The sequence below is a fragment of the Quercus suber genome, unplaced genomic scaffold (assembly GCF_002906115.3).
Source record: "Quercus suber isolate HL8 unplaced genomic scaffold, Cork oak 2.0 scaffold_220, whole genome shotgun sequence".
NCBI lineage: Eukaryota > Viridiplantae > Streptophyta > Magnoliopsida > Fagales > Fagaceae > Quercus > Quercus suber.
In genome coordinates this window covers 173,619-244,338 of record NW_027069678.1, presented here as the reverse complement: position 1 = coordinate 244,338, position 70,720 = coordinate 173,619, and the positions used below count along the sequence as shown (strand labels likewise).

At 34.0% G+C, this 70,720-nt stretch overlaps 8 protein-coding genes and 1 pseudogene across 9 annotated transcripts in view; 7 read left to right on the top strand and 2 right to left on the bottom strand.

The window, feature by feature from the left end:
• Positions 1–213, top strand: part of LOC112008785 (ER membrane protein complex subunit 8/9 homolog) — a 2,825-nt gene extending 2,612 nt beyond the window's left edge. Inside the window, exon 5 of the mRNA XM_024041121.2 lies at positions 1–213. This exon is cut by the window's left edge and continues 150 nt beyond it. The gene's annotated coding sequence lies outside the window, so the exon portion shown is untranslated.
• Positions 214–306: 93 nt separating this feature from the next.
• LOC112008774 (pentatricopeptide repeat-containing protein At5g48910-like) lies at positions 307–2,480 on the top strand (annotated as a pseudogene).
• Positions 2,481–3,624: 1,144 nt separating this feature from the next.
• On the bottom strand, positions 3,625–10,345 carry LOC112008790 (oligopeptide transporter 1). Its single transcript, XM_024041129.2, has 7 exons — positions 10,206–10,345; positions 9,233–9,678; positions 6,046–6,143; positions 5,293–5,865; positions 4,904–5,171; positions 4,577–4,759; positions 3,625–4,485 (listed from the first exon to the last, which is right to left on the bottom strand). The coding sequence occupies exons 1-7, from the start codon at positions 10,279–10,281 to the stop codon at positions 3,865–3,867; spliced, it is 2,265 nt and encodes a 754-aa protein (XP_023896897.2). The 5' UTR covers positions 10,282–10,345; the 3' UTR covers positions 3,625–3,864.
• Positions 10,346–17,523: 7,178 nt separating this feature from the next.
• LOC111992709 (pentatricopeptide repeat-containing protein At4g21065) lies at positions 17,524–19,478 on the top strand. Its single transcript, XM_024024569.2, has one exon. It carries the CDS (start codon positions 17,553–17,555, stop codon positions 19,428–19,430), a length of 1,878 nt encoding a protein of 625 aa, XP_023880337.2. The 5' UTR covers positions 17,524–17,552; the 3' UTR covers positions 19,431–19,478.
• A 90-nt stretch (positions 19,479–19,568) lies between these two features.
• LOC111992713 (oligopeptide transporter 1) lies at positions 19,569–23,348 on the bottom strand. The gene is made up of 7 exons (XM_024024574.2): positions 23,222–23,348; positions 22,295–22,740; positions 21,956–22,053; positions 21,208–21,780; positions 20,820–21,087; positions 20,495–20,677; positions 19,569–20,404 (listed from the first exon to the last, which is right to left on the bottom strand). Exons 1-7 carry the CDS (start codon positions 23,277–23,279, stop codon positions 19,784–19,786), a joined length of 2,247 nt encoding a protein of 748 aa, XP_023880342.2. The 5' UTR covers positions 23,280–23,348; the 3' UTR covers positions 19,569–19,783.
• Positions 23,349–44,006: 20,658 nt separating this feature from the next.
• Positions 44,007–46,233, top strand: LOC112005997 (large ribosomal subunit protein eL19x). The gene is given in 6 exon segments (XM_024038305.2): positions 44,007–44,232; positions 44,809–44,931; positions 45,078–45,140; positions 45,143–45,390; positions 45,643–45,698; positions 45,927–46,233. Coding segments are annotated over 6 exon segments (627 nt in total). The 5' UTR covers positions 44,007–44,120; the 3' UTR covers positions 45,952–46,233.
• Positions 46,234–47,760: 1,527 nt separating this feature from the next.
• LOC112006006 (phospholipase D zeta 1) lies at positions 47,761–60,970 on the top strand. Of its 2 annotated transcripts, none has more exons than XM_024038317.2 (20): positions 47,761–48,356; positions 48,696–48,797; positions 48,943–49,033; positions 49,144–49,285; positions 50,099–50,272; positions 51,543–51,716; positions 52,797–53,039; positions 53,140–53,256; positions 53,417–53,556; positions 53,695–53,844; positions 54,292–54,448; positions 54,533–55,066; positions 55,509–55,619; positions 56,531–56,677; positions 56,757–56,954; positions 57,105–57,206; positions 59,807–59,938; positions 60,044–60,109; positions 60,296–60,357; positions 60,440–60,970. In XM_024038317.2, exons 1-20 carry the CDS (start codon positions 48,110–48,112, stop codon positions 60,687–60,689), a joined length of 3,339 nt encoding a protein of 1,112 aa, XP_023894085.2. In that variant the 5' UTR covers positions 47,761–48,109; the 3' UTR covers positions 60,690–60,970. The 2 variants fall into 2 exon arrangements, with proteins under 2 accessions (XP_023894085.2, XP_023894084.2); XM_024038316.2 differs by having other exon boundaries at positions 47,762–48,356; positions 48,918–49,033.
• Positions 60,971–62,063: 1,093 nt separating this feature from the next.
• On the top strand, positions 62,064–63,061 carry LOC112006068 (uncharacterized). Its single transcript, XM_024038366.2, has one exon. The coding sequence runs from the start codon at positions 62,224–62,226 to the stop codon at positions 63,031–63,033; it is 810 nt and encodes a 269-aa protein (XP_023894134.1). The 5' UTR covers positions 62,064–62,223; the 3' UTR covers positions 63,034–63,061.
• A 2,310-nt stretch (positions 63,062–65,371) lies between these two features.
• LOC112006030 (probable protein phosphatase 2C 34) lies at positions 65,372–68,762 on the top strand. Its single transcript, XM_024038339.2, has 6 exons — positions 65,372–65,496; positions 66,289–66,564; positions 66,714–67,022; positions 67,506–67,623; positions 67,706–67,929; positions 68,396–68,762. The coding sequence occupies exons 2-6, from the start codon at positions 66,322–66,324 to the stop codon at positions 68,612–68,614; spliced, it is 1,113 nt and encodes a 370-aa protein (XP_023894107.2). The 5' UTR covers positions 65,372–65,496; positions 66,289–66,321; the 3' UTR covers positions 68,615–68,762.
• Positions 68,763–70,720: the final 1,958 nt, after the last annotated feature.

Here is a 70,720-nt window from a genome sequence, read left to right as displayed (position 1 = left end):
GGTGACAAAACTAAAGAGATCAGAGAATTTGGTTGAGACTAAATTGATCAGAGAATTTGGTTGATCATGTGCCTATGACTGTTTTACTTTTTGAGATAGTTTCTTGGTTTATGTATCAATTGAAAATGTATTCTCTCCTGTTAAATTTTGAGTTGCTTGGAGAACCTATGTGGTTTCTTAATTAGAAAATATCAGCTCAAATTTATGATTACAGAGTTGGAATGACAAGCCATAGTTTCTCAAATAGTTTGCTCTCTCTGTCTATCAGCTCTTCACATGGCATCTTTGTCTTTATATCACTGGCCAAGGCAGGTTTGAGAGAGCTCATTAATGGGACTGCTGCGCCATCTTGTTGCTGGATTTACAATCTTATATATTCACGATCCTTGAATGGTACTCTACTAAACTTCACAAAGAAATAATTTCGTTTCTCATGAACAGTACATTACATCAATCCAGTGAAACAAATAGACTACAACTAACTAATACTAAGATAACATTGCAACTCTTACTTTCTTAATATACTATAATACTATTTCCTCTACTCATATTTTTAGATACTAAGGGAAAATCATTTAATGCATTATCAGTTTCTAAAACTATCTTCAATGATTTTGAGTTTTGACATTCAAAAAAGAGTGAGGGGTAAGTTAATAAATTTATTAACGTTTTAAAGAAGGGTACATTTTGTAACATCACAAATCAAAAGAAAAGTTTTATGAGTGGGACATCTCTTCAAATTTATATTTTTAAAACTACGAAACAAAATTTGACTCCTTCAAGAAAAATAATAAAAAAGAAAAAAAAGTGACAGGAGGAAAATAACTTATCAATTAACTATCTTATTTTCATCCTTATCTAAGCCTCTCAAGCATTGGCCTTTCAAACGAAACTGGTTTGCCTTATTTATTTATTTATTATATATTTATTTAAATTTAATGAACCATATTCAAATAACCGTTGGTGAATTTAAAAAACCGTTAATCAACAAAGACAAAAAAATGCTTTGCTCTTTATCCACACTCCACCTTTTTCCTCAGTCAAAATCAAACTCAAACTCACCTACTTCTCAAAACCCTCACAACCTTATCCAAAACTTCAACACCCCATTTGAGCTCAAACAACTCCATGCTCACCCCATAAAAACCAACACTCCTCTCTCAACTCTCCCTCTTACTATGCTCGCCCTCCTGATCACTCTCACTCTCGATTTTCCTCATGCCTAATGCGTCTTCAAAGACCTCGATAAGCCCGAGATTGTTCTCTGGAATTCTGGTTTGAAGGCCCTCACAGAAGGGCAGTTCCCCTTTGATGCAAACTTGCTTTTCTATAAGTTGATGGAATACGACATTGTTCCTGGATTATTTCACTTGTTCTTTTGTTATTAAAGTGTGTGCAGCTTTATCTGGTGCTTTGAATGGCAAGATTGTTCATGGGCACGTGGAGAAACTTGGGTTTCGATCAAATTTATTTTTACAGAACATGATTGTTCATTTGTATGCGTCATGTGGCACGATGGGTGATGCACGGTTGTCGTTTGATAAAATGTCTCAGAGATCGTTTGATAAAATGTCTCAGAGATCGTAACGTGGAATATAATGATAAGTCAGTTGGTGAAGAGTGGGGATGTTGAGGGGGCTTTTGAGTTTTTTTGTTGATGCTCGAGAGAAATGTGAGGTCGTGGATGGTGATGATTGCAGGTTATGTACAATGTGGGAAGCCTAAGGAGACTATTCATTTGTTTATGGAGATGGAGGAGGCGGGCTTGAGGCCAAATGAGGTGACAGTGGTGGCTGTTCGTTCAGCTTGTGCTGATTTGGGTGACTTGGATTTGGGCAGGAGGGTTCATGAGTATTCAAACTGTTGTGGATTTAGGAGAAATGTTTGTGTTTCTAGCACTTTGATTGATATGATGTCAAAGGTGGATGCTTGAAGGATGCTCGTAGAGTTTTTGATGAGATGGAAGAACGGACAATTGTATCATGGTCAGCCATGACTGCAGGGCTTGCAATGCATGGGCAAGCAAAGGAAGCTTTGAGACTATTTTCTAGGACGGTTCAGATAGGCATGAAACCGAATGATGTAACATTTGTTGGACTTTTGCATGCTTGTAGTCACATGGGAATGATAGACAAGGGGCGCGAATTTTTCAACAGCATGACTAGAAATTATGGAATTATTCCCAGAATTGAGCATTATGGTTGCATGGTTGATCTATTCAGTCGGGCAGGCCTTCTCCAAGAGGAATATGAGTTTATTATAAACATACCTATCAAACCCAGTGGGGTTGTGTGGGGAGCTTTGCTTGTTTGAAGTAGAGTTCACAATGTGAGGGTCATATTTTTATGTATTAGCATATCCAAGTGAAAATGCACTTTACATGTATTTTATTCTTAGTTTTTAAGTATGTTAAAAAATAACAAGTGGTATGAATTCAAGACACAAAGACTCCTCAAGGAAAATTGCGAGAACAGGACTTTGATACCTCTCGATACCTATTGATCTATTGCAAATAAATGAATCTTAAAACTTGGCTCAACACCTTGCGATCTATCGAGTTACGGGAAAACTAAACAGGTTTTTCTATTTCAGCTCACAATCACTTAGTCTGTCTTGGACTTCATGTACTAGGGTTTTAGAACATATAAAAGAGATATTTTATGGCCACTATTACTTATACACAGAGACACATACTTGGAGTTGTTGCGACATTTTGTGTGCCTAGGGTTTTGTACCAAATTACTACTGGTTCATCAAAATGTGATTTGAATAACATTGAAAAAGCTAAAATAATCAAGCGGTTGATGTGGTGTTAGTCACGAATAGGAGATTCGTGTAAGTGAGAAGTCTTTTGCAAGAAGTAGTCCAACTGGTAATTAGAGTTGTGCTTTCTTATAGATCTATATATTTTAGTGTAGGCAGATACTTTGAAATAGGGCAAGATTCCTTATATTTGTATCATTTATTCTTGTTAGTGGATTCTTTGAGAGTAGTGACCCGAAATTTACTCGATGAGGTTTTGCCTATAAGGGTTTTCTCCTGTGATCAAATTGCCATGTCAAACTTATTTTCCAATGCACTTAATTTTAGTTTGGTGATTTGATTGTCTCTTAATTGGATTTGCATGTAATTTAACTAATCAATCAACTTAAAAAAAAAAAAAAAAAAAAAAAAAACCTAATCAATCAACTTGGGTAATTGGTTAATTAATTGGGTCAAATTTCTATAACCCAACACACAAAAACATTGAATGAAGAAGCAATCCAAAACCTTTTGGAACTGGATCCATTAAATGATGGAAACCACGTGGATTTATCAAACAAATATGCAGAAGCAGAATGGTGGGAAGACACAGCAAAGGTGAGAAGGTTGATGAGAGATCAAGGTGTTAAGAAAAAACCTGGCTGGAGTTCAATCACAGTAGATCATGGAGTGCTTCATGAGTCTGCTGCTGGGGATGAGTCCTACCCTCAAGCAGAGGAAATATTTCAGATGTGGAGAAAACTACTTCAAAAATTAAAGATAAAAGGGTATGTGCCAAAGACTTCAATTGTTCTGGTTATAGAAGAGAACAAAAAGGAGAAATTTTTATATCGCCATGATAGAGAAATTAGCGGTAAATAAGATTACCAGTAGAGGTTTCACTTGGTGAACTTCATGTGATAGCAAACAAATTATTCTGTAATATACCAATTACCTTCAAGTTCAAGCAAGCTTACACTCTTAACTTGGAAATTAAAATATAATTACAGACAGAATTTGAATCGTTATCCTAATATGAAGCAAAACAATTAAAATTAATGAACTCCTAAGCCTCATCTTGGATCTTTATCAGCATTGGTCTTGGAAATTTGCTTAAGCATCTCAAAGAACAGGGCACCCCTCGGACACGATTCCAGGAGCTGTGGGGCATGCAGCCAAATCACAGTGGTCGCCACTATCCAGACCCCACCAGTTTGGACCAAGAATGTCCTTGGATTGCAGGGCGAAGAAAAGGATAACTGCCGTAAAGGCAACTCCAGCATCTAAAGCAGCAGATAAGATGTAGTTGTGTCTAGCCCACCATGCCTTGTACCTTTTGAAAATATAGGCGTTGAAGAAAAGTCCAACAGCTGCCCAAACCCAATAGTTCACTGCTCTAGCTGGTGGCATGTTTCCTGTAGCTCCAAGGAGGATAGGCGTGTGAATAAGCGATAGCCACTTTTTATCGGGGTATTTGCGAGAAAGATACCAGCCGGGAAAAGGGGCGAGGAAGCCAACGAGGAAGAACCAGTTCAATTCTGGGTAGACGCCAAGCCTTGCGAACATTCTGAGCGGGCCTATGACTCCCCATATAATTGAAGCATTGTAGAAAACATCATCTCCTGGGCATGTCCATGGACTTCCCTCCGGCAACAAAGCTGGATTACATATGTTGTCAACAGATTCAAGAAGCCACCACGCTGTGCAGAAGTAGGCAGTTGAAGAAACTAATGTTCCAGAAAACTGAGAACACAAATTAACGAAATATCAGCAGTCATATCAAAATTGTAAGCAAAATTTCAAATAATTTTTTGTTGTCATTAAACATAATTACCTGTATAATGAACATAGCTCTTGGAGGGATCTTCATATAGTGACCTAGTTTTAAGTCACCGAGGAAATAGAGTGCTTGTGCCATGCTAATATAGCCGTAGGTCTTGAAAGCCACATTAGCAAGGGGCTTCCCTGGATAAATATACCCAATAATCATTTCTGTGATCACGTTTAGCCCTGGTTGCTGCAATTAACATTAACACATTCTATGAGAAATGTAGTTTGTACAAAACTGATGCAAAATGATGTAAATCATAGTTAATTCTTACAATGCATTTTTGGTGTTCTTTCATGCATTGAATACAATGATGGTTGGAGATTTTCATACCAAATTTGTTGTGGCTTGAATTATTCCAATGGGTAAGGTGAAAACCAGTGCAATGGCACAGGCCATGAGGAGTCCCCACCAAGGAAGTTGGAGCTGTCCGCCAAACCCTTCACAAGTAAGCAAAGCAAGACCCACCATTGAAACTAAGATAGCAATAAACCACCACTGAGGGACTTCTTTATAGTTCTTCTTCATTAATCTTGAATGCACGTCTGAGAGCTGTTCTTTTGCTGTAGTCGCTGTCTTTTTCCAGAGTGTTATGATTGTTCTGCTCAAATTTTTTTATCCGAATAGAGAAGATGAATTTTAATCATGAAAAGCTTGTTAGCTCAAAAGAACTGTTGCGCAAGAATAGAGCAGAATTAGAACTTTAATGTTCAGAAGCTTACCCTCCATGAAATATTGCCACATGTGTAAGACTAGCTGATAGAGTTGCAAAGCTCAACCCATAAGTGAAAGTAAATACGGTACTTAGATAAAGTTTGCTGTAGCTGTTGTAACTGTCAAGATCAATATCGAAATCCTTTTCATTCAGAATTCTCGATATGTTGTAGGTTTGACCATCGCGGTCGAAAGTGTGAGAGGAAAAGATTGGAAACTTCTTCGCATCATATACATTTCCCCAATAAAAAATTGGGGTAAGGACATAGATGGTCAAGATAAACCCCACAAAGATATTGACAATAGCAAACGCGGGTGTGGCTAAGGGGCTACCCAAAAAGCTGGCTACGGCAGACCAGTCAAGGGCAAATGAGCCTAGTCCAAGGCCCTGGATTCCTCCACCAATCTGTTGAGCAGTGATGGAGTCCTTCCAAATCCAACAAACAAAGGAGAGAGCCGCTATTGAGGGGAACAAATAGCTTGGGACAATGTAGTAAGCAAAGCTTGCTATAAAAATCATGAAGAAGTATTGTAGCCTTGATGTTCCTCCCTTGGGTCGCCTTTCTTTTTCATGCAATGCCCTGCATTTCACATATAACTTGGTTCAATGCAAGGGATTAATACCCAGAGCTTAACAATGGTTCTAACCTCTGGAAATAATTGCCTTTCTTTAGCAAAAGCAAGGTCAATTTTTCTGCTATGAGAAATCGTTTTATCAAACAGTTATTCAATATGAGAGACAGGACTAGAAAATGATTGACCTGAATAGAGAGACTTGGACCAGGTTTGCAGGCCACCACATATAAGGTGACTCCACGAGGTATTTCCTGAAAATTCCAGCCCATCCATAACCAAGCATCTGAAGAATTCATACGTACAAAACAGTGAGGTACAGGAAAAAAATAATTCTAATATCCATTTTATTTATTATATACATTGATGGAACTTTATTTTTTGGACAGAATTTAGTTACAAAATTGGTAGTAGTCTTAGATTATAATCTTATTCAATATCTTTTTATTAGAGGTGAATTTTAGACAAATCTATCATTGGATTGTATTTTCTGCTTATGTACTCCATACTTGTAAAATTTCCATAAAATTAAAGATCAATAGCTGTATATGTCATCAAATAAATTGTTTAAATTTCAAATTTTTGTAATTTGAAATCTATATATATTTAAAAGTTGAAGCGTAGCATTTATTGTTGTTACGCTTTAATTTAGTCACATCAGCGTCTACGTCATTATCCTTTTTCTTTTCAATTTTTCAATAAATTTTTTTACATTCACTTATTTTTTAAATATTTACACATTCTCCAACTTTTCTTATTTCCTTACTTTTTCATATCCCCACTACCCTTTACCTTAATATCGCTATTCATCTTTTCTTTCATCTTCATTTATTTTGTCTCTTTTGATTCATTTTCTCTTACTATAAATTTGTCATTTTTCTTTTGTTCTTTGCATAGTTTTTCCTCACAAAAAATTTATCTCTCTCTCTCTCTCTCTCTCAATTTTTTGGTGGATTTTTATTTTCCTTGCATCTTTGCTTTAGGTTGATAATTTTTTGTTTTTTGTTTTTGTTTTTTTTTTGTTTTTGTTTTTTAGAACTCTAATTTAGGTTGATACGATTTAGTTTTGTATTTTATGTTGTTATTATTATTATTATTATTTGTTCTCTTTGATTGTTAAATGTTATCCTATTACATTATAAAGAATTAAAGATAGTAGATAAGAATATAATATTATTATATTATATAGCATGATTTGAATAAATTTCTTGCATCTTTGCTTTAGGTTGATAAATTTTTGTGTTTTTTAATTAGCTCTAATTTAGGTTAATACGATTTAGTTTTGTGTTTTAAGTTATTATTATTAGTATTTGTTTTCTTTGATTGTTAAATGTTATCCTATTGAATTATGAAGAATTAAAGATAGTAGATAAGAATATAATATTATTTTACTTAAACTATTTAAATTTCCTCTCCCTTTTTGTTTAAAAAAAAATAATATTTTACTTAAAATAAAATAATAATAAACAATTTCTCATCAAATTGTACTAATTTTTTTAGCATTTACACTTTCTCCAACCTTTCTCCTTCCCTTTACCTTTTCATCTCCCCAAACTTCTTACCTTAATATCACTCTTTCTCTTTCCTTTTATCTTCTTTTATTTTGTTTCTTTTTATTATTATCCTTTTAGTATAAATTTTTCATTCACTCTTCCATTTTTTCCATAATTTTCCCTCACAAAAAATGATTATTTTCCTCTCTTTCTCCCTCAATTTTTTTGGTGGATTTTATTTTTATTTTTCTTGCATCTCTACTTTAGCTTGATAAAGTTTTGTGTTCTTTAGAACTCTATTTTGGGTTGATACGATTTAGTTTTGTGTTTTAAGTTTCTTTTTTTGTTCACTTTGATTGTTAAATGTTATCCTATTGCATTATAAAAAATTAAAGATAGTATATAAAAATATAATAATATTATATTACATAGAATGATTTGGATAAGTTAGTGTTTATTGTTATACATTTTATTTTTACTTTTTTCTTCTCATATTATTTTATTTAACATTTAAATTCAACCACATTCCCCATATATATCATTAAATTATTTATATTTCCTCTCATTTTTTTATTTTAAAAAATTAAACATTTAATATTTTACCTAAATTCAATAAATAAAATTATCCTCATAAAGCAGAGTAATGCTAGATAAAACACTCATTCTCACACCCAATGCATCAAAAGAAAAACAAAATACAAAAACGAATGTTAATTTAGAATCATAAAATTAAAAAAAAAAATTAATGAGGATATCAAACCAAATATAACACAAATCAACTAATAATGCATATTTAATGTCATAGAATCATCATCAAATGACAGGTTGTCGAGAGAGAGAGAGAGAGAGAGAGAGAGAGAGAGAGAGAGAGAGAGATAATAGACAAAAAAAAATCAAACGTCAATTAGTAACCGTTAATTAGAAAACAATGAAGCTGTAAGGAGAAACATTAAAAACTTTACAGTGTAGTAAAATAAACCGTTACATTCACTTCAAAAATTAAATCAATAATTAATTACAATCACAATACTAAATTTAAACTTAAAACTAATCAAACTCTAACCATGGAAACCATATTTCTAATCACAACTAAAAAAGAGATGTTTTCCAGAAGAAATCACATAAAAAATAAAGTTAGAAAATTTTAAAATCCTTTTTTTGATATTTCATTTAACCTTATTTATAATATATATATATATATATATATAAAATTTTCATATACTATTACTTTTGAAAATCTAATAAATGATACTACCTCTCATTTAATGTCTCTGATATGCAAATCATCAGTTAGTAAATATATGATAATAGTAAGAAACATTACAAATGATATAATTAAAAAAAAAAAAAAGCCAATATCATTATGGAGTAGTAGTCTATGGTGTGTGTGTGTAAAGGTTAAAAAAAGGTATATTTAAGGTTTTTATAAACTAAAAAAATAATGTAAAACTAATGATTAATAACTAAAATAATAATATTAATAAAAAATATATTTAATGAGATCATTCTAAAATAATTATTATGCGCAACGCGCAGGTATGCGATTAGTTATGCATAAAATATAAGTTTATAGATCATATTATAAATAATATTTTATTGACAAAAAATTTGACATGTATGTTAAAAGCATAAAGAATGTGTAATTTAACTGTTAGATTTTCAAAATATTTAGTAATATTTATTTTATTGAGTAAGATTGTAGCATACAACAAATTTTGTAGCTAAATTACTTATTTTTTTAGAATACACACTTGAGTGGCTGATATTCAATGTGAATAAGGTGTTCTTGTTTCATACATTTTTTTAATGTGAAAGGCAGGATCAGACATCAATTTCCTATAACCATGACGACATTGAAATGGAAACAAGAAGTAAAGAATACCTGGGTAGTTTGTGATAAAAGAAAGGCTGCAACTGGAGAGATTTTCTTCTTGTAGAAAGCATTGGTACTAGTAAAAATATGAACTGCATACACTCCACCAGCCCCAGCACTGGCGAAGATGGTGATCAAAACATGTTCCTTCAAACTGAATGGCCCTGGATTCAATGAGAAGGACCATTTTGTGAATGGGATTCTTATTGGCTTGGATGGTAGGTATGCAGCCATTAACTTCCCGACTGGGAGCGCTATAATTTGCACTGACACTGAGGAAATATACAGCTGATTTTGGCGGTATGCAAAAAATTGGTTCACAAAAGCCAGAACGACACATCCTATGAAGCCAAGAGTCCATGTTCGAAATGTCAAGGCTGGCTCTGATGGGTCGTCAGTGATTGGAACCGTGAGCCTAACTTCTTCAATTGGGTTATCATTGATTTCTTCATCCCCTGCTTGTACATATTGACAATGTTACCAATTAAAGATGTCAATGGTTCAAAACAAATTGAGGAAAACATTCTTTTTACCATGATTGAGATGAATAGAATTGGATGATAATTTTGCTTTCTTTCTACTATATTAAAATCACATGGTGGCCTCTACTATCATGAATCTTAAAAATATTATGTGTCAACTTTATTACTATTTCATACCTATGTTTCTCATTGAATTTGGACTTAAATAATGGGTTATTATGATTATGAAAGTAAATATTCTCAAATTTTTATGTATTCTATACATGTAAGTAAATAATCACAGAAAAAATATGTTACAGATGATACAACATTTCTTATAAAAAGTCATATTCATCAATTATAAGAAAACATATTTTGTAATAAGGTTTGATTTCAGGCATACCAAATGTTAAAAAGAAAATGTGATTAAGCATGCAACTCTAGTAAACTATGGAACTCTAATTCTCTCAGAGAGAGAGAGAGAGAGAGAGAGAGAGAGAGAGAGAGAGAGAGAGAGTTACCATTCAAGTCAATATTGGAATCAAGCTTCTGAGGAAACTTATCTCGAAGGTTTTCATTTACAATGTAATCTGTCATGGCTCCTCTTATTCTTGGACTCAGAATGACATAGCCCTCAGTGGCTTCAATATCAACACTAGTTATATAGCACCCTCCTGTTGTTTCTTTAGGCAATTATTTGTATGGTGCACAGAATCACAGACTGTAAACAACAAGATATTTACCCAAAAATAAAAAAATTCTTCAAATTTTAAGTGAAGAATGCGACTTTAAAGCCTCAAATTTGCATTTGTGCTAAAAAAAACCCTGCTATTATAGGCTATGTAGTGGGAAAGGAACGAGAAAAATCTATTTTTACACATTTTGATTCCATTGACCCAGAAAGGAGGGCCGCTTTTTTATTAAGTTCTGAATCTTTTATGAATCTACATCTACTTACAAGCTCTTCAAGCCTTGCTAGCATTTTCAATATATCTTCATGCTTAAACAGTTGTAATTTGTTGCAGTTGGTTGATGTGTGTTCTTTGACCCAATTTGTTATGCTGTATTTTGAGTAGTTTGGGATAATGCTACGTTTACAATACTTTCATAACATTGTCATAACAAATCTTAGGTGGCACATTGTTACTGGTTATAATCTAGGCTCATTACTAATATCACTTTTTTACCTATCAATAATAGTCTACCACCATGGATATGTTGTAAAAATGTTATATACCATTTCTCTTTTGCTTATTTATAACAAAGCAAATAAGTAATTAGCTATTTGGGAGAGAAGACTAAGTTGATTAGAGAGCTAGGTCACCACGTGGAAGGAGTCCATTTCACAGTTAAGTGCCAGGTTGTTCTTAGCCTAATAATTTACTTGAATTAGTACAAAACAAATAAAAAAATTTGTTTGGATTAGGATGAATTATGATCAGTTTTTAACAGATTATAGGAATTTAGTATTAGTCTTTGTATGCCTTCTATAAATATATCAATCATGATATTCTAAGTTACAAATTATTAGCTAGACTAATTTGCGGCTTTAGATTCCCTTGAAGCAGTCTGTCTATTAAATTTGGCGGCCATGATTCTATGTTTCAACAAAATAAGTGTCCATAACATAATACACACCATTTAAACCAGCCTCACTCTGAGGCCCTTTTTTATTTATTTATTTTATTTTTTGAATTAGTGTCATAATTATGTATTTCAATTTGAGGATTACACGTTTGTCCATTAATATTACGCATATGTAAACTACTAATACAGTCAAAAGTGTCATTAGGTTAGCTCCAACCAAAATACCATTGAAATCATTACGTATCTTCTTCTTATTTTTTTATTTTATTTTATTTTATTTTTTATTTTTAAATAACCACAAATTTCCAAATGGACTCTCCTTTTAGATTTTTTTTTTTTAAGGAAAATTTTTGCACAATATTTATCTTCCCAAGTGTACAGGAAAAATTTAGAAAACAATAAAAAAAGAACCTTGGTTGACACTAAAACACAGATGTAGCCACCATAACGCATTTCCAAATCCATTCCGATGGATATGACTTAAGCATTTGATACATTATGGTTATATGAACTTAAATTAAGAGTAGGTAGCCACATTAAACAGAGAGGGTGATATATTTCTACAGAAGCAGTAACCCTGTAACCATATATTTGTGCAATTTTTTAAACTTCCCTAGCTTGCCCTTCTTTATTCTTTCTCTAATTTCAGATTCCTCGTGAACTGGTGATGTAAACAAAGAAGAATGCATTGGTGTAAATCAATTGAGCAGACAAATGAATTCCGGGAAAATAGTTTTTATGCTTTTCTATCGTTCAGGGATGTGGCAGACCTCCCAGCACCTAGGACGTAAAAGAAAGAGAAAACATTAGAGAATTCATGGAAATCAAAGCATTGCCTCGAAACATCAGTTATGTATCATGGAACTGAATATCCAAAATGTAATCAATTTTTAACAAATGACAAAATTTAGTTATAAAATTAATTGTAGCTTATGGCTATAATCTCACTTAATATCTTTTTATTGGGGGTGAATTTTGACAAATTCCCTATTGAATTACATCTTCTTTTTATATCCTTCATGCTTACAAAATTTATAGAAAATGAAAAATTAATAGCTATATCATCAATAAATTATTTAAATTGCAAGTTTTTATAGTTTAAAATTATACATTAAATATAAACTTATAAATCATATAGTAAATAATATCTGATTAATGCAAAATTTTACATGTGTATTAAGAGCATAAAGAACATGTAATTAATGAAAACTAGTAAGTTGCCCGTGTGATGCACGGATAATTTTTTGATATTTTATGTAAGACAATTTTGGATAATGTTGTACATATATTATAAAGAAAAAGTAACTAAATTAGAGTAAAGAAACATATACATTTTGAGATATAAAAAATTAGTTTAGTAGTTTCGTTGCATATTTATAGCCTTCTCAAGGTAAGATTAATTTTTAAAATAATCATGAAACCAAAGATAAATGCAAAAGAGGAACGGAACCGTGAAAATCAACTAATTTGTGTTGTGTTCACTATTTTATAACATGAAATGAAAGTATGCCTAACTCTCTCACCGTATTCTACTCATCGGTAGTGTGACATTAAGACATGATGTGGGTAAGTTTGTTTGCATGTATTTTATAGATGATTTAAAATTAAACCATGGTGAAATATAGCTTTACATTGCGCACCAAATATTTTCTCTACTTATATATCTACTTATATACCTAAAAAAAAAGACAAATGAATTCCGGGAAAATAGTTTTTATGCTTTTCTATCGTTCAGGGATGTGGCAGACCTCCCAGCACCTAGGACGTAAAAGAAAGAGAAAACATTAGAGAATTCATGGAAATCAAAGCATTGCCTCGAAACATCAGTTATGTATCATGGAACTGAATATCCAAAATGTAATCATTTTTTAACAAAGGACAAAATTTAGTTATAAAATTAATTGTAACTTAAGGCTATAATCTCACTCAATATCTTTTTATTGGGGGTGAATTTTGACAAATTCACTATTGAATTACATCTTATTTTTATATCCTTCATGCTTACAAAATTTATAGAAAATAAAAAATTAATAGCTATGTTATCAATAAATTATTTAAATTACAAGTTTTTATAGTTTAAAATTATACATTAAATATAAACTTATAAATCATATAGTAAATAATATCTGATTAATGCAAAATTTTACATGTGTATTAAGAGCATAAAGAACATGCAATTAATGAAAATTAGTAAGTTACCCGTGTGATGCACGGATAATTTTTTGATATTTTATGTAAGACAATTTTGGATAATGTTGTACATATATTATAAAGAAAAAGTAAACTAAATTAAAGTAAAGAAACATATACATTTTGAGATATAAAAAATTAGTTTAGTAGTTTCATTGCATATTTATAGCCTTCTCAAGGTAAGATTAATTTTTAAAATAATCATGAAACCAAAGATAAATGCAAAAGAGTAACGGAACTGTGAAAATCAACTAATTTGTATTGTGTTCACTATTTTATACCATGAAATGAAAGTATGCCTAACTCTCTCACCGTATTCTACTCATTGGTAGTGTGACATTAAGACATGATGTGGGTAAGTTTGTTTGCATGTATTTTATAGATGATTTAAAATTAAACCATGGTGAAATATAGCTTTACATTGCGCACCAAATATTTTCTCTACTTATATACCTAAAAAAAAAAACTATCCAACCAAATTACCCAAACCTAAATCATATTTAAGTCCCTAATTTTAAAAAGAAAAAAAAGAAAAAAGAAATTACCCGTACTGGTTTCGGCTTCTTGATGGTAGTGGGAGGCCTATATAACAGAGGTGGTGGCCCCTTAGATCCCTCTTTCTCTCACTTTCAAATGTTTTGTCAGTCTCGGGTATTTTATTTTGGCAATATATAGTGAAATAGTGTATTTTATTTAACAATTCACTATATTTATGTGTCTCTCTATCTCTCTCCAAGGCCTTATTTGGTTAGTTATTACTATTATTTTTGCTTTATTATTATTATTATTAAAAATACTAAAACGATGGGTATGCTAAAAGACATGAATAATAGAGAAATGTATGGTATAAGCTTAGTCACTTAGAGTACGTTTGGTATACTGAATGTAGATTACATTAGGAATAGTAATCTTTATTACTGGGAATAGAAGACATTGTAATGGTATAATTATTACTATTCATAAGTTTGGTTGTTACATATGGAAAACTTGTAAAAGAAGATGTATAAGGAAACTTTACATTTCTGGAAATATATTAATTTTAAAACTTATTATATACACTAAGGAATAGCTATTACATTCATTTTAAAGAGGAATAGCTATTCTTCAATTTAAAGAATAATTATTCTAATGTAATAATTAATCCATGTAATAAAGATGCAACCAAATGACTGAATTGACATTACACATGAATAGCTATTTCATTACAGGAGCTATTATAACGTACCAAACGTATCCTTAATGAGGCATTAATGAGATAACAATAAAATAAGTTAATATAAACTTTTGGTACCGGTAAATTATAGAAAGAGGTAAAAAAAAAGGTTAAATGCAAGTTTAGAGCTTTACTTAGTAGGACCTCATGCACTCTCGCATGAGATCTTTGCTTTTATATATATATATATATATAGAAATATTTATTTTATTGAGTAATTTTGTAGCTAAACTTTGTCTTTTAACAAAATAAAAAAAAAAAAAAAAAGCATAAGAGATTAAAAGAGAGAGCCAACACACGTTAGTAACCAAAAAAAAAAAGAAAAAAAAAAGAAGCCAACCGTTAGAGACTTGGAGGTGAATTTCAAGAGTATTTTTGGAAGCTCATTTTATGAGCTTTTTCCTCTTAGTTTTCTCTTCATTTTAGAGAGAAAACTTTTTGGTTGGGTCCGAAGAAAAAATACCTGAGCCTACTATTTATTTTCCTTCCTCCCAATCCAACCAAATACAATCTAAAAAAGTTTTCCTTCCTATTTTCTTTCCAAAGTTTTCCATTCACCATATTTCACCTCTAAACAAATACACCCTAAAATATGTTGAAAATACAAAATAGATCGGTGAAAAATAAGTCTTTAACCATGAAAATTATAAAGCATCAATGTATAGAAAAATTAGCCCATTCTTGACAAAAATCTACAGATGCTAGAAAATATTTGTGAGGTAACCATTCTTGACACATATTCATGTGCACATACACACATTGCTCTATTTGTGACTGAAAAGCATAACATTTCTAGCCTTGTGAATAGCATCAGAACCTTAAAATATGAAAGTTCGAATTTAAAAGGTTTTTAAATAGACTTATATAATTTTTTTTTATCACTAATAATTTGAACCATTGGCATTATATTTTTTTTTCCTATCACTAATAATTTGCCACATTAATCGGGTGTCAAATTTTTTGAATCTACAAACTTTCTTTTTTTAGAACTACCCAAAAAAAAAAAAAAAATGACATGAGCAGGATCCTTCACACAAAACATTTTTCTTTTTAAATATAAAAATAAAAATAAGAGTAATGATCATCGCATATTCCTTATTACACATCATCAATATATATATATATATATATATAAGCAGAGATCTCATGCGGGAGCGAATAAGATCTTGCCATGTGGCGTTCTAATTTTTCATTTAGTTTGTTTAACTTCTTTTCATTAACTTTTTTTTTTTACTATTACTCAAAAGATCACATTAAATTGTTTTTACTATTATCTAAAAAATGGGCTACTATTAAAAATTAGATAAAATCAAACAAAACCTTATGAAAAGTCCAAGTCCACTTATTTCCATACATATTATGACCCAAGTGTAGATGAAAGCCAAGACCCTAACCCACTTACAAACTTTCAGCTTCCCTTCAAACTACACATGCTCTTCAATTTCTTTAAAAACAGCAGTTTGCAGTCTGGATTTAGTGATCCTATTTGACCAAACCAACGATCCTACTCATTTTTCAAGTCTTAATTTAGCCATTCTGTGTGAACTAATGGAGATGTATAGTCAAGGAAGATATACAATCACTCTAAAAAATTTATTAAAAAGAAACAAAAAAGTGAAAAGTGAAGATAATATTCAATCTTACCAATGAGCTACACATTGGAAGGATTGTCTTCTAAGATAATGAGTGTTTTTCTTGTTGTGTTACAAAAAATGTCAAGCAGCATGTGATATGGCATAGTCACCAATAGTCATATTGCATTCAACTATATTCATATTAAATTTTGAATTGTCCATGATGCTATGGTACAAGTTATGAAAACCAATTTGTTAATATGACTTTTAATATGCTCCTATAGCTGATTAAGAAATTCACAACAAGTTGAACCAAACTATTTGTGATGCCTTAAAATTGCAGGTGTTTTATTTATTTTTATTTTATATATATACACAAATGCATGAAAGTGGTAGGTCCATCATGAGCATAAAGATGATCTTAAGTTTAGATATTGACAAACAATTGAGATATTGTGATCGTAGATTCTAATATTATCTGTCCCTTCTGTAGATTATGATAGCATTTGTCCCTTTTGAAAATCTAAACAATTTATAGGATTCTAGCTACAAATATTTGGCATATAATCTATAATGAAAAAATAATTTTGGTATCCCATATGGTTAGAGACTACAAAGACTTTTAGTTAGATGCACACCATTTTTTATTTTTTTTAAGTCTTCCAGTAGTATTTATTATTTTAGTTTGAGACCAATATATTTTAATTATACTTTTTATGCAAAGCTCGAGACCAACATACTTTTAAGCAAAGTTTTCACGTGCATTGCATGGGTTTCCGACCAATACACAATAATCGCCGCACATACATCGCCACATGGACTAAAATTTTGATTTTAAAACATAATTTTAGTTAAAATTGTAAATTCTTGTTAACACAGTTTCAAAAGAGAGTTTTTACTTATTGCAAAGTGTAATAATAAGATTTTCAATAAAGTTAAAGGGTTTGTTTCGTTCTCACATTACTTATATCTCACTTCTCATATCTCAATTTTCATTACTCAAAACTCACTCTCATATCTTATATTTCATTTTCAGCAACTCATCACTCATTTTGTTGAGTTATTAGTAATGAAAACCGAAATTGAAATCTTGGCCAAATATAATTTTAAATGAAAACCAAAATTGAAAACTTGGCCAAACAAAATTTGTAGGCGTGGAGCCCACTAGTACTTTTAGACGTGGGACCCACCAAAAGTGAGTAATGGATGATGGAAATAATTATGAAACCTTACATTTCACCTATATTCATGTAACCGTTAGTGAATTCAAAAAACCGTTAAATCAACAAAGAAAAAAAAAAAAAATGCTTTGCTCTGTTTCCACACTACACCTTTTCCCTCACCCAAACTCAAACTCACCCACTTCACAAAACCTTCACAATCTTCTCCACAGCTTCAACACTTCATTTGAGCTCAAACAGCTCCATGCCCACCTCATCAAAACCAACACTCCTCTCTCTACTCTTCCTCTCCCTCTCACTAAACTCGCCCTCGTTACTGCTCTCACTCCCGATTTTCCTTATGCCCAACGCGTCTTCAAACACCTCAATAAGCCCGAAATTGTGTTCTGGAATTCCTGTTTGAAGGCGTGGGCAGAAGGGCAGTCCCCATTTGATGCAATCTTGCTTTTCTATAAGTTAAGGGAATTTGACATTGTTCCTGATGATTTCACTTGTTCTTTCGTTCTTAAAGCATGTGTGGCTTTATCCGATGTTTTGAATGGCAGGATTGTTCATGGGTACGTGGAGAAACTTGGGTTTCGATCGAATTTGTTTTTACAGAACATGATTGTTCATTTGTATGCTTCGTGTGGTGCGGTGGGTGATGCGCGGTTGTTGTTTGATAAAATGTCTCAGAGAGATGTTGTGACGTGGAATATAATGATAAGTCAGTTGGTGAAGGGTGGGGATGTTGAGGGGGCTTTTGAGCTGTTTTCGGTGATGCCCGAGAGAAATGTGAGGTCGTGGACTGCGATGATTGCAGGTTATGTACAATGTGGGAAGCCTAAGGAGGCTATTCATTTGTTTATGGAGATGGAGGAGGCAGGTTTGAGGCCAAATGAGGTGACAGTGGTGGCTGTTCTTTCAGCGTGTGCTGATTTGGGTGCCTTGGATTTGGGCAGGAGGGTTCATGAGTATTCAAACTGTAGTGGGTTTAGGGGAAATGTTTGTGTTTCAAACACTTTGATTGATATGTATGTCAAATGTGGATGCTTGAAGGATGCTTGTACAGTTTTTGATGAGATGGAAGAACGGACAATTGTATCATGGTCAGCCATGATTGCAGGGCTTGCAATATATGGGCAAGCTGAGGAAGCTTTGAGCCTATTTTCTAAGATGGTTCAGATAGGCATGAAGCCGAATGATGTAACCTTCATTGGACTATTGCATGCTTGTAGTCACATGGGAATGATAGACAAGGGGCGGGAATTTTTCAACAGCATGACTAGAGATTATGGGATTATTCCCAGAATTGAGCATTATGGTTGTATGGTTGATCTTTTCAGTCGGGCAGGCCTTCTCCAAGAGGCATATGAGTTTATAATGAACATGCCTATCAAACCCAATGGGGTTGTGTGGGGAGCTTTGCTTGGTGGATGCAGAGTTCACAAAAACATTGAACTGGCTGAAGAAGCAATCCAACACCTTTTGGAACTGGATCCATTAAATGATGGATACTACGTGGTTTTATCAAACATTTATGCAGAAGCTGAACGCTGGGAAGACACAGCAAAGGTGAGAAGGTTGATGAGAGATCAAGGTGTGAAGAAAACACCTGGGTGGAGTTCAATCACAGTAGATGGAACGCTTCATGAGTTTGCTGCAGGGGATGAGTCCCATCCTCAAGCAGAGGAAATATTTCAGATGTGGGGAAAACTACTTCAAAAATTAAAGAAAAAAGGATATGTCCCAAAGACTTCAATTGTTCTTCTGGATGTAGAAGAGAATGAGAAGGAGAAATTTTTATATCGCCATAGTGAGAAATTAGCACTGGCTTTTGGGTTGATGAAAACACCACCCGGAATGCCGATTAGGATCATGAAGAATCTTCGTGTTTGTGAAGACTGTCATGCTGCTATGAAACTTATCTCAGGGATTGTTAATAAAGAGATAATTGTGCGTGACAGGAACCGTTTCCATTGTTTTAAAGATGGTTCTTGTACTTGTAATGATTACTGGTAGTGGTTTCACTTGGTGAATTTCATGTGATTTCAATGGTTTGATATCAAATAGATTATTCTGTCATAGACCAAGCCCCTTCAACTTAACGCAAATTTAAACTCTTAACTTGGAATTTAAAAAAAAAAAAAAATTACAGAATTTGCATTGCTACAATAAAATAAAATAAAAAAATTAATTAATTACAGAATTTGCATTGCTACAATGGCTTAACCCAATTTGAAATAAGTCAAATAACATATTTCAAATTAATGAACTCTAAAGCTTCATCTTAGATATTCATCAACATTGGAGGACCTGGAAAGTCATTTGTGCGCGAGACCTAGCCCTTGGTTGTGGTGATTTCCTAAGGCATCTCAAAAAACAGGGCACCCCTCGACCTCAATTCCAGGAGCTGTGGGGCATGAAGCCAGTGGACAGTGGTCGTCAGCATCCATACCCCACCAGCTTGGACCTGAAATGTCCTTGGATTGTAGGGCAAAGAAAAGGATGACTCCCATAAAGGCAACACCAGCATCTAAAGCAGCAGATAAGACATAGTTGTGTCTAGCCCACCATCCCTTATACTTTCTGAAAACATAGAAGTTGAAGAAAAGTCCAACCGCTCCCCAAGCCCAATAGTTCACTGCTCTAGCTGGTGGCATGTTTGATGTACCTCCAATGATGATAGGCATGTGAATAAGCCGTAACCACTTTATATTGGGGAATTTGCGTGAAAGATACCAGCCGGGAAATGGGGCTAGGAAGCCAACGAGGAAGAACCAGTTCAATCCTGGGTAGACACCAAGCTTTGCGAACATTCTAAGTGGGCCTATGATCCCCCATATAATTGAAGCATTGTAGAAAACATCATCTCCTGGGCATGTCCATGGACTTCCCTCGGGCAACAAGTCTGGATCACATATGTTCTCCACAGATGTCAGAAGCCACCATGCTGTGCCGAAGTAGGCAGATGAAGAAACTATTGTTCCAGCAAACTGAGAATACAAATTAAAAAAAATATTAGCAGTTATATAAAAGTTGTAAACGAAATTCCAAATAATTTTTATTGTTCTTTACATAATTACCTGTACAATGAACATAGATCTTGGAGGGATCTTCATATAGTGACCTAGTTTGAAGTCATTAAGGAAATAGAGTGCTTGTGACATGCTAATATAGCCATAGGTCTTGAAAGCCACATTAGCAAGGGGCTTCCCTGGATAAATATACCCAATAATCAATTCTGTGATCACGTTTAGCCCTGGTTGCTGCAATTAACATTAACACATTCTATGAGAAATGTAGTTTGGATAAAACTGATGCAAATTAATGAAAATCATAGTTAACTCTTACAATGCATGTTTGTGTTCTTTCATGCATTGAATACAATGAAGGTTGGAGATTTCATACCGAATTCGTTGTGGCTTGAATTATTCCAACGGGTAAGGTGAAAAACAATGCAATGCCACAAGCCATTAAAAGTCCCCACCAAGGAAGTTGGAGCTGTTTGTCAAACCCTTCACAAGCAAACAAAGCAAGAGCCACCATTGAAGCTAAGATAGCAATAAACCACCACTGAGGGACTTCTTTATAGTTCTTCTTCATCAATCTTAAATGCACGTCTGAGAGCTGATCTTTTGTTGCATCTTTTGTTTTTTTCCATAGTTTCCAGATCATTCTGCTCAATTTGTTTTACCCAAATAGAGAAGACAAATAAAATCATGAAAAGCTTGTTAGCTCAAAAGAACTGTCGCACAAGAATAGAGCAGAATTTAAACTTCAATCTTCAGAAGCTTACCCTCCATTAAATAGTGCCACATGTGTAAGACTAGCTGTTAGAGTTGCAAAGCTCAACCCATAAGTGAAGGCAAAGAAGACACTTAGATAAAGTTTGCTGTAGCTTTTGTAACCATCAAGGTTAATATCAAATGCCTTATCATTCAAAACTCTGGATATGTTGTAGATTTGACCATCGTGATCAAAAGTGTGTGAGGAAAAGATTGGAAACTTCTTAGCATCATATGCATTATTCCAATAACAAATTGGGGTAAGGACATAGACAGTCAAGATAAACCCTACTAAGATATTGACAATAGCAAACGCAGGTGTGGCTAAGGGGCTGCCCAAAAAGCCAGCTACAGCAGACCAGTCAAAGGCAAATGAGCCTAGTCCAAGACCCTGGATTCCTCCACCAATCTGTTGAGCAGTGACGGAGTCCTTCCAGATCCAACAAACAAAGGAGAGACCTGCTATTGAGGGGAAAAAATAGCTTGGGACAATGTAGTAAGCAAAGCTTGCTACAAAAATCATGAAGAAATATTGTAGCCTTGTTGTTCCTCCCTTGGGTCTCTTTTCTTTATCATGCAATGCCCTGCATTACACATATAACTTGGTTCAATGCAAGGGATTACTCACTTATCAATGGCTCTAATCTTTGGAAATAATTCCTTTTCTTTAGCCAAAAGCTAGGTGAATTTTTCTGCTTTGAAAAATCTTTGTATCAAACAGTTATTCAATATGAGAGACAGAACTAGAAGTTGATGTACCTGAATAGAGAGACTTGGACCAGGTTTGCAGGCCACCACATATAAGGTGACTCCACAAGATATCTTCTGAATATTCCAGCCCATCCATATCCAAGCATCTGAAGAATTCATATGTACAAAAAAGTTAGGTACAGTGAAAAAAGAATTCTCAGAACCATTTTATGTATTAAATACATAGATGGCACTTTTTTTTTTCTTTAATACACACACTAGAGTAGCTGATATTCTCAATATGAATGAACATGTTCTTGTTTCATACATTTTCTATGTGAAAATCAGGATCAGACATCTGTTGCCTATAGCCATGATGACTTCAATATGGAAACAAGTCAAAAATACCTGAGTAGTTTGTGATAAGAAAAAGGCTGCAACTGGAGAGAGTTGCCTGTGGTAGAAAGCCTTGACAATATCAACAATATAAACTGCATACACTCCACCAGCCCCAGCACTGGCAAAGATGGTGATCAAAACATGTTCCTTCAAACTGAATGGCCCTGGATTCAATGAGAAGGACCAGTTCGTGAGTGGGATTTTTATTGGCTTGGATGGAAGGTATGCTGCCATCAGCTTCCCGACTGGGAGCACTACAATTTGTGCTGACACTGAGGAAATATACAGCTGATTTTGGCGGTATGCAAAAAATTGGTTCACAAAAGCTAGAAGAACACATGATATGAATCCAAGAATCCATGTTCGAAATGTCAAGGCTGGCTCTGTTGGGTCGTCAGTGATTGGAACCGTGAGCCTAACTTGTTCAATTGGGTTGTCATTGACTTCTTTATCCCCTGCTTGTACGTAATAACAATGTTACTAAAAGTATCAAAAAAATTAAGGGAAACATTTTTTTTGTCATGATTAAGAATAATACAATTGAATGATAATTTTGCATTCTTTTTACCATATAAACAACTCATGGTTGCCTCTATTATCATGAATCTTAACAATACTTTATGTCAACTTTATCACTATTTTGTACCTCTGTTTCCCATTGAATTCAGGCTTAAATAATGTGTTATTATGTTTATGAAAGTAAATATTCTCAATATATTATGTATTCTATATGTGTAAGTAAATACTCAGGAAAAAAATGTTATAGATAATACACCATTTCTTAAAAGAAGTCAAGTTCACCAATTATAAGAAAACATGTTTTGTAATGAAGTTTGATTTCAGGCATGCCATATGTTAACAAAGAAAATGTGATGGAGCATGCAACTCAGGTAAAGTATGAAACTCTTATTTTTTCAGAGAGAGGGAGAGAGTTACCGGTTAATTCAATACTGGAATCAAGCCTCCCAAAGTCATTTTCAACGTTACCTGTCATGGCTCTCACCTTGTTCTTGAATACAGAATGACAAAGCCTTCAATGGCTTCAACCTCACCGCACTATAGCTATATAGCACCCTCCTGTTCTTTTTTAAGGAACTTATTTGTATGGTGCACACAATCACAGACCGTTAACTACAAGATATTTACCAAAAAAAAAAATTTTTTAAAATTTAAGTGAGGAATGCTACTTTTAAACTTCAAATTTGCATGTGTGGTCAAAAAGACCCTATATATTAGGCTATTTTATGAGGGAAAGAAACAAGGAAAATCTATTTTTACACATTATGATTCCATTGACCCAGAAAGGAGGGCCATTAGTTTATTTATTTAGGAATCTTTTTTGAATCTACATATACTTACATGCTCTTCGAACCTGGCTTGCATCTCAATATATGTTCATGCTTAAACAGTTTGTGTTGCAGTTGTTTGATGTTTGTTCTTTGACTCACTTTGTTATACTGTTTGTACGTGTTGCAGTTGGTTGAAGTATGGCAAATCAAATAACTAACTAGCTGTTTGGGAGAGAAGAGTAAGTTGATTAGAGAACTACGCCAGCCTGTGGAAAGAGTCCATGTCATAGTCAAGATTCTATGTTTCGGATCTAAAATTGCACAGAGTGCGCTAGGTTGTTATTAGCATAATCTATATATATTACTAAAAGGTGAAGCGTAGCGTTTAATGCTGCTGCTCTCATATTGCGCCACATCAGTTGCCACATCATTTTTTTTAAAATATAATTTGTCCTACAATTTTAAAATGATTTTTTTTTTTTTTTACAATTTTCAGCTCTATAAATACATCTCACTACTTATTTATTTACTTTCACTATCACCCTATAATAAATTTATATAATTAATCCAGTTCACCTTTTATTTATTTAGTTCCACTATCAAGCCCAATCCAAAACCTTTTCAGTTCAGCTTTAGGGTTAAAAATAAATAAATAAATAAATAAAACGTTAAAGCCTTTCAAGCTTTAGGGTTTTTTTATTTTTTATTTTTATTTTTATTTCAATTTTCCTATAATTGTTTTTAACATTTTTTTTTTTTAATATTTACCCTTCTCTAATCTTTCTCTTTCCCTTACCATTTCATCTACCCACTACTTCTTCAATCTTTCTCCCTCCCTTACCTTTTCATCTCCCCACTACCCTCTACATTAATATCATTCTTCCTCTTTTCCTTCATCTTCCTTTATTTTTGGCTCTTCTTATTCACACCCTCTTACTATAAATCTATATATTAATGCATCCCACTACATTAATATCATTCTTCCTCTATATATTACTAAAAGTTGAAGCGTAGCGTTTAATGCTGCTGCTCTCACATTGCGCCATATCAGCTGCCACATCATTTTTTTAAAATATAATTTGTCCTACAATTTTAAAATGATTTTTTTTAAACAATTTTTAGCCCTATAAATGCATTCCACTACTTATTTATTTACTTCCACTATCACCGTATAATAAATCTATATAATTAATCCAATCCACCTCTTATTTATTTAGTTCCACTATCAATCCCAATCCAAAACCTTTTCAGTCAGTTTTAGGGTTAAAAGAAATAAATAAATAAATAAAATGTTGAAGCCTTTCAAGCTTTAGGGTTTTTTTTAAATTTTTTTTTTTTTCAATTTTCCTATAATTGTTTTTAACATTTTTTTTTTTTAATATTTACCCTTCTCCAATCTTTCTCTTTCTCTTACCATTTCATCTACCCACTACTTCTTCAATCTTTCTCCCTCTCTTACCTTTTTATCTCCCCACTACCCTCTACATTAATATCATTCTTCCTCTTTGCTTTCATCTTCCTTTATTTTTGGCTCTTCTTATTCACACCCTCTTACTATAAGTTTGTCACTATCTCTTCTTTTTTTTTTTTTTTATAACACAATATATTTATGTTATCTTTTTATTAAAAAAATTTTAATTTATCTTTCTTAATGACCCCCCTCAAGAAAATTCCTTGAGCTGCCACTGAATAGGTCTAACCACATGTAAGTTTATTGTAATTTCCCTAATATAAATTTAAGCACAAGATTAATTATTCAAAATTATTCCAAAACTAAATATAAAATGCATAAATTAACACAAAATAAGTATAATAATACTTTTTTTTTGAATTAGTATAATAATACTTTCTAATAATGATATAAATATACAAAATTAAGCTATTATTACAAACATTATTGATATGGAGGCGTCATGTTCTAATGGCACTGTAATTATTAAGTTGAGTGAATTCCTATAGGAAGAATTGCATCAGGAATCTGGATTCTTTATGCGAGCATTATAGAACAATATCACTAGTGAGAAAGCTTACAGCATACCAAAGTACGTAAATATGTAAGCTATTATGGGCTGCAAGTTTAGTGCACAATATGCATGTATAGTGAAGACTAAAACTTCTCCATGTCTCAGACATGGAATAGTTATGCCATTGGGACTTTGCTTTTTAGAGCTTTAAACAAATTGTAGGATACTTTAGCTATGCCTGCAGTACTAAGCATAAGAGAGACAATGACATTAGAATTTAAGACGTGCGTGTGAGGCCATGAGTTCAGCCATTATTATTTACCGGATCAGGCTATGTACAGTCTTCTTTCAATGCATATTCTAATAACTTTTCATTCGACTTATACAGCTGAGAAGGTTGATCTATCACATGATATGAAGCAGTGGGAAACTCTGTCTGACTCTGAGAAACACTTCATTAGACATGTGCTGGCATTTTTTGTAGCGCCTGATGGGATTGTATTGTAGAACTTAGCTGCAAGATTTCTAAATGATGTTATGTACCAGATGGTGAATTTCATGATCATGCTTGCAGTTGTATGTTAACTCTGGTGTTCATTTTTATGGAGATAGTTGCTTATGTATATATAACTTCATAGGAGAGTTATATTGTTGAGTTAATTGTGTTAAATTGAGAAAAGGATTGGGACTTGGTGTATAAGTTTAAGGCATAACTTTTATGTTTAATCAGTGTAAGTTTCTTCAAAACAGTCAAGAGGCAGAGTGATCTGTTATGCATCTCTCTTTTTATGCACAATTATGATATAACTTGTGGAAAAAAAAAAATCTGCCTTTGAAATGCTTAGTTCTGTGATGGTGTTTTTATATTTTGGACATAGAAAAAATTAGAGTAAAATCGGCATTCGATTTTAAGAGATATGATGGGGATCAAGTATCTAATTTCGAAATCCATTCCCCTCCCCCACCCCCGCGGCCCGTCTTCAATTTTTGTAAGAATGACAAGTAATACAATGGAATGATTGATTCGCAACTCTTCATCTTGCACAAAGACTATAGAATTTTTGTGGCTGAACTCAAATTTTCTTCTGTCTTTGATTTTTTTTTTTTTCCCTCGGCTCTCTGGAACTATAGAAAAATTATGCCTCCTTGAAGCATTCACGTTGGGGCTTCAGAAATGAAACTTAACATATTAACCATACAAATCTCATCCAACAATAACCAATGCATCAATGCATTATTTGGCTTAAGTTCTCATACAGAACAACTTTCAGAAAAGTTGAGATAACAGACCATATCCCACAACCAAAAAAAAAAAAAAGAGAGAGAGAGAAGAAGAATATGTTAATAATATTGAGTTTTTGATAGAATGATATCAGCTGGTTTATGATAATGGTCATTGCTATCTGATGTCAATGAGGTGTTCTTTTTCGATATTGAATGTTTTGACAGAATGGTTTTGACTAGTTTATTGATATATTTTTTTTTTTTTTTTTGGTAAACTGGAATTCAAATAAACAAAAGCTACGGAACAGAGGCACCAACAGAGCCTACTCTGTCCGTGTACAAACCACTCTTATCCACCTCAATGAGAGGGATCAAGTCCACAGGCGGACTAGACAAAGGAATAAAGTCTACAGTTTGCATGAGACCTAACCTAGCCAGCTTGTCTGCACACATGTTGGCCTCACGAAATATATGGCTTACACGGCATTGAGGGATGCAAGCAACCAGCTGTTTACAATCATCAAACAGAGGGGAGAGTATAGTGTTGGCATAGACCGGGTTGTTAAGAGCTGTAACTAAAGCGCAAGCATCCAATTCAACAATGACAGAACGATGATTCTTGAGGCAGCAGAGTTGAAGACCGTCTCGAAGCGCCCAAACCTCAGCTATGAAGCTATTAGTGTGCCCAATATATCTTGAAAACCCCCCAAGCCAATTCCCTTGATCATCCCTTATCAGACCACCACACCCCGCAGCGTTCAAAAAATTATTTTCGTTTGGCTAACCTTTGCTTTTCTTTAAATGAATGGCATTATAGAGTACTTCTAATACAATTATTAAGAGCACTTTGTCCACCACAAAGGATTAGAAAATAAACAAAAATTAGTAAAGTCTCATAGTTTAACATCTAAATTGAGCACTATAAAAAATCATGCTATGTAACAAAATAAATACCAAATTATCCAAATCATGCTATGTAATAGAATAATATTATATTTTTATATGCTATATTTAATTCTTTAAAACGCAATAGGATAACATTTAACAATCAAAGAGAATAAAAAATAAAAACAACAACAACAACAATTTAAAAAACAAAACTAAATTNGGTTTTTTCCAGCGCTTCTGGCTAACTGTGGGAGATTCAGTCAAGGATGAAGTAGTGAAAGCCTTTTCTGACAGGAAAATCCCAGAATACCTCAACAAAACCCATATTGTTCTTATCCCCAAGATACAGGGCCCTGAAACCATCACTAACTATAGACCCAGCCTGTGTAACTCGGTCTATAAGGTCATCACTAAAATTATTGTGGCTCGGATCAGACCCCATCTGGAAAATCTTATATCCCCCCTCCAAGCTGCTTTTGTTCCGGGAAGGAGAGGGGTGGACAATTTCATCATTGTCCAGGAACTTGTCCATTCTATTGGCAGAACTAAAGGGAAAAATGGCCTCATGGCCATCAAGATTGATCTTGAAAAAGCGTATGACAAGATTGAATGGAGTTTTATTCGAGAAATGCTTCTTAGTTTAAACTTTCCTAACTAGTCTGGTTGAACTAATCATGAGCTGTCTCTCTTCAGTTTCCTCATCCCTTCTCTTTAATGGGGGCTGCCTTGAGCCTTTTCGGCCTTCGAGAGGTATTAGGCAGGGGGACCCCTCTCCCCTTACCTCTTTATTATCTGCATGGAGTATTTAAGCTATTTGATTGAGTTGAAATGTGCAGATAAGAGCTGGAATCCAGTTAAGACCTCCAGGAATGGGCTGCCTTTTTCTCACCTCTTCTTTGCGGACGATCTTGTCCTTTTTGCTCATGCTAACCCTGAGAATTGTCTAGCTATCAGGGAAGTGCTAAACGATTTTTGTGCAAAGTCGGGTCAGACCATAAGTGCAGCGAAGTCTCGGGTTTTTTTCTCTCCGAATGTCGACCTAGATCAAAAAGAAGCTTTGTCCAACCTTCTCGGCTTCACCCCAACGTCAAATTTGGGCAAGTATCTGGGGTTCCCGCTTAGCACCCAGGCAACGCAGGCAGGACTTTTCCTTTGTCCTAGATAGAGTTAAGAAAAAACTCGCGGGTTGGAAAGCAAACTGTTATCCATGGCGGGCAGAATGGTGCTCATTCAGTCTTCATCCTCCACTATTCCTGCATATGTAATGCAAAGTAACTTATTGCCAAGCAAGATTTTGGAGGGGATTGACCGAGTGAATAAGAATTTCCTTTGGGGTTCTACGGATCAAGTTAAGAAAATGCATTGGGTTAATTGGAGTAAAGTCACAAAACCAAAGAACCTTGGAGGGTTGGGTCTCCAAACAGCCAAAGGTAGAAACACAGCCCTTTTGGCCAAGCTTAATTGGAGGATGCACACGGAGGGCAATGCGAATTGGTCTAAAGTCCTAAAGCTGAAATACTGCACTAGGCAAAGAATAAATTCCAGAAACGCAGCCAGACTTTCTTGCTCCCCCACGTGGAAAGGGCTGAGGAAAGGGGAAGAGGTGTTTAAGAAGGGAGTTAAATGGGTGCCTGGCCACAACAGTAAGCTGAACTTCTGGTATGATTGCTGGTCAGATCTTGGGCCGTTAAGGAATCTCATACAAGGCCCATTCCCTTGTGAATCCGAGAACCTAAAAATCAGGGATGTTTGCTCTACTAGTGGTTGGGATTGGTCAACTATTCCATTCGATCTTCCTCCGGAAATTAAGGCCACTGTCCAGGCAGTTCCTACTCCCATATTTGCGAGAAGTGGGGATAAACTAGCTTGGAAATACTCCCCAAGGGAGATTTTGATGCTAGGAGTGCCTACCTCTTAGCCTTGGATCACCATGACACAAACGCCTTTGATGGTGCCTGGGTTTGGAAGCTTTGTACCCTCCCTAAAATCCAAATGTTCATATGGAAGTGTTTACATCAGGCCATAGGTGTGAAAGAGTGCTTGGCTGGAGGGGCATGCAGTTAGATGGCTCCTGCCCAATGTGTAATGCAGCAAATGAATCCATTATCCATGCTCTCCGAGACTGCACTATGGTGAAACCAACATGGCACCAACTTGGAGTTCACAGTAACAATTCTACCTTTTTCTCTCAAGGAATTAAAGATTGGCTTAGCACCAACTCTAAGTCAAAGTGGCTGTCTTCCTCGAATCACCCCCTTGGAATGTGCTGTTTCCCTTTGCCATCTGGCTGATATGGCATCAAAGAAACCAAAAGGTCTTCAAGGAAAAGGACCAAATCCTCAACTAGCAAAGAGTATCATCACTCAAGCCACGGAGTATGCATTATGCATCAACCGGCCTAGTAGGAACCATGTTAGAATGGTTAGACAAATCAGATGGGAAAAGCCTGACTTAGGTTGGGTGAAGTTAAACACAGATGGGTCGGCCTCTAATAGGATAGGTGACAAATTTTAACTTTTGCAATTTTATTTTAATTATTATTATTTTATAACAATGCCTATATAAAAATTTAATTCTTAGATTTTGCTAATAATTGTTTATTTGATAATATGTTTTGGGTGGCTGAAATTATAATTTTTACAAAGAAAATAACCTTAATAGATTATCAAAAACAAAATTTTATCCTAATATTGGTTCAATTAATCATTGTTAAGTTTTATTAATTTTTTTTAGTTTACGTTTTTTTGGTGTTTTGGATTGTTTCTATATTATAATTTCTACAAAGAAAATAACCTTAATAGATTACCAAAAACAAAATTTTATCCTAATATTGGTTCAATTAATCATTGTTAAGTTTTATTAATTTTTTTAGTATACGTTTTTTTGGTGTTTTGGATTGTTTCTATATTACATTAATGATTTTTCCTATAATAAATAAAAATATGATTACGAAATGCATTACTCATTATCAGATTAGTTTAAATTGTAATTTTTTTTAATAAAACTACCATAAAAATAATTATCACGCGTAACGCGCAGGTTTGCGGCTAGTTTTCTTTAATTAGTAAGGTGAAACTTACTACTAGATGTAAATAGCTAGTAGTATTTATACCCCATAATCCATTTTTAACGCTTAACACCCAATTAATCCTAAACTAAGATTAGTGGTAGCTTCAGGATTTTTTTTTTCTAGGGGGGGTCAGTACTGGTAAAGAAAGGAATTTGTCATGGGGACAAGTAAAAAAATAAAATAATTAATCTTTTTATATGTACAACTCCCATATTATATACATTATACAGTAATCTAAAATAGTATTACATATATATATATATAAAAGCAGAAACCTTATATGGGAGAGTATGGGTTCTACCATGTGGCACACTTTATGAAGAGAATTAAAATATTTTTAAGCCACATCAGAGATAAGAATAAATTTAAAAATATGGACTTTATTTTCTTTAGTTCAATGTTTCAGGACTACTTTTTGTTACAATTTTTATTCAATGTTTTAAGACTATTTTTTTTTTTAATTTGGTTCAATGTTTCAAGACTTTTCCACTTTCTCACACACAAAAAATTCTTTGCATTTCCATTCACCCTTTTCACTTCTACTCCTTTATATACACATGCCCATAGCGCTTCATGCCATCCTATCTTAAATACACTCAAACCAAAAATGATATCATTTACCTTTAACATTTCAACAATACCTACATAACTCCAACATTGTAGTACTATTTGATCCTAACCCGTATGAGTAGGCTATGACCAAGGAAGAGGGCTTGCGTTTTGTGTTAGAACTCATAATTTGTAGGTTTCTTTTTAGGTTGTTTTACTGTTGTTTTGTGTGGTATGAGCCACAATGATAAAAATGAAAATCAATGATGATTTCACAGTTTTATTTTATTTTATTTTTTTTATAATTTTTATAAAAGAATATGGAAGCCCAACTAAACACAATTAAATTTCAATAAATGAATGTGTTTTATTTTAAGCAAATTTCTCTTTGTTTAATCACATTCTCTTTATGTTGATACTTATGAATGATTTCCTCAATTTCATTGAGATAATGAATTTGGTTGTGAGAATAGAGTAGTTGAGGTTGCTTAAATTTATGTAATTTAAGGATATAAAAGTATTTTATGCTTTAAATTCTTATTTATAGATTTTAAAATCATATAATCAGTTTAAAAAATAAAATATACTTTTAACAGTAAATATTATAATATGTTATAGTCTTATAGTGTTATAAATTTTTTTTGAATAAAATATGAATTAAGAAAATCAAGTTTCAAAATATTCAACAATATTGTGGGTTAACATAAATATTATATGTAAGTCTTAACATATATAAAAATGATTTCAAATGAAATTGTAAAGTACTTCACGCATCGCGCAGGACATCATCTAGTTTAGTATAAATATCAGTACGATAACAACCATTGAATGCATAAACAAACATAATTTAATGACTAATCATACATGTGGTCAGTCTCTTGGAGATGGTCTAATGGTAAATGTGAAACTAAGAAAAAAAAATAGTAACTGATATAAGTTTTTACTTTTAAAGTGTATGACTTCCTAACCAATAACCATACATGTGGTTAGTCTGTTGGAAAATGAAATTGGAGCAAGCACTAAAAGACTACTTGGATTTGGAAATCTATAAAGCATTTATCAAACGATTTGATCAAAAAGAGCGAAAAACTAAGAAAACATAGAAAGGAAAAAGAAAGATAGAGAGAACGAGGAAATAGTCACAGATATAGATACAAAGTAAAGTGCGAGAAAAACAACTTTATTTTGTTGTCAATGGACAAGTAAGCCAAAGTCCTAAAAAAAAAAGTTTTTTTTTTTTTTAATGAATGAGAAAAAAATTTGAAACTTTTTTTTTCTTTCTTATAAAATTAAATATTTTAAGACACAACAGTTTCACAATAAAACCTAGGTGACAAGTTGTTAAAGGTAGGGAAAAAGCGATGTTAGTTGTGGGTTCTGATAAAAACTAATTACAATTTGCCACTTAACTTTTATTGTTAAATTATTGTAAAAATATTGTAAAAGTAGCATTAAGATGATCATATTCAAACTTAAATCAGCTGGGTTTAAACAAAATTTAGGGTAAGGGGTTCAAAATTTTATTTGAGGGGCTCAAAAAAATTATTAAAAAAAAAAATATATATAATATATATATATATTTTTGGCCAGGTCAGGGGGTTCATTTGAACCCCCTAGCCTTAAAGGTAATGCCTCCCCTGACTAAGATTAAGATCAATTTTTTACGTGATTAGCCAAATTTCATATTGCGTGCATATAACAAAGCTAAGACAAATAAACTAAACTAATATGAAAGATGCAGAATAAGAAATGACAAACCACTCGAAAACACCAAGTATTTTCGAAGAGGAACCAAACCACCCAATGAAAAACTTCTCTGGCAACACCACCATCAAAATCTCCACTAGTTAAATAGTTGCAATACAAGGATGACTATAAACCATTCAAACCTATATTGGATCCCCTAAAAACATGAGCTCTCCAAGCTCCACTGCTCCAGTTAAAAACCGACTTCACCAAGCCCTTTCTCCAACTAATCCACTAGAGACACCATCGTTGAATCGCCAATCGAAGACCACAAAACTTGTAAGATTTGGATTTTAACCTTCAATAGTTTCCATACCCTCATATACCTCACAACACTCAATATTTGTTGAAGGAGAAGAAGGCTACAAATTTCTTTAAGTGTATGTCATTTGGGAGAGAAATAGAGAAGAGAAAATGTGCAGGAATTTTGGTTTAAGATTAAGGTTCTCTCTATCTCAACAAGAAGGAAGAGATGGGATGAATATGATCAACAAAACTCTTTCAACTCTCAAGGATGACTTCTGAGTGTTTTCCCACGTCATTGGCATGCAGAATGTGTGTTCTTGGCTTATATGTTAAAGTTGGAAAAACAAGAACTTAACATTAAGGAAACATAATGATAGATATATGTTTTATTGATTAAAAACATTAGTTTCAGACCCACACAATATGTGAGAATAGATAATTATTTTGTAATTATGGTGTAATGTATAATTTTTTTAAAAAAATAATTTGTTGAAAATAATAATTCTCCCTAAAAATTAAACAATTTCTAAAATTATTTTCCATCTTTTTATCTCTACCAATATATCATTCTATCATTATTGATGTGTTCGATTAATATTATTCCCTTTTGAGGTAGTCTATATTTCTTCAAATTTATGTTATAGTGCGCTATGTTTTTCTTTTCTTTTTCTTTTTTTCTTTTTTACAGCTAAAATTTTTTATTTTTAAATAAAATTTTCAAATTCCTCATTCTCATAAAGAAATTATCATGACAATCAAAACTCATAACAAAATTTCACTTGATATTACTTAAATAATTGATAGGCACATTCAAATGCATTGTATTTTGATAAAAATTCAAATTCTCACTTTCAAAATAAAACTCAAATTTTGCATTTAGCCTTTTTTTACTTCTTCATTAAGCTTTTTTTTTTTTTTTTTTTTTATTGTTACCCAAAAGTTCACATTATCTTATTTTACTATTATCTCATTAATATCTCATTAATTGTCTAAGCTTACACCACACCTTCCACTATTCTTCATGTCTTTTAGTATACCCACTATTTTAATATATATATATATACATATTTTTTTTTAAAGTAAGGACTAATAGTAATAACTAACAAGATAAGGGAGCGTAACAAGTCTTACTGAACAGGGGAGGGGTCCTTGGCTCTCTGCCTCTTAAGCAGTAGAAGTGTCTGTCCCTTCCAGTAAGGGTGTGAGGTTCCCTAGGGTAACAAGTCTTACCTATAGGGCTAGTGGGTTGTTTTTTTTTTTGGGGTCTGGGAAACACTAGAGGAAAGATGGAGAATTTGACGAAACATTGGCGCAATTTATCTCTCAATGATAGGGAAGGAGGAAAACTGGCTGTGAATATAAGATGAGAAGAAAAAGAGTAAAAATAAAATATATAGAAATAAGCACCAAATTATCCAAGTCATGTTATGTAATAGAAAAACATTGAATTCTTATTTTATTTATTTATTTTTTATAATGCAATAGGATAACATTTAACAATCAAAGAAAAGAAAAAATGTAACAACTTAAAAACACAAAACTAAATCACATCAACCCAAAATAACATAAAAATTCATCATCCTAAAGTAGAGATTCAAGGAAAAAAAAAACCATGAAAAATTGAAAAAAAAAAATTTGAGAGAGAGAGAGAGAGATAACATTTTTTTTTGTTGGGAAAAAGTATGAATAGAATGGGAGAGATAACGGCAAATTTATAGTAAGAAGATGGGAATAAGAATAGCTAAAATAAAAGAGTGACATTAAGATAGAAAGTAGTGGGGAAATAAAAAGGTAAAAGGGAGGAGGAAATGTTAAAGATAGAAAGTAGTGAGGAAATGAAAAGGTAAAAGAGATGAGGAAATGTTAAAGAAAGTGAAACAAAAAGTTGGGAAAGTAATAATAAGAAGAAGAGTTAAAATATGAGAGAGGGTACGAAATAGGTGGATGATGTGGCACAATGAGAGAATAGCAACAATAAATGATATACTTTAACTTTTAGATATACTAGTCGCAGACCCACGTGATACGTGGGAATAAATAATTATTTTGTATTATAATATAATGTATAATTTTTTCTCTAAACTTTGTTGAGGATAATTTGCTTTCCCCAAAAATGAAACAATTTCTATTTGGTTCAATTAGGTCTACTTCGGTCCAATAAGGTCCACTTGGTCAATTTCGATTCCCTTTAGTCAATTTTAGACTAATTGAGGTTTAAATTGATTCTTTTTGTAAGTTTTCTTTTCAAGTTTAGCCTAAAAGTTTTTTTGTTTCATATATTTTTAGGTTGAAAGTTATGAAAAATTATTATATTTTGGCTAAACTCTTTAGTTTTGAGTTAAAAAATATAAAGAAAAATACTAAAATAGACATTAGTTCACTTCAATCTAAAATATTCAAAAGTCTTATTCGGTCTACATTGGTTCTATTCAGTCCATTCTCTCCTATATGGTCCAATTTGGTCCTATTTAGTCCATTCGGTTCTATTTAGTTCATTATGTCCACTAAAGTTTTATTCGGCCCATTCGGTATTATTCAGTCCACTTCGGTCTAACTCGGTCTATTCAGTCCACATTGGCCTTATTTTGTCCACTTCGGTCTAACTTGGTCCATTCAGTCCACATTAGCTCTATTCAGTCCACATTAGTCTTATTTTGTTCACTTTGGTCCTATTCAGTCCATTATGTCTACTTTGGTTCTATTTGGTCCCATTCGGTCCATTCTATCCACTTTGATCCACTTCAGTCCTATTCGGGCCAGTATGTCCACTTTAGTCCCATTCGGTCCATTTTGTCCACTTTGGTTCTATTCAGTCCATTCTATCCACTTCGGTCCTATTCAGTCCACATTTCTACTATTCGGTCGACTTTGGTCTAGTATGTCCACTTCGGTCTTATTCGGTCCACTTCGGTCCGATTCGATCCAATTTGTTCCTGTTCGGTCCATTCTATCCACTTTGGTCCTATTCAGTCTATTTGTTCTTATTTGGTCCTATTCGGTCTAGCTTGTTCCTATTCAGTCTTATTCTCTCCATTTGGTCCACATTGTTCCATTTGGTCCATTCAGATCACTTCAGCTCATTTTGGTCAACTTCGATTTATTTTTGTGCACTTACATAATGGGAAAAGACATGTTTGGGTTAAAAACACTTATCTAAATCAAAATTTATTAAAATAAAAAATAAAAATCTCAAATTCGTAATATCTAAAATCTTATGCATAGCATTTATTGTAACTATGTTTTTGTTAAGTCATATTAATGTAACATTTCAATCCACTTCTACTGCTAAATTTAAATGAAAGTCTTTCTAAATATAAAGGTTATGAATATACAAATGTAATCTTTAAGGCAGTTATTCATTTTTTTAACGTCATTACTTTTAAATGAATTGTATGAGGTTGATTATATATTTAAGCAAAATAAATAAATGAGGGATGCTACGTCTACAACAATTTTACAACATTTTTACAACAAATCACAGGTGGTTAGTTATTATTGGTTCAAATTTGAAACTAATACTAAGATTACTTTTTTGTCCCAACAATAACAACCAGTACCAACTTGCCACTTAGGATTTGTTGTAGAAATGTTGTAAAAATGTTGTAGACATATCATTTCTCTAAATAAATACATTCATATGTATGTATGTATAATTTTTATTTAAATAAATTATTCAATCTTTTAAAAGAGATAATCATGATAATCAAAACTCATATCAAACTTATATTGAATATGTATAATTTAATCTCTAAATATTATGAGAGAGAGAGAGAGAGAGAGAGAGAGAGAGAGAGAGAGAGAGAGAGAGAGTATTTGTGATGGGGAACTAAAAAAAAAAAAAAAAAAAAAAAAGGTTGGTCTACTCTAGAATGATTATAAATTATAAAGTACAATTCAACCTAATAAACACTCAATGTAGGACTTAGCATGTGTCTGTGTAACATATATAGAGGTAGCAATTCATATTAAAACTTGTGAGTATATAGATACATCTATTTGTAATTCATCAAATTAACCTTGTTCTCGTTAGTTTTAAATACATATATGGGATAATTACACTTTACCCACTTATGGTTTGCCTCTAATTTGACTTGCCTACCCATGGTTTCAATTTTGACACTTTACCCACCCGAGGTTCAATCTGTTACTGCTTCGTAACCCACCTCCCTATCTGCCGTTACTCTAACACGTTTTCTTTCAAAATCAAAACACAAAACAGATCAAAAAGTTAGGGTTTTTGATTGCTTAAGAACATTTTTATGTGATTTTGGTTGTGGGTTCATCTCTTGGGTTTTGATCATGCAAGCAAACCGAGGAAGAAGGAGAAACAATGTTCATCTGGCATTTGACACTTACCAAACTAATTTATTTTTAAACTTATAAACACATGGACTAAAATGTTTTGGTGAGACAAATTTATCCGCAAAGGCTCACACCCACCGACCCACATAACCCAGTCTGAAAAATCCCCAAATCTGAAAAGCTTGAAACCCCAACGCCACTCCCACGACCTTAATCGGCGACCCCAGCCCGACAAAGGAGTGTTCACTACCAATGTTACAGTTTGGTGAGGCTGATTTTAATGTGCTTATTTTTCAAAAAGACAGCCGATGCATAGGGAGTGAACACAGTTTGGTGAGGCTGATTTTAGGAAAAGATTTGAGCCACACTGTAAGGGTCAGTTGTTTTAAATCCCAACTACCGCACACCACAGGGTTGAATTTCCAACCCAATCAGCAGCCAATTTTGTTGGTGCAGTAGTTGGCTTCTGGCCGACAAGAAAAAGAAGAAAAGTAAACCTACAACCATGAGAAAGAGAGTAGATCTAAGAGAGACTAATAGAGTTCAAAAGATCAAAATCCACGAAAACCAAATAGACTAAATCGCAACACAACCCACAAATCTCAAAAATGCTCTGCACTAAAATATCATATCTCAAATTCAGAAAATGAAGAAGTTTTCTTTTAGAGCAGATGTAAAGCCCTTTAGAGTAGATCTCTTTGATTTGGAGTTTGGAAACTTTGTAATTGATATTCTTAAATTGAAATATGTGGTGACATGAAGTGAAGTTTTATTTGGCTGTGAAGAAAATTGAGGGACACGTTTTTGAATTTCTACAATTTGTACTGTGAAATATTTGATAGAAATTAATTTTCTTCGAATTAAAGATTTTTCTTAGTTATTAGAGAACTTAGCTGGAGTTATTTTCTGTTGAAACAAATGGAACTAACGAAGCGAAAATCTCAGCTCAAGTGCTCAACTCAACGAAAAGCTTGGATTTCTCTTTCTTTTTGTTGTTGTTGTTGATGTTGAAGTTTTTGTTTGCCTTCTGATCAATCAAAACAGAGCTTAAAGCATAAGAATCTAAATGATTATTTTCCTTATATTTTTGTTACAGTGGTATAATAATGGTGGTAATTAAAATTGGAAGGTGCTCTTTTTTGGTAACAGAGAATGTTTTTTTTTTTTTTTTTTTTGATAAGTGGTAACAGAGAATGATTTGAATTCACATCCATATAAGGCGGAGATTACAGCCTTGTTGGACAAGCTGGGACTTGAATTCAGCTTCATAAAAATGTTCTTAAGCAATCAAAAACCCTAACTTTTTGATCTGTTTTGTGTTTTGATTTTGAAAGAAAACGTGTTAGAGTAACAGTAGACAGGGTGGTGGGTTACGAAGTAGTAACGAATTGAACCTCGGGTAGGTAAAGTGTCAAAATTGAAATGACGGGTAGGCAAGTCAAATTAGAGGCAAACCACAAGTTGGTAAAGTGTAATTATCCCTACATATATTTAATCAATATCTAAATACAAAGGCTCCATTTGAAATTATAGCCTTAGACCTCCCAACTATATCAAGCCAGCTTTGATGGTGTGTAGGATAAGATTGTGGGTTTTTATTGGGCCCATAGCATAGATTTTGTTAAGTGGATTTAGGCCACTTGCAAATCTAAGAATTCATGAAAAATGATTTATGTGCTAGCCTCTCTCTGTGATGCATAAGCCACATTATCTACTATGCTCTAAGCCCTTGTTTGGGAGGAAGTAATAGAATGGAATGAAATGAAATGGAAATGAATAAAAAAAAAAAAAAAGGATATTCTTCCTTCCCTGGTTTAGGAGTGTCGGGAGTGGTTTTTGCGTGTAGCCATGTGTATTTAACTGGAGGTATGACTTTGCTAGACTCAGATTTATTTTGGTGAGTCCAATCTGGAACTCAATATTGGGCCGCATAGGCCAATGGCTTTCGGTGTGCCTAAAGTTTTAGAATCATGATAATGGTTGAAATAAAGAAATAGTACATTTAATTGAATAGCTTTAATTAAATGATTAGTTGAACATCATTATTATGTATATTAAGTGATGTCCAATATTAGAAAATAATTAATTAAGTATCATATCTCCAGTAATGGGATAAGTCCAAAATAGTCCATATCTAGCTGCGGTTTAGTTCATATTCAATATAATAAGGTATGTCTAGCAATGATCTATGTCCAAATAATGTATGTCCAGCAATGATTTATGTCCAAATAATACATGTCCAGTTGTGGTTCATATCCAAATAATATATGTCCAATGGTAGTTCATGTCCAAATGATATATGTCCAATGGTGGTTTATATCCGAATGATATATGTTTGGTAGTGAGATGGATTCAATTTATTAATATGTGTTTGTTAATGAAGCATTAGTGAATTCATGTTTATTAAATAGTTAGATAATATTAAATTAATTTGCATCCAATGGTACAATAATAATAAGTTAACATATACTTAATAATGTAATTTCAAAGATGGAGAAAACATTGACTTATTTTTTATGTTTTTGACTCCAGCTGTATAGCATCACTTTATTCTTTATGTGATTTGTGGCTCCAGCCATATAGCGTTGCTTCACGGTTTGTGGCTCTAGCAGTATAGCATTGGTGAGCTGATAACATTCCAGCAACATAATAACATGAGTACAATAGAACGATGATAATAAAATAAAATATACTTTCTTTATTTTTTGGAGAAACAAAATAAAATATACTCAATAGTATAATTTTGGAGATAAAAATATAATGACTTATCTTTAAAGTTTGTGGCTCTAGCCATATAACATCAGTGGACTTATAACATTTAAGTAGTATGATAAAATGAGTCTAGTGGTGCAGTATGATATTGTGAGTCCTTTCATGGTGACTTCATGACTCTAGGGGAAAAATGGGTTCAACTGGAGGGAGAGAGAATACGTCCAGCTGTGTGCATAGGTTGGTTAAGTTTATCTCCTTTATCATGTACTTAAATGATTTTCTCCATGTAATGCTTTTTTAGTTTCTAGTCAAATATGAGTGATGTTGCATTCCATGAGAATGACTTTTAGTATTATAAGTTTTTGTCTTAGGTTGGTTAAGTTTATCTCCTTTATCATGTACTTAAATGATTTTCCCCATGTAATGCTTTTTTAGTTTTTAGTCAAATATGAGTGATGTTACATTCCATGAGAATGACTTTTAGTATTATAAGTTTTTGTCTTTCATAAGAAGGGCTTATAGCATTATAAATATATGCCTTCCATGAGAAGGGTTTTTGATAGAATGTTCTTGGAAGTGTGTTTGATACATTTTAAGATGTATGTAAATGGTAAGAAATATATATGTTTTGTGAGATATGGTGTTTGTAATATGTTAGAAATTATATGTAGATATGGATCTTGTATATGTAGACTTTGTGAGACATGGAATTTAAAGATATATGAGAACTATGTATGGATATTTTGTGAGGAATGTATTTGTAAAATGTATGGAAGTATGAGATAGATAATATGAGGTTAAATTTAGTAAATACATGAGACTGTAGTTGCTGTTAGAGTGGTTTTTTGTGTTATGTCATGGGTTATGTTACTTCCTAGGAAGAAAGATTTTGTAAGAGAAATAAAGAGAGATGGAGATGTGTTTATGGGAGGTAAAATGTTGATATTTCAGAATAATAGAGTGTGGGAGAAATAGGTAGTAGTGTTGTAATAGATGTGTTGTGTTGTTATCTAAGAAGACAGGTTTTGTAAGATAGATGGAGAAGTATGGAAATGTTTAGAGATATGGGTAGCAAAGTGAATGAAGTTTCAGAACAAGAGAGTGAGAGAGAGATGGATGGCGTATAATGGTGTGGTGAGTTGTGTGTTGCTTGGTCTCTTTATATAAAGCCAAATATGTAACTAAGGTTGTGTTTGTTTCAGCTGAAAATGGATTTGGGAAGATATTTTACACCCTCCTGTGTGTTTGATTGCACATGAAAAATTTGGTCAAATAGAAAACATTTACCTTGACCGTAAAATAAAGCCCTCAAACCCGTAAAACAATTGCAAGAGTTATTTTACCTTCAAAGCATTTCTGGAATTCTTCACTCCATACAGTCCAACTCGCCAAGCTCTTCAGCTCCACCCCACGTACCAACGAGAGGGAGACAGAGCTCCACCCCACACACCGACGCCGGTCCCTTTCTCACTAATAGTTTTCCTTTTGACAGCAATATCTTCATCCCTTTCTCACTCATGCGACCAAGTCTGCGGTGCCATAAACTTGTATCAGTACTTGCATCAGCAACTGCAATTGTGTCTCTTGGACTTGAGGTCATATATAAAGTACTAGTCTTCTTTCCATGAGCCAATACCCTAGCTCCTTTTGTAACCTTCCAAGTACCACCAACAAATAGTATTGCATGTCCTTTATTATCAAGTTCTCCTTTATCATCAAGATTCCTCCTTAGGTCAGGAATATGTTGAACCTTCTCTAGTAACCAAACAGACCCATTGGGCAACAATATTCAGACGTCCTCCATACCCACAACATCCAAGGCTAAACCATCAACCAAATACACCTTACCAAAAGTATCTGCAACATAATTCTGTATGATTTCTCGGTGTGGAGTGGTATGAAACTAAGTTTCTGAGTCCAAAACCCAATCATTAAGTAGACTGTCTACTGTAAGAAGTAATGCATCATGTACCTCTTCTGTTATAGCATTAGTAGAATCATCTTCATTCTTTTTCTTAGGACTTTTGCATTGGTTTTTAAAGTGACCTGTTTTCCCACAATTCCAATATTGTACTTGTTGGCCTGATCTAGATTTACTTCTGTTTCGATTAGTATTTCTGGATTTTGATTTGCCCCGATTTGAATTTCTGTTATTACCTCTGCCTCTTGTCTCAAGGTTTAGGGTAGAACCAGATCTTGAGGTTTCACTTGTATCTCTTCTGCGAATCTCCTCAGGCAGAATTAAATCTCATATATCATTGTACTTGAACTTTTTCTTTCCTGTAGAATTGCTTACTGCCATCCTCGTTGCCTCTCAACTGTTTGGCAAAGAAGTCAAGACGATCAAAGCACAAATCTCATCATCAAAATCAATTTCTACAGACGACAATTGATTTGTGATAGTGTTAAATTCATTCAGATGTTGTGCTACTGATGCATTCTCTACCATTTTCAGATTGAACAGTTTCTTCATCAAATGCACCTTGTTATTTGCTGAAGGCTTTTCATACATACTAGACAAAACCTTCATCAAATCTGTTGTGGTCTTCTCCTTTACAACATTGTGTGTAACAGACCTAGACAGAGTTAACCTGATGACTCATAGTACCTATTTGTCAAGAAAAGCCCATTCCTCAGCCAGAAGAGGCAGATGCAATTTCCTCCCATAGAGATAATCTTCAATCTGCATCCTCCAATACGCGAAGTCTGTGCCATCAACCTTTTCTATTCTAGACGCCCTTCCTGCTTCTTCTGCCATTGCTCCCACTCAAACCTAAACCTAGGCTCTGATACCAGTTGTAGGGAATTCAACCGAAATTCCAACCTGTGAGAAACAAAAAATAGAGAAAATACACGTCAAAGAAAAACAATCATACGCACAAGACAGTATTTACGTGGTTTGGCAATTTACCTACATCCACGAAGTTGCAGGGATTTCACTATTATCAAGAAAAAATATAAACTGCGGCTATAGTGTTTCTATCTTTCTCTCTAAAACACGACAATAACAAAACCCTAATCATTAAGCTGCGTTTTCTACATCTTGCGCACAGGATACACAATGGGTTACAAAACGGGCCAAAAAAAAATTTTCCCGAGGGCCCAAGCTGTAGCCCATGGACTAAGTCTCAGAAAATCTCCCATTAAAAACTATGCAATATTATTCAGGTCAGATTGGGTCATCAACTGGATCAAATACAACTAAACTTCACAAAGTCCAACAAATAGCACATTATTAACGATTGTTGCATACGTAACAACACAATAGTGTCATCTCTCTCCCTTACCACCTATCTTGTTCTGTTGTATTTATGGCTTACTAAAAGGTTAGAGCTATTTAGTATTTTCATGCATTTCCCCCTTGTAAGCTAGTACCTCTGGGTATATATTTTTGATGCATCACTGGACTTTACTCGCAAGTATTATGAATTTTGGACTTGAATCTCATTTACTCTTTTTTTAAGGTTGGACCGGGTTAATGGGTTCAAGTCCAATTTGCTACGTCTACCAATAACCCATAGAAATCCAATATGAGATGTCGGGTCGGGTTTATGGTGGAATGGATCGCCCGTATGTCTTAACATTAGCGAATAATAGATTAGAGATCCGACAATGATATCCGGGTGGACCCATACCCCACATTTACTAACAAGTAACTCGCCAAATAATCCGCTCCGGACTCAGTGACTCGGCCAAAACCCTAACCCTAAAAAAATAGCCTTATCGTGGGTACTATATAAAATCCCCTTTGATTTTTCATACGCGAAAAACCCTCCTCCACTCGCACCCAGGGAGAGAAGAGGCAGAGAGAGAAAGCAGCAACAGCAACAGCAGCAGCAGCAGCAATGGTGTCGCTCAAGCTTCAGAAGCGGCTCGCCTCCAGCGTCCTCAAGTGCGGGAAAGGCAAGGTTTGGCTTGACCCCAATGAAGTCAGCGAAATCTCCATGGCCAATTCCAGTAAGCTCTCTCTCTGTCTCTGTCTCTGTCTCTGTCTCTGTTCATTTTCAGCTCAGGATCCATATCTTATCACCGTTAATCTAACATATCTGTGAGTTTCGGATCTATTTGTGTATGAATCGGATCAATAATCCAATACTGTATACCTTATTATTTTCGTTTTATATGCTAATGTAATTAGGACTTTTGGTATATGGTTGTCATGATAATATGGTTGTAATGAGTCATATTATTAAAATCCCAATTGAGAATTAACTTGTAATTATTATCCCTATATATAATTCCCTGTTTAGTGATAAGTTTGGTACTGAAATTGTTCATTTCTGACTTGATTGTTTGTTATGTTATTTGTGGCTTAACGTGGTGTAGTTTGGTTTGCTTGATTTTGGTGCATTTGTTCCTGTTTTTTCCGCAAAATGTTATTGGCATTTGCTTATTATCTGGTTGGCTTTGTGTTGCGGGTTTTTGCTTAATGCCAATGAGCTCCGGCTCAAATGGTACATACCCATCAAAAATTGTTGCTGGTTTTTTGTTTAGTAATTCGATCTGATGATGTTACATGATTAATTTGTGCAGGGCAGAACATCAGGAAACTAGTGAAGGATGGTTTCATCATCAGGAAACCAACAAAGATCCACTCCCGCTCTCGTGCACGCAGAATGAAGGTGGCCAAGAGGAAGGGTCGTCACTCTGGATATGGTGGGCTTTATAGAACACTTGTTTGGTGTCTTGTTTCTGTTGATGCATTTTATGTTATGTTGTATTGCAACTGTTTGATTGTCACACTTATGTTTTTAATTCTTTGAGGTTTGTAAACGTTAATATAATCCCTAAATGTGTTTAAGGTAAGCGCAAGGGTACTAGGGAGGCAAGGCTGCCAACTAAGGTCCTTTGGATGAGGAGAATGCGTGTCTAAGGCGTTTGCTCCGTAAGTACCGGGAAGCAAAGAAAATTGACAAGCATATGTACCACGACATGTACATGAAGGTGAAAGGTAATGTCTTTAAGAACAAGAGGGTGCTCATGGAGAGTATTCACAAGTCAAAGGCTGAGAAGGCAAGAGAGAAGACTCTGTCTGATCAGTTTGAGGCTAAGCGTGCTAAGAACAAGGCAAGCAGAGAGAGAAAGCATGCCAGAAGGGAAGAGCGTTTAGCACAGGTATGATTGATCTTCCAAGATAATTCCAAAGTTTTTTTTTTTTTTTTTGAATTGGAATCGCACTTTGTTATTTTTGGAAATTGGACATGAATGTTATGGAAAATTATAACTTGTGATTTGTATAGTGAAGTTAGTTTTTGCTTCTGGCAGAAAGCAAAATTGTCATACTATTTGTAGAGAATAGATTATTATAACTCGGTGTTTGCTGTATGTATTTTGGCAATGTGAGTTAATTGTGTCTTGAAATAACAGGGACCTGTTGAGAGGGCACCAGCAGCAGTTGCACCACCTGCACCACAACAAGCTGAGTAAGAGACTTGATGTTTTTTTTAAAATCATCTGTGTGTGTGAAAAATCTAAGATACCGATGTTGAAGATATGAATTTAGGGTGTTCCACCCTCTATATTGTATACTTTATAAATTGTTGCCGGACTGGCACGTTCAAGTCACAAGAATAATATTACCATACATCCATAGCAGTAGATTTATTGTCTGAATTTGACACAGTTCTATTTGATGTTTTTCTTCCTTGCAGGGGAGCTAAAAAATCTAAGAAGTGAAGTGTAACATCTCTGATGAACACATAGCAAGAGCCCAAATACGCGAATACTCTTTTGTTTCCTCTGAAGGACTTTGTTCATCTTAGCTATTTTAATATGTTTAATGAATTTTGCATTTTCATTACAAAGATTTAAATCTTGGAACTCCAACTGTTATTTTTTTTCTTTCCCCGAATGTTGGATAATGTGTCTATTTGTGACCTTATGGATACATGTCCTTTTGGGACATGGGAATTTTGATTCACATTACTGTCAGTAGATGTAAGTACAGCTTTGCTTTTATTTTTGTGAGTTCTGTGATTGTTGTAGCCTGCATTACTCTTGTTGGTGGCAGTGGCTCTCCTCTCTCTCTCTCTCTCTCTCTCTCTCTCTCTCTCTCACTCAAAATTGGGATGGGATTATTGGGTTAGGAGGGAAAAGGGCTGGTCGATTACTCAAGGCTGGCCAGCATTACCTTTGCAGCTTTGTTTTATTTATTTATTATGTTGGTTATGGAATTTGTTTACAGGAGCACAGCTATGACTAGTATCACACTATCACAACAAAAATTCCAAACAATTTTATAACCCCGTCCTCTTATTTGCATACCACCTACTACCTGGATCCGCTACAATCTACAATTATTATTATGTTTTTGAATGGCCCAATACCCTAGAAGGACGCTGTCGAGCACATTGTTCATGCGCTTCCCTGTAAATGGTTGGGTTCTCTTTGTCAATTAAACAAACTGATGACGGTGAGCTTCAAACCTCACGTGCATTCACATTTCCTTATGTACTATACTGTCAATGCACCTATTCTATTGTAGCTCTCTCTGGAAAACAGTTGAGGTGTGTATCTTTTACGCCATCAAGAGAAAGGGGGAAAGGTGCCTCAAACACGCTTTTGACCAAATTCCATATGGATCATTCTAATCGAAGTCCAATAATTTACATCATCAAGGGAAAGAAGGAAATGTCCACTCAACAGGAGGGGGGATGTTCAATGTTCATTTGATTAACTGTTGTGATGCTGTTGACTGATATTCCATTTCAACATTGTTATCCAATCATAGTGAGTCACTTGTCTTTTGAAGACAAGGCGTGGTGGATGTTACTTGGTTCTCGATCTTTCCATTTGCCAACTGAGGTGTGCTAGGCTGCTAGCAGCCAAAAAGTAGAATATTTGTGACACTTCCAATCCTATGTTCATGGTATTCCATTGATTTCTCAATTTGCACAACACATGCACTGCCTAAATTTTACGGGTTGTCTAAAAATTGGTCATGTGTTAGTCTTGTGTTTCATCTGTTGATGCTTCAATGCACTTGGCAAAAGCCATATCCAAATTCCACTCAATATCCTTTCAGTCTTAATTGTGTGGGTTGTGATTCTCTTACAACAACTACTTGTGTTCTCTTAACTAATAAGGTTATAATTCCAAAAGAAATGGAGTATCTTTGTGCTTTTTGCCTACAAATGTACACAAAAATAAAATATAAAAAAAACGCATTAAAAGGTGGATAAAACTCACATCAGTTTTCTTTTATCATTAAAAAGTGGTTATGTTCCAATGAAGTCTATAACGAGCCCGATTTGGGACAGAATCAATATTAAAAAGTACAAAGGAAAGCCAAAAATAGTTGGCCTGCATATTCATAAATTAAACCGACATCTACTTTGTTGGTTTGTTATCACCTCTTTACCCATCTTGATTGATTTAATTGACCATACCAAAGACTTTTTTTTTTTTTTTTCAATGTGATGATGCATACATATATTATATATCACATTTTTACCATTTATTATTTCACTTTTCTTGCTTTAGATGCGGACTTCAAAGCAGAACACCATATAAGAATTGCGAAAATCAAACTTTTCCAGATTTGACTTTCTCTCCTCCCTGTATTAATTTTTTCTGGCCAACAAAAATAACCAGTTCCCTCTCTCTCTCTCTCTCTCTCTCTCTCTCTCATTCTCTCTGATTACAAGTTAATCAAAAAAAGCCTCTCCAATCATTTCATTTCCTCTTCTTCTTCTATTCAAATATTCAATACCCAATTATTTACCACACATTTTTTTTTTTTACTCTCTTGGATCAAACAAAAACATTGAATTGAAATAAAAAAGAGTCTCTTAAATTCTTGGGATCAAAAGAATATTTATATATAAAAAATGGCATGCTCAGAACAGTTAATGGTGTCGGGTTCGGGGTCAGGGTCAGGGTCAGGGTCAATGCCCCGGTACGTCCAAATGCAAACGGAGCCGTCCGGTTCCATAGCGTCGTCGCTTATCTCTCCACGCGCCGACGCAACTCCGATTTTCGACGAGTTGCCGGAGGCCACCATCGTCTCCGTCTCTCGCCCCGACCCGGGCGATTTCAGCCCCATGCTTCTCACTTACACCATCGAATTCCAATACAAACAAGTTTGATCTCTCTCTCTCTCTCTCTCTCCCTCTAACTTTCTTTTTTTCTTCAATGCTTCAAAATTTCATTCAGCTGTATATAAGTTTATAGGTCGTAGTTAAAGAATTCGGTGTGTTTGTAGAGAGATTTCTGTGTTTTGTAATAAATGATGAAAATTTTCAAAATTTTCAATTTGGCATGTGTTTGGTTGCTGAGAAAACACCAAAGAAAACGAAAGAAAATTTTAAATTACAGATCAATTAAGCTGTGCGAGGTTCGCTTACCACTAATTTTATCAATTATATACTTTATTAAAATGCCTGAGAATATATTGTGATTCTTAGCTTTTTGTATACTAGTTCAAGTGGCGCTTGGTGAAGAAAGCTTCACATTTATTCTATTTGCATTTCAATTTGAAGAAGCGTGCAATTATCGAGGAAATTCAAGAAAAGCAGGAGCAGGTGTGTTGTGAACTTTTGTTAGCTTGTATTCGATGTTGTTCGATTGTTAATTTGATTATTTGGGAAGGTTTGGGGGTTTGATGTAGTTTTTCTTTTCTTCATTGGAACACTATATTAAAGGTTAAAGAATGGCTTCAAAATCTAGGAATCGGTGAAAGTACAGCTGTGGAGCAAGACGATGATGAGCATGATGATGAGGCTGTTCTTTTGCATCATGAAGATAATTTTAAAAATAGGTGACGTCTAATCACCACACGTTTTTAGTAAACTGTTTTTTTTTTGGTTGTTGTGTAGATCATAAATGTTTTAGCTCTTATGGGTTTGTGTTTTTTTTTTTCTTATTCAGAGATGTTCCGTCTAGTGCTGCCCTGCCAATTATTCGGCCAGCCTTGGGAAGGCAACATTCCATTTCAGATAGAGCAAAGGTTGCAATGCAAGGGTATTTGAATCACTTTCTTGGGAACTTGGATATTGTGAACTCCAGAGAGGTACGTTAGGTGTATGTGCTTTTTTAGGAACATTGATATGTTGAACGTACAGTCGGTGTCTGTGATTCTTTAACGATGTGTTTCTTCAGTTTCAAACCTTGCCCCTGCTATCTTGTCAAGTCTCTTATGTTTGCAGGTCAATAAAAGAACAATATCAAATCTAGCAACCGTTCAACTAGTTATATGAAGTGTTTCTTTTTCCTTGCTTCCATTTTAGATTTTATTAATTTTAAAATCCAAGGGTAAATGAACTGCTCATGACTTTTGAAAGGTAGGGTTGGTGATAACTTTCAAGGGAAAATTCTGGGTATTCTAGATGATTAATTATGAAGAGGGAATTAAGCGTTTTTGTTCACTGGAACACTCTTAGGATAATGCTATAGTTGAGTCAAAGACATAGGCATGAGGCTGTGCAGGTTACTCCTTAGCTGTGGGGATGCCTTGACTGGGTAATAATTGTTTAATTGTCATTTTAAATTTTTACTCGGTAATAATTGTTTAATTGTCATTTAATTTTTTTTTTTAGTTGATATATCCATAGAAGGGGTTTGCATGATCCTGAAGTGGATGTGGTGAGTGCATGTTTAGCTAAGTTGCTCAACATTTAGTTTATGTATGAATTTATGTATGAACCTTTAAAATTTTTGACAATCCTAAACCATCCTGTTGTCCTATTCCCTGAATATGAATGTGTTGTCTATTAGATGGTTAAAATCTTTAACACTTGTTAATTGTGGTCCATTGCTACAATGTTGATTCTTGTACACCTTCTACCTTTACCATATTATGATTCCCTATTCTTGGATACTGTAGGTTTGCAAGTTTTTGGAGGTTTCAAAGTTATCATTCTTACCAGAGTATGGTCCTAAACTGAAGGAAGATTATGTGATGGTGAAGCATCTACCAAAAATTTTGAAGGATAATGATGATTCGAGAAAATGTTGTGCATGCTGTTGGTTCAGTTGTTGTAATGACAATTGGCAAAAGGTAGTGGAATCATATCCTGAAAGTTAATTTTGTTCATGTTGTTGCACTCTGATTGACATACACGTTGACCAGTGATATTTATAAAAAGCATAAACTTGCATTAGTGATCAGTTGCATGTTGTTGGTTGAGTGGTGTTTGGATAGGTTCCATGTATCTGGTGTTACTCCATTAAAATCTTTTGTGGTGATAACAGCTTCTAGTAAATCATGGTGGAAAATGATTGTTCCTGAAAAACATATGAAATAGTGTGTATAAAGAACAAAGAATATGAATGATTCATATTGCCTTAGTTATGTGTTCTACCTAAATTGAAGAGGGGAACAAAGAGAAGAATTTTATTGAGTAGAAGAAAAGCTCTGGTGTAATGGTGTGCTATTATATGTAGTAGCATTTAGCTCACGGTGCCACTTGGCAGGTATCCCAAGGAAATGCAATCTGGTTGTTATTACGACAATGTGATCTTGCATCCACCTGCTTTTGGACAAATAGCATGCAGTGAAAAAGTTATAGACAGAACACTTGCAGGCATCTAAGGGTTTGTGCATGGAATTGGCAGTTTCCTTAATGGGACTTTCCTCAAATGGACCTTTTCAATGTTAGGTATACAGAGGAGATTTTTGGATTCTTCTGACGTGGTTGTTTGTTGGTGGAACAGCCTAACATGGATGCAAAAGCTTGCTCTTTACTCTAAAGGGAACAAATTTCATGCTTCCTTATCCTCCTGTTATAGCTCTAGCTTTGTGCTTTGATTTCTTTGGATTTCCCAAATTGAACTAGGTCAATACATAAGATTGAGAGTTTTGAAGTCTTTTTTAGGGGCTGTATTGGCTTTTGTACAACATTGTCAGCTGTGTCTTGTGTTTCTTAGTTCTAGCTGCATCAGGCTACCACATTCTCAAACTATTTAATTGTTACTAACTTATTATGGTACTTCCATTGTTGGAATCTTCTTGTCTCTCGTTTATTCCTTCCTCTCAGTTCATCTCTTATTTGGTTCTCAACATATCATTTGAATGGCTTGAAAATGACAAAATTTGGCCCTTATATTCTTTTCACTTGTTATTGATAGATTGTTTGGCGTTATCATTCTTTATTTAGCATATTTTTAATTGAAACTTCCACCTGACTGTGACTTTTTGGAATATAGGAGATATTTCATGGCATGGAGCATAAGTCGTGTTATACTTTGTGATCATTCTTGAAATATTTACATTATATATTCTCTACTTCACCACATGTTTACTTTTATTCTTTATTTATTGTGTGCAGGTTTGGGCCGTATTGAAACCTGGATTCTTGGCCTTGCTGGAGGATCCTTTTCATACCCAACCTCTAGATATAATTGTTTTTGATGTACTGCCTGCCTCAGATGGGAATGGAGAGGGTCGAGTATCGCTAGCAAAAGAAATAAAGGAACGGAATCCTTTACGCCATGCTTTTAAGGTAAGCGTCATATTGTCTTACTGGTCCTTTATATTTTTTTCTGGATCAAAGTCTTAAAAATTTTGTTACTTGGTAGTATAACTTATGAACTTTGGTTCTTCTAAATAGTTAAGCAAATAGAAGTAATAGAAGTTTAGGATCTACTAAGATGCTACATAATACTAATGCAGGGAGGCTATGCATAATGCTTCATGTTGTCAAAACTCAAATTAAGGGTGTCTAACGACCATAATAATTAACCCTCACTTGGTAGGCTGAATTGCTCTTCTAGCTTGAGGAGGAAACTGTAAATTCCATAGGTTATTCATATTAATGTCTGTTTATAGAAATTTAACTTTGTTGTTTAAGCTAAAAAGCTATGGTAGGCAACAATTTTGACTCCTAGTACGCAAATACTTTTGATTCTCTCTTTTGCTTTATTTTTTAAACTTTTAACGACCTTATTTTGTGTAGAGTTGATATTTTTCTTGGACTCAAAGTGCTCAAAGTAAATAATCCATCTTTGTATGAACTCTGCCAAAGCTGTTAAAATTTCACCCCTCTAGAATTACGCATTTAATTTGGGCATTATGCTGAGCTGCACCATTAAAGAAATGTGACACAGTGCTGGTGGTTGGGTAAATTTTGTTGCATCAGTGAGGACTCTTTCCTTTTTTCTTTTGATAAGTAAAATAAGTTCATTCAAAAGACAATATAGCTCAACTACACTTGTGTGTATCAAACTACTACTAAAGAATTACAATCTCAAGTTCAAAAGATCTAAAAATTCTAAAAAGAAGATGGCGGGAGGGATGCCACTTAAGGTAGTCATTCTATAAAACAAAAGTCTCAACGTATGCTGTTTGATAGCGTCATTAGGGTGTTCAACACCATTTAAAAGTTCTACAACTCCTCTCTCTTCAAAATGTCCACATTTCTCACAAGGGAAATTTTAGAATTCCTGTGACCATGAAAGGTTTTACATTTTTAATCTTGCATTTTTCTTCACTGCTTTATTGTGATAATTAATTGGTAGATGATTATCTTTCTGGGGAAAAAATCTAGATAATATCTACTCTAACAAATAGTTTGTAACTTAAGGTGACTTGTGGAATCCGGAGTGTTAGGATTAGAGGCAAGAATGGTGCTAAAGTTAAAGACTGGGTCGCTGCAATCAATGATGCTGGACTAAGGCCTCCTGAAGGCTGGTGTCATCCTCACCGCTTTGGCTCTTTTGCTCCTCCAAGGGGTTTGGCTGAAGATGGTAGTCAGGCTCAGTGGTTTGTAGATGGTCGAGCTGCATTCGAAGCTATAGCTTCTTCTATTGAAGATGCAAAATCTGAGGTCTTTTCCTTCCAGTTTCAGCACACAGTATTCAGTTGTAGTCCACATTGATTAATGTTTGGTGTTAAGTTTCTGTTGGTTGATTGGGAGTATCTTGCAGATATTTATTTGTGACTGGTGGCTGTGCCCAGAACTGTATCTACGGCGTCCCTTTCATGCTCATGCTTCATCCAGGCTTGACGCTTTGCTGGAGGCAAAGGCTAAGCAAGGGGTTCAGGTGCTAATAAAGTTGTAAACTATTTTATAACTGTTATACTTGGGCTTTTTTTTGTAGTAATAGTGGGAGGGTCAACTGGATTATATGAAACCACTGTTATGGAATTGCTCATATCATTCCTTTGAATAAGTGTTAATTGTAATATATTGTACAAATGCAGATTTATATTCTTCTCTACAAAGAGGTTGCCATTGCTTTAAAAATCAACAGCGTCTATAGCAAGAGAAAGCTTCTTAGTATTCATGAGAATGTGAGGGTACTGCGTTATCCTGACCACTTTTCTAGTGGTGTTTACTTATGGTATGCAATTTAAATGAAAATTCTACTGGAGTTTGTAGATTTTAATATTTCAATTAAAATTTCCAACTATAATTAATGGTAAATAATCATTATTAGACTCTTTTGCGGTTTCTGATATTTATTTCTGGTTGTATTCAGGTCCCATCATGAGAAGCTTGTCATTGTAGATTACCAGATATGTTTTATTGGAGGACTGGATCTATGCTTTGGTCGTTATGATACATCTGAGCACAAAGTGGGGGATTGTCCTTCATTGATATGGCCTGGAAAGGACTACTATAACCCAAGGTAAGTCTGTTCTGTACATTCAACCTCATCTTATGTTGGCTTGTTCAATGGACAATTTTAGAAGATAGAGAATGAATAGATTTCCTGTTATGTATGAAGTGACTCAAGAACTCTTGTTGAAGATTTGTACTTGTGTAGTTGATAATAGACCATGTTCTTCTAATTCTACTAAAACTATTATTAATGTTTATATATTGATTTTTGGAGGGAGATCTATTGTGCTACTAAGCCATAGTAAACTAGATACTCTAGGTCAAATTTTCATTTAATACATATTTTCTTGTGGTAGTCGCTGGCTGGCTTCTACTTTAAAATTCACCCAGTAGGAGGTTTTAGTTGCTATGCGGTGAGAAAAGTTCTTTTATTTAACTAATTGCAAATTGGTTGGATTATACTCTTACTTTGTTAGATCTGTTTTTAATGTATTTCCTTTTTTCATTTTGTCAGGGAATCTGAACCAAATTCATGGGAAGATACAATGAAAGACGAATTGGATCGTGAAAAATATCCTCGTATGCCTTGGCATGATGTTCATTGTGCTCTTTGGGGACCACCATGTCGTGACATAGCTAGGCATTTTGTTCAGCGCTGGAACTATGCAAAGGTAGTGCTTCCTTAACAATTGGTACAGTCATATAGTCAACTTATAATAACATTATGATCTAAATTTGCTAATTCCTTCCTTCAGAGAAATAAAGCTCCAAATGAGCAAGCAATCCCATTACTTATGCCTCAGCACCACATGGTTATTCCACATTACATGAGAAAAAACAGAGAGGGGGAGATTGGGGATAAGAATTTTCAAAATTATAATGATCTTAGAAGACAGGGTTCCTTTTCTGCAAGATCATCATTACAAGATATCCCACTTCTCTTGCCACAAGAAACTGATGGGCTCGACACTCCTAATGGAGAACCAAAATTATATGGTTCAGACTTTACTACTAATCTCCTTGATCAGCCAAGCAAGGTTACCAGTGGTCTGCCTTTCTCTTTTCGGAAGTCCAAAATTGAACCAGTAGGTCCAGATACACCGTTGAAGGCATTTGTAGATGACTTTAAATCCGTAGATCATCATGGGAAAGCACTTTCAGATAGGGTGGTTCAGCCTCACATGAAAAGTTCAGATCCAGAGTGGTGGGAAACTCAAGAACGGGGTGATCAAGGTGGATTTGCTGATGAATCTGGTCAAGTTGGTCCTCGTGCTTCATGCCGTTGTCAGGTGGGCTGTAATTCTTAATAAGCTTCTAGAATTATTAGATTATCTACCAGATATCAGCCACCTACCCTGTTGCCTAGTCAATGAATTTCTGATTTTTCTTTAAATTTCTGGTAGACTCTTTTTTGACAATTAATCAATTCATCAAAGTGTCAAAATGATTGTCCCTTGTTGTATTGTGAAAAATGAAGACATTTATGATTAAATTTGAGAGAGCAGCCGCCAGGGAATAAATTTTATTGGTAAGTTACACACACACATTTGGTAGGTTTTGAACCCACAACCTCACCCTTCACCTTGCTCTTACAAGAGGAGGAGATGTCAATTGAGCTAGAGTTCATTGGCTAAATCTCTATCTAATTCCTTTCTTACTGTTGCTGTTTTGTATTTTGATCATGATATTGGACTTTGTATCATATTATTTTTAGTTACCTTTAATTTTCAGGTAATTAGAAGTGTCAGTCAGTGGTCTGCTGGAACAAGCCAAACTGAAGAGAGCATTCATAATGCTTATTGCTCTCTTATCGAGAAAGCAGAACACTTCATCTACATTGAGGTATATTCATTCCCATGTGTTGCATAACTTTCATTATATTTTTTTTCACTCCCTGTAGGAGTTTATGTATTAGAATATCTTGTACGATATTTTTCACTTTGAAAATTAGGATGGGGGGTGAATGTTCACTTTTGAGTAATAGGTATGTTTCTTTTCCTTATTCTGCACCCTTCTCAAGGCGTTGGATGGGTTGTCATGTTGGCTTGAGGGTGTCTGGGAATTAGGTGTTCTAACTGGTTTTTTATGCTCAAGTTCATGACCATCTCAGTTTACTTCTTGTTGCCGGTTGCCTACCCTGCACATGTTCAAACAATCTCAATGCATTCCCGTTCCTGTCTGTACACAAATTCATGTTCTCTCAGAACTTCTTCCTCCTTCTCTCTCTCTCTCTCTCTCTCACAGATAAAGCCATTCTACTAGCATTATCTTCCTGATCATCCAACTGCCCCATTGCCCATGTATGCATTTAAGAGAGATGATAGTTTAAAATGCTTCCTTTAATATACTTTTGAGCAAAGTACGGTATAAACATACTAAAATGGATGAGAGTTATAAAGAAACTGAAAATTGAAGTAGTTCATGAACCTGTGTAAATTTTTTAAGTTTTAGATAAAAAGTAAGCAAGTGAAGCTGTTTTGCAAATAAACCAACTGATGCCATTAATAGCATAATAAACAAAGTGCATTCTTAGTCAGAAGGTTGGGCTTCTATCAAGGGAGAAATGGAAAGATGATGTTAATGCTTATGAGTCAGGCTCATGTTCTTATCCATCGGTGTGTTGGATACCCTATATGATAGACATTCTTTTGAGTTTATTTTCATTATAGTGTTCTGGGTCTGATTGTCCTACTTAGTATTCTGTGTCTTATTTTCATGATCTTTTGAATTAATTCTTGGCAACTTTTTTCCAGAATCAATTTTTCATATCAGGTCTCTCGGGAGATGAGATAATATGTAATCGCGTGTTGGAAGCATTATATCGGCGTATTATGCGAGCATACAATGATAAGAAGTGTTTTAGGGTTATAGTTGTCATACCACTTCTACCGGGCTTCCAGGTTTTATTTTATTGTCACAATCCTTCAAATCTGAAATTTGATCAATCTGTTAGATTTTCATACTGAATTGTTTTAACAGGGGGGTGTTGATGACGGGGGTGCAGCATCTGTGAGAGCCATAATGCATTGGCAGTATCGAACCATTTGTAGAGGAAATAATTCGATATTTTATAATCTCTATGATCTTCTTGGTGCTAAAACACATGATTACATTTCTTTCTATGGCCTCAGATCTTATGGTAAACTCTTTGATGGTGGTCCTGTAGCCTCCAGTCAGGTATTGTCTTGAACCAATTCTTGCATGAATGCACCCTAACCACTTATAAATATACTTTCATTTATCTTTCCTCTCATTTGCAAAAGCTGCTACATGCATCTCTTTCCTTCAATTATCATTATTCCAATCATACTTTTTTTGTCACTGCAGGTGTATGTGCACAGTAAAATTATGATAGTTGATGATTGTATAGCATTGATTGGATCGGCTAATATTAATGATAGGAGTTTGCTTGGCTCAAGAGATTCTGAGGTACCACTCCTGGTCGATGTCTTTTCATATTTTTGTTCATTTTTCTCCTGTCATTGTTGAGTCCAAAACGTGAAAACAACTCAAGGCTAGAGCCTTTCACCCTAATCAAGAATTCATCCTTTCAGCCTCGATTTGAAAAATGCCTTATATCGGAATTATGTATGAGGAAATGGTTAACTATCTTGTTATAACATACTAGTCTCATCACACACGCTTTGCGCGTGCGATGAGGCTTTTATTTATTTTTTTTTGGTTTAGTGTCATAATTTTCCATTCATCTCAATTTGGGGGTACTACTATATTTTCCAATCACAAAATTGATTCCCTTATTTTTACTAATGTTCAAAGGTTAGCAATTATGCAATTATTGAATTAAGAATTTGAAATTAGCTTGAGTGATAAATCTAATCAAAGTAGCAGTAGCATAATCAACAAAGCAATTTCCATGGTGTTAAATAATTAAATAGTATAATCGCTGATGGACAGCGAGGGTAAAGTTCTTGTGCCTTCTTATTAAAACGACATTCAAATGAAATATATAAGAGAAAAAAAATGAAAATGCCTTCGAGCAAAAGAATGGAACCAGGAAATAATCAAGAATACGAACTTAAAAAACTAGAATAAAGGAAAATATAATTCTGAAAACAATTAAACTAAAATTTTATCTAAGCAAATACATCAAAGTACTAAAATATGGCCAGTGAAGTACGAAAAAAACAATGGATCTTTGAAAAGTAATATGAGCAAATTTTGATAAAGATGGAATATTAAAAACCATCCTGTGAGTGTTTTTATTTTTAATTATCTTATTAATAGAAAGAAATATTTTATTAAATACCTTGGAACTCTGTTTGAGTTGTTGCCTCAACTCATGCTTCTCACAACTGTTAAGTCTTAATGCTTAGAGTAACGTAGGAAGATTGGCTTCTTGTGTGTGTGTTTTTCAGAATTTGCAGGAGACTTGAGGATAGATATTGGACAACATTGTAACTTCATGATGATAACAGGAAATTTGAAATTGTTAATGAATGGAAGACTGAACGTTTAAATTTCAATTTGTAAACTGATGGGAGAGTGCAGCAGTTTTATTAGGCATTTTTTTAGGGGGTGTTAATAGATGTATTTTTACTGCTTTGTCCAGTTGTCCTCAATTGTTTTCACTTATTAAACATTGGATGCGAGGGTATTTTTGAATCACATAAAACTCCAGTTTAAAGAGGGGAATCCTATTATAGATAGTGCATCTTAAACATGTTTGTCATAATCTGTACTAAGTGGTACCTCCCCAAGTACTAAGTTCTTGGATCTTTAGAGTCAATTCTCTTTTCAATTTTAATTTTTGTTTACTAGCTGCCAACAATAATTTGAAGCTGGTTTCTTTCTGCAAAGAACTATAAATCTAAGCCCTCATTCTTCAGGACTCTCAAAGATTTGGGTAGAACAACTATATTTTGCATTAACACTCTCTCTCTCTCAAAAAAAAAAAAAAAAAAAAGGTCCTTTTGACAATTTTCAACAAATTTGCCACTTTGCCCATTATTAGAACATTTTCAAAAATGTGGGATATTATCATTGGTTTTTTTTTTTGGCAGCAGATAGGGTTTTGAAGTTTCCTTGTATGTGGGAGAATGGAACTAAAATAGAAAAACTAACCAATTCAAAGAAATAAGGCTAAAGTGCAAAACACACCTTTAAAGTTTAGGGGTCTTTGGATTTTATATCCTAAAGTTTCAGAATTTGGATTATACCTCCTAAAATTATATATTGTTTGCATTAGTAGCCCTTTTATTCGTATTTTCGGTTAAGCGCCACATAAGCTTGTCATGTGTGTTTAGTTCATTCAAATAAAATGATGTCACGTGGCATAATGAAAGGACATGGCATCATTTTATTGGACGAACTTAACACACGTGGCAAACAAAATATATAACTTTAGGAGGTAAAATCCAAATTCTGAACTTTAGGATGTAAAATATAAAAATCCCCAAACTTTGGGGGGTAGTTTGCAGTTTGCACTTTTGGGTGATGAAGGGGGTATAGGGTGAATAGGTTTGCCTAGAATTCGAAAAAGAGTTGATTGTTTATATGAGATATTAGTGAGATCTCTAGATATCAAGGACTTATTTGTTTAGTCTGTATTTCAAATATTCTTACAAATTTAATGTACTTATGTCATGCTGGTTGAATAAGCTAGACGTTGGATTTTGTGAATTTTGTACAGGTTGTTAAGTTACTTGTTAACTCTGATCAATATAATAAATTAACTAGTGCAATTTATTAATACCCAAATTACTAACATTTGTTTCATTGCTGTAGAATATTGTTGCTAAAAGTTCATTTTTTAATTTTCCAGATAATTTATCTCAATTTCCTGATTGATTTCAGCATCTAGATCTGTAACTGTTCAAGTATGAACTTTTGATATTTTGATGGTCTTTTATAAGTGCTTAGTTGCATTGGCTTTGGAGTATCTTCCTCTTTTAAGTCTTACAAAAATTTATTTCAGATTGTTGTACTTATCTAGTAGCTTCTTTTCTATATGCTTAGTTGCATTGGCTTTGGAGCAGCTTCCTATTAAGTGTCACAAAAATTTATTGCAGATTGGTGTACTTATCGAGGACAAAGAGCTGGTTAATTCATATATGGGAGGCAAACCATGGAAGGCTGGAAAATTTTCTCTCTCTCTTCGTATGTCACTGTGGTCGGAACACCTTGGTCTTCGCACAGGAGAGGTAGATGAATCTAATTATCTTCATTCTTTTCAGTTCATGGTGAATAAATATGCTCTCATCTTTGGTAATTTAGCTGATCTTGGTTCTTTTTATTTCTTTTCTCAGAATGATCAAATAACTGATCCTGTTGTTGATTCCACTTACAAGGATATTTGGATGGCCACTGCAAAGGTGAGAAAAAGTCACCAGAAAAATGTTTGAGAAATAGAAAAAGATGTACAGAAATTAAACATGAACATCACATTATATTATTGAAAATTGACAAGCAATAAGAATTTGAAAATTTTAGGCTTTTGGGATTTATCTGCTGCTTTTGTTCTTGAAGTAATAACCATTTATCTCTGATCTGTTTTACAGACAAATACCGCAATTTACCAAGATGTATTTTCTTGCATACCTAGTGATCTTATACATACAAGGTATAATGCAGCTCTTAATCTTTCTTTAATCCCTTCTCTTCCTGTGCTAACAAGTATTTTCACCAAATTTGATGCCATGCAGAGCTGCACTCAGACAAAGCATAGCCTCCTGGAAAGAGAAACTTGGCCATACTACTATTGATTTAGGAATAGCACCTGAGAAGTTAGAATCCTATCAAAATGGAGATGTTAAGAAAATTGATCCCATGAAGAGGTTAGAGGCAGTGAGGGGTCATCTTGTTTCTTACCCCCTGGATTTCATGTGCAAAGAAGATTTAAGACCTGTATTCAATGAGAGTGAGTATTATGCATCTTCTCAAGTTTTTCATTAGGTATATCGTCACACCCTTTTTTTTGTGGGTTGTGGGGGCTCAATGTTGTATATCAATTTTTTGATCCATTCTTATATCAACTTTGTACAACAAATATGAGAGAGAGAGAGAGAGAGAGAGAGAGAGAGGGCTCCTATCGTGGAAGCCTATTACCGATTGTATTTATGACTAATAATTGTTGTACAGAATTTTATAAGTGATGGTGTTGTATTTTGCAACTTTTGTTAACCAGTTTACAAAGTTGAAAATCGTGACTTCAAGTCACAATTTCAATTGTTTTTTGGGCTGTTTTTAAAACTGTGTAAACCATTGTGTAATAAACATAACCCTTATAACATCATGTTTTCAAATACGTTTTACATTTTCTTGTTGACTTAGTTTGTGCACGTTGATATCATGTTTTAAATGTAGTTACCTTACTAAAGGAAAATAACAAACACTAAATTATGTGTGTGTGTCAAAATGGTATTTCCAAAACCCATTTTAGAGAGGAAAAAAAGAAAAAAACTCATCACTCATGTCTCAATACTCATAACTCAATTTATTTTTATATCTCATATCTAATTCCTTATTTTCTCTTAACTCACTTCACATAGTGTTTAACTTTAGAACTTGGCTTAGTTTTCAATTTAGAAAAAGCAACTTTAGCTCAATTTTATGGACCCCACTAGTTAGAAAACTCAGATCGACTATTAGGTTTTTTCTTAAAAACTTGTGTGATACTTTATCAAACATTTCTCTCTCTCCACACAAATCACAAGTTAAATCGATCACTTGAGAGGGATTTGTTGGATTGAGAGAGATGAGAGACCGAGAGAATTGTGAGGTTGAGAGAAATATAATGTTGAGAGAGCTTTAATGTGAAAGACCTAATTGAGGTCAAGAGTTCCAAAGAGAACCACATGAAGGGTGTGCTGTGTCCGGGTTGAAGAAGAAAGAAAGAAAGAAGAGTTGAGAGAAAGAGAGTTGAAGAAGAAAGAGAGAGCCATTGGTGGACATAAGTGTCGTCTAACTTGAGTGTGATAACACTTACCTGTGGGCCCCACAAGTTTGTGTTTTATTACAATTAAGTCACTTAACTCAGTTTCTATAAGGCTAAAACCTTTTTTCTTTTTTTTTCTTTCAAAATTCAACATTCATTCTCATAATTTTGAGTGATGAATTATGAAAATTAAGAATAAAAATTAAACCAATTATTAGTAGAGCTCACAAATTTTGAGTGATGAAATGAAAAATATGTAAACCAACATAGCCCAAATTCCCATTTTTCCTTTTTTTTTTTTAATTTAATATTTTATTTTTTTTTTTTTTTTTTTTGATGAGATAAAGTTTTTCTTCTTTCTTTGTCTTGTTGTCGGTTCAAGTTGGGTTTTGGAGAGCCCAAAAACCTATATTGGACCTGGTCTTGCTCTGGTCCAGCCCATTCATATTGAAAGTTCAAACCGACTTAGATTTGCTTGAAATATAAGGCAAAATCTCAGATTTATCACAGAAACTTAGACCCTCTTGGATTTGGATACCGCAAAACGCTTCGATGGGAGAGAGAAAGGTGTTGAACAAGTACATACCTCCGGACTTCGACCCCTCGAAGCTTCCAAGGGTTCAGAAGCCCAAGATTGATCAGATCAAGGTCCGCATGATGCTCCCAATGAGCATTCGCTGCAAAACCTGCGGCAACTACATCTACAAAGGCACAAAGTTCAACTCCCGAAAAGAAAACGTGATGGGTGAGACTTATCTGGGTATTCAAATTTTCAGGTTCTACTTCAAATGCACCACGTGCTCCTCTGAGATTACTATGAAAACAGACCCACAAAATAGTGACTACGTTGTTGAGTCTGGCGCTACGAGGAACTTTGAGCCTTCGCGTGCAGAGGATGACTTGGTTGAGACTAAGAAAAGGAAAAGGGAAGCTGAGGAGATGGGTGATGTAATGAAGGGTTTGGAGAATAAGGCTTTGGATTCAAAGAGAGAGATGGAGATTGATGCTGGTCTGAGTGAGATGAAATCCATGAAGTCTAGACGTGAAGGTGTGAGTTTTGATGCAATGCTTGGGGCCTTGAAGAGCAGAGAAGAGGAGAAGAAGAAGTTGGAAGAAGAAGAGGATGAAGCGCTTATAAAGTCAATATTTTGTAAGCCAAAGAATGAAGATTGTGTGAAAAGGATTCATGATGATGATGTGAAATGGCAACATGTTTCTTTGACCAAGAAAGAAAAAGAAAACCCAGGTGGGAAAGGGGTTCCTGGTGATGCTAATAAATTTGTATTCAAGTCCTCCACTGTTGGGAGTAGGATTTCTGTTGTAAAGAAGCCAGCTTGTGATCACAGCAATTCTAAGAAATAGCAATTGGCTGAATTAGGTTTGTTTTGAATTCGATTGGTATGGCATTTTAAGCGACAGTTTTTAATTTTTAAACAACATTACACATATTTTATATACTTTTTCACCTATACATATTTTCAAAAAATATAAATAACGTTACTAAAACATTAATTTTTGTATGGGATTTCTTTGTTTTCAAACTTAATGTCATATTGGTTTGGTTGTATAAGCTAGATGTTGGATTTTGTGAACATTGTGAATGAGTACTTTATTTCAATACCCAGATTGCTACCGTTTGTTGCATTAGAATAGTGCAGAATATTCTTCTTCTTTTTTCCCTTAAATTTTTTAAATATTATTTATGTCAAAATTCTTGATTGATTTAGATTTGTCCCTGTTTATGTTGAAAAATTGCCTCAAATTCCAATTGTGACTTAGAAAATCAATTAGGTTTCCTAGTTAAAGAAGTAAAAATTAATTTAAGTTTCCTTTGCGTAGAAGGAATGACTATTCCTTGGTGTAGAAAAAAGTCTATTCCCTTGTATGAAAGGAAAGAATATTCCTTGGTGTGGAGAGGAAGTCTATTCCTTATTAAATAAGTAATATATTCCTAGTTTAAAAAGGAATAGGAAAAGAGTCTTATAAACAGACAATGTTACAAAGAATTTGTTAGCTTTGTCTTTGGCTTTGGTCCAAGGGTCCTCCTTTTGGGGAGAAGAAAAATAGAGCGTGAAACCAAGAGAGAATGTGCAAGAAAAAGGAGAGAGCAAAGGACTATCGCCTTTGAGAAGACACAAAGAGAGTATGTGCAAGAGCAAAAAAAGAGGAAGCCGCACAAGAAAAAAGAGAGAGTGCAGTCAAGTGTGAGCGGCTTAGAGAAAAGAAGACAGCCAAGAGACAACTACGCGTGGAGAAGAAAATAGAAAGGAGAGAGCAAAGTGTTGCCCTCTTTTATAGAAATAATTAGTGTGGTTGAGAGTAAAGAAAAATAAGAGAGATTTTTCTTTAGCTGTGAGACATATACATGAATTATTGTAATTGATTTGATAAATAGTGATTTGATTAGGAATTTGTCCCGTAATTTTTTCCTTCATAGAGAAAGGGTTTTCTACGTATATATTTGTATTCTTATGTGTGATTACTATTGTGAATTGATAGTTTTTGTGATAATATTATTTGGAACACAACAATTTAACTTTGAACATTTTATATGATGGTTTGACTGTATGTTTAGTTGCATTGCCTTTGGAGTAGCTTCCGATTAAGTATCACAAATTTTTTTTTTCAGATTGGTGTACTTATTGAGGACAAAGAGCTGATTCATTTATTTTGATTGGTTGATCTTGGTTCTATATATATTTTTTTTATCTCACACTAGTTGAATGAATATGCATCTTCTTGGAAGCTTTTTAGTGATTTGGTTGATCTTGGTTCTTTATATTTTTTTCACGGATTAGTCAAATAATTGAGACTGCTGTTAATGATGACTTGGAATCCACTAGTAGCAACTTGCAACCCAATGGCCTCACGTATGATGTATCTAATCTATATCTTCACTCTTTTCTCTCTACTTTATATTTCTTGCTCCAAGCCTTGCTATTGTCTTTATGTCTCCACAATCTACAACTAGAATCTAACACGCGTGTCTGGTCCCTCTTACATTTTCTTCTTTAAAAGCTCTATGCTTTTCAAACAAGTCCATAATATGAACTTATCTGTTAGATTTATGGTTAAGTGATTATATTCACAATTTCTTAACAGCTTAAACTTTTGGAATAATCGGTAATTTAACATTATCAACATTAAAAAAAAAAAAAAGTCACAACTAACAACTATCTTATATTTTTTGACATTTGACATCCATGGTCTACCTAAACAGCTGGCTAACTAATAGCCTTTTATTTGGTTCCTTGGTTTTATTTACAATCCACTCGTCCTTGAACTCTTGTTTGACAAAGTATTAGTAATTAACTATTCAAGAAGATATACAATTTTAATCACAACCTATTTCATCCATATAAATATCTTATTTAATTGCATGCAACGTACTACTAGTGCTTAGCTATTTGTATATGTTTAATATACCGACCTCATTTAGGATATTCTGATTAATTCATTACAATCCCCTGATGATGCTTCCAAATGCATTATTCATTTGGTTTCTTAAACTAAACTTTTTACTAGAAGCACGTCAAAAGTAGGCGGGGATGATGCAACTCTTAACCTGAATCACCTCCATAATGTCCAGAATGCCCTTGCTATTTGTATCACATGGTAGCCAAACCGTGGCATTAATAGTAATTTCACACCAACTTACATTTGCTATAAAGGTATCCGTTATGTAGGTACACTTGGGTTTGCAAGTGGAAGAAAACAAGAATGCAGTGTAAGCCACACTAAAGCCTATCGGTCTCAAAGATTTGGTTAGAAGGAACTTTTCTCGCAGAAGTATCAGATTTCAGGCATTTAACTGATTGTTTTCTCGTATGTAATCGGTTATTCTTCTTCTTTTTCTTTTTGGGTGAATCTAGTGTATGTAGTTGAGGTGTGTGTTTGTTATTTATTAGATACCAAAACTATGCAAAAATTGTCTAAGCTTGTTTTATTTTATTGGGTTAGTTTTCTTAGCAACCACAAATTAATGGGTTCTTTTAACTTTTAAGTCTTCTGTCTTTGTTAGGTAGCTAAGAAAATTTTGGCATACGTGTAAAATAATGTAGTTGAGTTGGTTTTAAGTAATCCTATATATGCTTAGTAGATGCTTAAAAAATGTATAACAGAAGAAATTTTGAGACTTCCACTTTGGATATTGTTAGCTTCACTTTAGGGTATAAGAAACAACAAGAGTCTTTAGGCTTGATAAAGCTATTTAGTTTAGTTTCTTATGGCTTGTTTGCCGAGGCTTTGAAAATTAAATTGAAAGAGCATTGTTGTTGTAATTGCATGTCTAATGACTATTCAATTATATAAAATTTTCTTCTTTCATCTGAATACATTAGGTTTGAAATACTTCCCTGGTACATTGAATATTTAATTTTGGTTTAGGTAGTTTCCGTTTGGTTGCTGAGGCAAAAAAAATGAAAAAGAAGCTGACTTCATAATCTTAAATTTACAAGTTCTGGATATATTGTATGTTAGATAAAATTTCAAATTCCAAAGTTATTTTTGAGGAAAAAGTACATATATTTTAAATTTTGTTTTGCCATTTTATTGGCAATTAAATGGACTTGTAATTTGGAACTTTATCAAATAATTAACATAGTTATTGTAAAGCAGCTGAGTTGCAGTTAAGATCGGGCTGTATAGGTGATGGTGATTTTTCCCTCCTTTCTTGATGGATTCACAAGAAGTGTACCAATCAAGAAAGAGAAGAATAATAAGAATGATGTTGGAAGGGAAACTGCAGAAAAGTTGGCAAAGGAAGCGAAGAAGAATGAGCTGATATTGAGTTCTTCTGGCACTGTGAAAGCCAACAAGTCAAACAACTTGGTGTCAGTGTGCTCAAAGAGAGGGATGAAAGGAATTAATCAGGATTGCTTAATTGTTTGGGAGGTATGTCACTACATGTTCATAGTTGATATCTAGCTGTTTTTAACATAAACCATTACAGACATTTGAAAATTTGACTTATGAAGCAGATCTTATTTCTGTTAATTTTTTTTTTCCTTCTGATCAATTTATCAGCGTGGTTTGGTTGTTAGGAGTTTGGATGCCAAGAAGACATGCTTTTTTGTGGGATTTTTGATGGGCATGGCCCATGGGGACACCTTGTAGCCAAAAGGGTCAGAAAATCAGTGCCTGCTTCTTTGCTGTGCAATTGGCAAGAGACTCTAGCCTCAACCTCACTTGACCTGGATTTTGAAATTGAAGTGGATAGAAACCTTCATCTTTTTGATATATGGAAGCAATCCTACTTAAAAACTTATGCGGCTGTTGACCAAGAGCTTAAGCTTCATCCCGGAATTGATACTTTTTGTAGCGGTACTACAGCTCTGACACTTGTTAAACAGGTGATTAGATATCTTCCATATGATAAGATTTGGTTTATCAGTCATTAGGCTGTCAATTTACAGAAAAACCATGTGAACATAGGTCTTGTTACAAGTTACTCATTCAAGAGTCTGTCAGGCTAGCTCAGAAAAGCAGTTGTACTTGTCCTACTGTTTGGAATGGTGTATGTTATATCATATTCACATATTTTTCTAACTTGGTGGCATGTTCAAAGTTCATTTCCAATTCTGTCACAGTATGTGCCGTCTGCTATTTATTATCATCTAGTATGAATAAGTATAATGTTTCCTTTCCTAGCTAGTAATCAGGTTAACTATAGGAAAAATTGGATTTCTGAGATTATTTTGAGTAATATGACTATTATTGTAGTTGCCCGATGCAAGTTTTGCTTGTTTTGGGTACTATTTTTGGGCCTGTTATGGATCTTTGAATTGTTAAAGATCATAAGTAGCTTGAACTATTTACTCACCAATTGTCTTCAGGGTGAACATCTTGTCATAGCAAATGTTGGTGATTCCCGAGCTGTATTGGCAACAACATCAGATGATGGCCATTTGGTACCACTTCAGCTTAGCATTGACTTCAAGCCCAATTTACCTCGTTAGCCTCTCTCTGTTTCTCTCTCTGTATGCATGTGCATCTATTACTTAAGAATTTACAGTCCTTTCTATTTTGGTTGCAGAGGAGGCTGAGCGAATAGCACAATCTAAAGGGCGAGTTTTTTGTTTAGATGACGAACCTGGGGTGCACAGGATCTGGAGGCCTAATGGTGAGACACCAGGACTAGCACTATCGAGAGCCTTGGGTGACTATTGCCTGAAGGAATTTGGGCTTATTTCTGTGCCAGATGTGACACAAAGGAACATAACTAGCAAAGACAAATTTGTCATATTGGCAACAGATGGGGTATGTATTTTCTTGATGAACGTTCCAACTCTCTTTTCCTCTCTTTTGGCGAGGACCTTCGGACTTTCTCTTAATCACACAATTACTCTCTTTTTTCCCCCTCTTAATCACAACTCATTATAATTTCCATTGTTATTGTGAGTAGATATTTTAGAATGACAAAATACTCAGTTGTCAGATGCAGAACTCTTGAGTAGTGGATATGACCTGAAGCAAGTTCTTGAATGAAATCACTCTCCCATAAGATAATATCATCTAGTGTACAGAAATTGTGGAATGAATATAAATAACAAGAACAGTATTCGTGATGTTTTTTGAAATATCATTGCATAGTATAAGGTATGGTAAACATGTTTTGAGAAGTCAAGTATAATGGTGATGGCATAAGTTTGAGCACATTTATCTAGCCTTGTGAATAACATAGTTACTTTACATTGTATGTGGTGCTCATTTCTTTTCTTTTCAGCTATGGGATGTTATTTCCAACCAAGAAGCTGTACAGATTGTTTCTTTAACACCTGTTAGAGAAAAGTCAGCTAAAAGGTTGGTGGAGCATGCTGTTCATGCATGGAAACATAAGAAGCGAGGCATTGCAAAGGATGACATCTCAGCTGTTTGCCTCTTCTTTCACACTTCAACCTCTCAACCAATCAACCCTATTCAAGTCTCAAAACAGGTTGCATGAGAAAAGCTAGGTGATTGCCTATTGCCCTTGCCTTCCAGTTATCATCAAAATTGTTGTATATATGTAAACCTTTATTGGACTAATTGATTATAAGTAAGAGTTTAACAGAAAATGCATAAGGTTAACATGTCCTCCAAATTTACTCCATCATGGAATCAATGGCAGCTCCAGAAAGTTTTTTCAGGATGGTCATTAAAAACACTTAATTTTAATAAATTTATTAATAATAAAACTTGAATATATTAACATCACAAAATAAAAACATATTCAAATATATAAAGTTTTAAAATTTTCTTTCACAAGTTTTCATATTTTAAAATTGTTGTGTGATATGATAGTTTCACTATTAATAATATCATCTACATCTTTTTCAATATGCACAATTAAGCAATTATTAAGCTACTGATCTTCTATTCAATTACTAACATTTTGCCTAAATAAGTACTAAGAGCAATTACATCAATTCGTGTTTTTTACACATCCATTTTTACACTAAAAACCTACTTTTTCTATTTTACACATTCATTTTACAAAACACTCACATCAGTTTATCTATTTTACAAGATATTTTAATAAAATATTCATTGTTCTCAATTTTTTTATTATTTCTCTCAACTACCTCTTTACATACTCTCTCTCTCTCTCTCTCTCTCTCTCTCTCTCTCTCTCTCTCTATACCGGTTAGATCTCCATAGACAGCTTCACTCCTTAAACAAGACCCAATCTCCAAACAAGACTCATGTCTATACCCAATCAGATCTCCAGCAAGCACCGATCTTTAGCAAGCACCAATCTCCAAGCACCGATCTACAAGCAAGCATTGATCTCCGAGCACCAATCTTCAACAAGACCCATTCCCTCTCGGTCAAGCACCGATCAAGCAACTGTAGCGCAAGCACCGATCAAACAAGACCCACAAGCACCGATCGTTCCAGTCAAGCACCAATTATTCCACGAGCACCGATCGTTCCAGTCAAGCACTGATCTATCTTTCTGTTGGTTTGTCTTTGTGGGTTTGTTTATATGTGGGTGTGTTTGTGTGTTGATTTGTCTGTGTGAATGTGTTTGTGTGTGGGTGTGTTTGTGTGAATCTGAGGAAAAGAAGATGAGGAGTTGAGGTCGTTGTGCACGGAGAAGAGAGAGAAAAATTAGTGCAAACATAAATTAATAAAATAATAAATACACATGCTACAGTAACCGTGTATATTTACACGGTTACTGTAGCTCGTGGAAATATATACACAATTTCACACAAGTTTAGAAGTACTGATGTGGATGCTCTAATATAAACAAAATACATTATCTTTTTGAAAAAATATATTACATATATCCAACAAATTCGTTTAAAAATTAAAACAAATACTAACAAACTAGTTATTTGAAAAGTGTGCATTTTTTCATATAAAAAAAATAGCAATTTTAAAATATGCCAATTGAAGCACAATTTAAAAAATCACAATTAAACATTTGATTTGAGATTTTAAGCTAATATGTTTGTTTAAGAAATTTTTGAGAAGTGTTATGTTCACAACATTTTTGCAACATTTTCACAACAAAACCTAAGTTGTAAGTTTTTACTGGTTCTAATTTGAAATTACCACTTAAATTATTTTTTATTCATTAGTATGTTATATGTTATTTAGGATTTGTTACGAAAATATTATGAAAATATTATAAACATTGCATTTCTTACAATTTTTTTTTCAACATTCAATTGACAAAAATTTTGGAGAAGTTAAATTTTATTTTTAATGGGCTCAATTGTTATTAAGGGTTGTGGGGATAAATGCCCAAATTCATATATTGGGTCTTGAGTCCTATTTGAATATATGGGTACGTCTGAGGAGTGTATCCTTCTTGGATATGAGGAATACCGATCAAGCAAACACCTGGGCGGTTTGGGTGACCTCCCAGGAGGTTTCAACGGTAAGTATGAACTTCAAGCACATATAAAGATGATAAGAGTAGAGAAATATCTAAAGGAAAAACTACTACCACCGCATTAAATGCATTGCAGCAACTTTTCTAGCCATATTTATGTAGAGAAGACTTCTGAACAGTGTAGTCTTAGCTACCACCACTCATGGAGAACTAAAGAAGATATTT

Excerpts from the sequence above, each read along its gene's own strand:
- LOC112008790 (XM_024041129.2), bottom strand. The coding sequence starts at position 10,281 with ATGACAGATTACATTGTAAATGAAAACCTTCGAGATAAGTTTCCTCAG. Across the intron at positions 6,144-9,232 it reads TTTTATCACAAACTACCCAG|ATGCTTGGTTATGGATGGGC; the intron begins GTATTCTTTACT and ends TGAATTCTTCAG. Across the intron at positions 5,866-6,045 it reads GTCCAAGTCTCTCTATTCAG|GGCATTGCATGAAAAAGAAA; the intron begins GTCAATCATTTT and ends TGTGAAATGCAG.
- LOC111992709 (XM_024024569.2), top strand. The coding sequence starts at position 17,553 with ATGCTTTGCTCTGTTTCCACACTACACCTTTTCCCTCACCCAAACTCA.
- LOC111992713 (XM_024024574.2), bottom strand. The coding sequence starts at position 23,279 with ATGACAGGTAACGTTGAAAATGACTTTGGGAGGCTTGATTCCAGTATT. Across the intron at positions 22,054-22,294 it reads TCTTATCACAAACTACTCAG|ATGCTTGGATATGGATGGGC; the intron begins GTATTTTTGACT and ends TGAATTCTTCAG. Across the intron at positions 21,781-21,955 it reads GTCCAAGTCTCTCTATTCAG|GGCATTGCATGATAAAGAAA; the intron begins GTACATCAACTT and ends TGTGTAATGCAG.
- LOC112006006 (XM_024038316.2), top strand. The coding sequence starts at position 48,105 with ATGGCATGCTCAGAACAGTTAATGGTGTCGGGTTCGGGGTCAGGGTCA. Across the intron at positions 54,449-54,532 it reads AGCGCTGGAACTATGCAAAG|AGAAATAAAGCTCCAAATGA; the intron begins GTAGTGCTTCCT and ends TCCTTCCTTCAG. Across the intron at positions 55,067-55,508 it reads GTGCTTCATGCCGTTGTCAG|GTAATTAGAAGTGTCAGTCA; the intron begins GTGGGCTGTAAT and ends TTTAATTTTCAG.
- LOC112006068 (XM_024038366.2), top strand. The coding sequence starts at position 62,224 with ATGGGAGAGAGAAAGGTGTTGAACAAGTACATACCTCCGGACTTCGAC.
- LOC112006030 (XM_024038339.2), top strand. The coding sequence starts at position 66,322 with ATGGTGATTTTTCCCTCCTTTCTTGATGGATTCACAAGAAGTGTACCA. Across the intron at positions 67,624-67,705 it reads CTTCAAGCCCAATTTACCTC|AGGAGGCTGAGCGAATAGCA; the intron begins GTTAGCCTCTCT and ends TTTTGGTTGCAG. Across the intron at positions 67,930-68,395 it reads TCATATTGGCAACAGATGGG|CTATGGGATGTTATTTCCAA; the intron begins GTATGTATTTTC and ends TTTTCTTTTCAG.